At 44.4% G+C, this 72,089-nt stretch overlaps 3 protein-coding genes across 3 annotated transcripts in view; 1 reads left to right on the top strand and 2 right to left on the bottom strand.

Annotated features, from left to right (window-relative positions):
- Window positions 1-6,696, bottom strand: part of LOC106592740 (uncharacterized) — an 8,840-nt gene extending 2,144 nt beyond the window's left edge. Inside the window, exons 1-2 of the mRNA XM_014184067.3 lie at window positions 6,164-6,696; window positions 2,589-2,622 (exon numbers count right to left, since the gene is read on the bottom strand). Coding sequence (XP_014039542.2) covers window positions 2,589-2,622; window positions 6,164-6,391 — 262 coding nt within the window. The 5' untranslated portion in view covers window positions 6,392-6,696. The remainder of the gene's footprint in view (window positions 1-2,588; window positions 2,623-6,163) is intronic.
- A 32,718-nt stretch (window positions 6,697-39,414) lies between these two features.
- On the top strand, window positions 39,415-49,895 carry LOC106564150 (phospholipid phosphatase 3). The gene is made up of 8 exons (XM_045690749.2): window positions 39,415-40,346; window positions 44,129-44,286; window positions 44,995-45,084; window positions 45,281-45,477; window positions 46,456-46,513; window positions 47,605-47,695; window positions 48,893-48,978; window positions 49,105-49,895. Exons 1-8 carry the CDS (start codon window positions 40,142-40,144, stop codon window positions 49,195-49,197), a joined length of 978 nt encoding a protein of 325 aa, XP_045546705.1. The 5' UTR covers window positions 39,415-40,141; the 3' UTR covers window positions 49,198-49,895.
- A 6,303-nt stretch (window positions 49,896-56,198) lies between these two features.
- LOC145859401 (uncharacterized) lies at window positions 56,199-65,595 on the bottom strand. Its single transcript, XM_082958607.1, has 6 exons — window positions 65,430-65,595; window positions 64,808-64,963; window positions 64,332-64,428; window positions 59,154-59,276; window positions 58,723-58,743; window positions 56,199-58,525 (listed from the first exon to the last, which is right to left on the bottom strand). Exons 3-6 carry the CDS (start codon window positions 64,411-64,413, stop codon window positions 57,156-57,158), a joined length of 1,596 nt encoding a protein of 531 aa, XP_082814733.1. The 5' UTR covers window positions 64,414-64,428; window positions 64,808-64,963; window positions 65,430-65,595; the 3' UTR covers window positions 56,199-57,155.
- Between the last annotated feature and the right edge of the window lie 6,494 nt (window positions 65,596-72,089).

Raw genomic sequence — 72,089 nt, 5'->3', positions numbered from 1 at the left:
ACTAATCAAGGACTGTGTTTACATCCCATTTCATTAGGACACTAATCAAGGACTGTGTTTACATCCCATTTCATTAGGACACTAATCAAGGACTGTGTTTACATCCCATTTCATTAGGACACTAATCAAGGACTGTGTTTACATCCCATTTCATTAGGACACTAATCAAGGACTGTGTTTACATCCCATTTCATTAGGACACTAATCAAGGACTGTGTTTACATTCCATTTCATTAGGACACTAATCAAGGACTGTGTTTACATTCCATTTCATTAGGACACTAATCAAGGACTGTGTTTACATCCCATTTCATTAGGACACTAATCAAGGACTGTGTTTACATCCCATTTCATTAGGACACTAATCAAGGACTGTGTTTACATTCCATTTCATTAGGACAGTAATCAAGGACTGTGTTTACATTCCATTTCATTAGGACACTAATCAAGGACTGTGTTTACATTCCATTTCATTAGGACACTAATCAAGGACTGTGTTTACATCCCATTTCATTAGGACACTAATCAAGGACTGTGTTTACATCCCATTTCATTAGGACACTAATCAAGGACTGTGTTTACATCCCATTTCATTAGGACACTAATCAAGGACTGTGTTTACATTCCATTTCATTAGGACACTAATCAAGGACTGTGTTTACATTCCATTTCATTAGGACACTAATCAAGGACTGTGTTTACATTCCATTTCATTAGGACACTAATCAAGGACTGTGTTTACATTCCATTTCATTAGGACACTAATCAAGGACTGTGTTTACATTCCATTTCATTAGGACACTAATCAAGGACTGTGTTTACATTCCATTTCATTAGGACACTAATCAAGGACTGTGTGTTTACATTCCATTTCATTAGGACACTAATCAAGGACTGTGTTTACATTCCATTTCATTAGGACACTAATCAAGGACTGTGTTTACATTCCATTTCATTAGGACACTAATCAAGGACTGTGTTTACATTCCATTTCATTAGGACACTAATCAAGGACTGTGTGTTTACATTCCATTTCATTAGGACACTAATCAAGGACTGTGTTTACATCCCATTTCATTAGGACACTAATCAAGGACTGTGTGTTTACATCCCATTTCATTAGGACACTAATCAAGGACTGTGTTTACATTCCATTTCATTAGGACACTAATCAAGGACTGTGTTTACATTCCATTTCATTAGGACACTAATCAAGGACTGTGTTTACATCCCATTTCATTAGGACACTAATCAAGGACTGTGTTTACATTCCATTTCATTAGGACACTAATCAAGGACTGTGTTTACATTCCATTTCATTAGGACACTAATCAAGGACTGTGTTTACATCCCATTTCATTAGGACACTAATCAAGGACTGTGTTTACATTCCATTTCATTAGGACACTAATCAAGGACTGTGTTTACATTCCATTTCATTAGGACACTAATCAAGGACTGTGTTTACATCCCATTTCATTAGGACACTAATCAAGGACTGTGTTTACATTCCATTTCATTAGGACACTAATCAAGGACTGTGTTTACATCCCATTTCATTAGGACACTAATCAAGGACTGTGTTTACATTCCATTTCATTAGGACACTAATCAAGGACTGTGTTTACATTCCATTTCATTAGGACACTAATCAAGGACTGTGTTTACATCCCATTTCATTAGGACACTAATCAAGGACTGTGTTTACATTCCATTTCATTAGGACACTAATCAAGGACTGTGTTTACATTCCATTTCATTAGGACACTAATCAAGGACTGTGTTTACATTCCATTTCATTAGGACACTAATCAAGGACTGTGTTTACATCCCATTTCATTAGGACACTAATCAAGGACTGTGTTTACATTCCATTTCATTAGGACACTAATCAAGGACTGTGTTTACATTCCATTTCATTAGGACACTAATCAAGGACTGTGTTTACATTCCATTTCATTAGGACACTAATCAAGGACTGTGTGTTTACATCCCATTTCATTAGGACACTAATCAAGGACTGTGTGTTTACATCCCATTTCATTAGGACACTAATCAAGGACTGTGTGTTTACATTCCATTTCATTAGGACACTAATCAAGGACTGTGTTTACATCCCATTTCATTAGGACACTAATCAAGGACTGTGTGTTTACATCCCATTTCATTAGGACACTAATCAAGGACTGTGTGTTTACATTCCATTTCATTAGGACACTAATCAAGGACTATGTTAACATTGAATTTTGGTAATTTAGCAGGTGCTCTTATCCAGAGCGACACCATATCCCCAATGCATCTCAGAGTTGTAGGGCTGATCTAGGATCAGTCTAGCCTTTTAGATAATAATGAATAAGATTACATGGACAGGTTGGACCTGATTGATGTAGGCCGTCATTGTAAACAAGAATTTGTTCTTAACTGACTTGCCTACTTAAATAAAGGTTAAATAAAAATGAAATATAAATCAACACTCCTACAATGGACAACTAATACAAATAGAAGAGAAGTCTAACATCATTCATTGTAACTACTTGATCTACATGACGTTTGGTTTAAAATGACAGTTGAAAGGTGATTGAACTTACCGGAGGTGAGTTGCAGGTAGGCCAAGTTCTGCATCTGAGGATGGGGAAGAAGAGTAGGGAGGACAGTTAGGAGGTTACACACCCTACATCTGTATGTAATGCACTACTCTGGCAACCTATTCCCTATGTAATGCACTACTCTGGCAACCTATTCCCTATGTAATGCACTACTCTGGCAACCTATTCCCTATGTAATGCACTACTCTGGCAACCTATTCCCTATGTAATGCACTACTCTGGCAACCTATTCCCTATGTAATGCACTACTCTGGCAACCTATTCCCTATGTAATGCACTACTCTGGCAACCTATTCCCTATGTAATGCACTACTCTGGCAACCTATTCCCTATGTAATGCACTACTCTGGCAACCTATTCCCTATGTAATGCACTACTCTGGCAACCTATTCCCTATGTAATGCACTACTCTGGCAACCTATTCCCTATGTAATGCACTACTCTGGCAACCTATTCCCTATGTAATGCACTACTCTGGCAACCTATTCCCTATGTAATGCACTACTCTGGCAACCTATTCCCTATGTAATGCACTACTCTGGCAACCTATTCCCTATGTAATGCACTACTCTGGCAACCTATTCCCTATGTAATGCACTACTCTGGCAACCTATTCCCTATGTAATGCACTACTCTGGCAACCTATTCCCTATGTAATGCACTACTCTGGCAACCTATTCCCTATGTAATGCACTACTCTGGCAACCTATTCCTTATGTAATGCACTACTCTGGCAACCTATTCCCTATGTAATGCACTACTCTGGCAACCTATTCCCTATGTAATGCACTACTCTGGCAACCTATTCCCTATGTAATGCACTATATTTTACCATTGGAGCTTACACACTTGTATTGTTGTGTGGACTTAAATCCTTAAACGGGTCATCTAGAGTTCAAACAACAAGGAAGTGGCCAACCCACCCTTTATTTGGTGAACGACTGAGAGAAGAGGCTAGAGAAATGTAACCACTAAAATGAATGGACAGAGCTATGAAGGCAAGGACTGACCATCCATGACATCTAAATGATACTCTGTAAAACAAGCTTATATTTTGAGTTCTGATGGGGAACTAGAAGTTGAAAAAAAAGCTCATTTAAGTTCCAATCTTCAAGAGTCAATGGGTAGTCCTATGTATCGTTGGTTTAAAAGTCCAAAATGGATGAACAGTCCACAGTCTGCAAACCGTCCACAGTCTGCAAACCGTCCACAGTCTGCAAACCGTCCACAGTCTGCAAACCGTCCACAGTCTGCAAACTGTCCACAGTCTGCAAACCGTCTACAGTCTGCAAACCGTCCACAGTCTGCAACAAACCGTCCACAGTCTGCAAACCGTCCACAGTCTGCAAACCGTCCACAGTCTGCAAACCGTCCACAGTCTGCAAACAGTCCACAGTCTGCAAACCGTCCACAGTCTGCAAACCGTCCACAGTCTGCAAACCGTCTACAGTCTGCAACAAACCGTCCACAGTCTGCAAACAGTCTACAGTCTGCAAACCGTCCACAGTCTGCAAACAGTCCACAGTCTGCAAACCGTCCACAGTCTGCAAACCGTCCACAGTCTGCAAACCGTCCGCAGTCTGCAACAAACCGTCCGCAGTCTGCAAACCGTCCACAGTCTGCAAACCGTCCACAGTCTGCAAACAGTCCACAGTCTGCAAACAGTCCACAGTCTGCAAACCGTCCACAGTCTGCAAACCGTCCACAGTCTGCAAACAGTCCACAGTCTGCAAACCGTCCACAGTCTGCAAACCGTCCACAGTCTGCAGTCTGCAAACAGTCCACCGTCTGCAAACCGTCCACAGTCTGCAAACCGTCCACAGTCTGCAACAAACCGTCCACAGTCTGCAAACCGTCTACAGTCTGCAACAAACCGTCTTCAGTCTGCAACAAACCGTCCACAGTCTGCAAACCGTCCACAGTCTGCAACAAACCGTCCACAGTCTGCAACAAACCGTCCACAGTCTGCAAACCGTCCACAGTCTGCAAACCGTCCACAGTCTGCAAACCGTCCACAGTCTGCAAACCGTCTACAGTCTGCAACAAACCGTCCACAGTCTGCAAACCGTCCACAGTCTGCAAACCGTCCACAGTCTGCAAACAGTCCACAGTCTGCAAACCGTCCACAGTCTGCAAACCGTCTACAGTCTGCAACAAACCGTCCACAGTCTGCAAACAGTCTACAGTCTGCAAACCATCCACAGTCTGCAAACAGTCTACAGTCTGCAAACCGTCCACAGTCTGCAAACCGTCCACAGTCTGCAAACAGTCTACAGTCTGCAAACCGTCCACAGTCTGCAAACAGTCCACAGTCTGCAAACCGTCCACAGTCTGCAAACCGTCCACAGTCTGCAAACCGTCCACAGTCTGCAAACCGTCCAGTCTGCAAACCGTCCACAGTCTGCAAACCGTCTACAGTCTGCAAACAGTCCACAGTCTGCAAACCGTCCACAGTCTGCAAACCGTCCACAGTCTGCAAACCGTCCACAGTCTGCAACAAACCGTCCACAGTCTGCAACAAACCGACTACAGTCTGCAAACCGTCCACAGTCTGCAAACCGTCTACAGTCTGCAACAAACCGTTCACAGTCCGCAAACCGTCCACAGTCTGCAAACCGTCCACAGTCTGCAACAAACCGTCCACAGTCTGCAAACCGTCCACAGTCTGCAAACCGTCCACAGTCTGCAAACCGTCCACAGTCTGCAAACCGTCTACAGTCTGCAACAAACCGTCCACAGTCTGCAAACCATCCACAGTCTGCAAACCGTCCACAGTCTGCAAACCGTCCACAGTCTGCAAACCGTCCACAGTCTGCAACAAACCGTCCACAGTCTGCAAACCGTCCACAGTCTGCAAACCGTCTACAGTCTGCAAACCGTCCACAGTCTGCAACAAACCGTCCGCAGTCTGCAAACCGTCCACAGTCTGCAACAAACCGTCCACAGTCTGCAACAAACCGTCCACAGTCTGCAAACCGTCCACAGTCTGCAAACGTCCACAGTCTGCAAACCGTCCACAGTCTGCAAACAGTCTACAGTCTGCACACCGTCCACAGTCTGCAAACCATCCACAGTCTGCAACAAACCGTCCACAGTCTGCAAACGTCTACAGTCTGCAACAAACCGTCCACAGTCTGCAAACCGTCCACAGTCTGCAAACCGTCCACAGTCTGCAAACCGTCCACAGTCTGCAACAAACCGTCCACAGTCTGCAACAAACCGTCCACAGTCTGCAAACCGTCCACAGTCTGCAAACCGTCTACAGTCTGCAACAAACCGTCCACAGTCTGCAAACAGTCCACAGTCTGCAAACCGTCCACAGTTTGCAAACCGTCTACAGTCCGTCTACAGTCTGCAAACCGTCTACAGTCTGCAAACCGTCCACAGTCTGCACCTCTAAAGGGAAAGCTAATTGATATATAGACCTACTTTTAGAATCAAAATAAACCGTTTTCATCCACAAACACATCCCTGTATTTTTTGTTCAGTCAGACAATAAACGTCATAATGCGTTATTAATAGTTACTGTACTAGTAGCTATTAGCTACTGTACTCACCTTGTACGCGGGCATGGACAGGGGCACGCCGTGGTGCGTCTCCGATGTACCTTGCATATCCACAACAGAAGGCTTAACCCCGATCTCTGACCGTAGCTCCACAAGAGCCAAAGTTCCCATGACAACAACTGTCGCCACCACCAGGAAGAGCAAAACGATAGAACCGACCAAGAAAACGTCCAGGCACCGTCCACGGGGGCGTGCGCTCTTCTGAGATTCCACATCCATCTAAGGTTCCCGGTGATCACAGAGTTCCAGAAGAAAACTGGAGTGTGTGTTTGTGTGTGTCGATCGCAGAAGCTGTACAGAATTATCCGTTTTACGAGTCGGTCAGAAGAACCGGGTCAGAAGAACTGTGCTAAGGTCCACTGCAAGAAAACAGGAGGACCCCAAAAAATGTGGCTAACCACGTTATGACTTCGGTTTACCGGTAAATTGTTTAATATCCAAATCGAACTGGATTGGGCTGCGTGTGGGCTATTACGTTCCTGCTCCGAGTTTGAAATGAAGCAAAACAACCCGTGTCTTTTTATACTACTCTGAGAGGCAGGGTGGCTTGAGATGCGAGACTAGAGAGAGGAAAATACGCGGAAGTCATGGGTTCGGGTTTCCCTCGCCCCCCCCCCCCCCCCTCTCGTCTCCTCCCTCCCCTCCTCTCCATTGCTATGACACGTTGTGTAGTGAAGCGTGAACTGAGCGCAGGAGCTGCCTGAGACTTTCCACTACTTCTTTCGGTTTGCGCAAGCGGAGCAGTACGGTGGGAAACAAGAGAGAGAGCGAGAGAGAGAGAGACGGAGAGAGAGAGAGCGAGATGGGGAGGGGAGAGAGAGAATGGGTAAAGAAATGAGAGACGGAGAGAGAAAGAGAGAGAGGGGGAGAGAAACGACAGAGTGAGAGAGAGAGAGCGAGAGAGAGGGGGAAGAAACAAGAGAGAGAGATGGAGAGAGGGGGGGAAAGAAACAAGCTAGAGAGAAAGAAAGAGCGAAAGAGAGCGAGAGACTCGCTTTGCGCAAGCAGAGCAGTACGGTGGGAAACAAGAGAGAGAGAGATGGGGAAGAAACAAGAGAGAGAGAGTGATGGCGACACTAACACTAACCCAGCCTAGCGTGGGACTACTTTTCCCCAGGATGTTGCTATTCCATCGTTACAAACCGTTATCTGTTGGTTCTATGGCAACCATCCAACAACTTAACCGTTTCCCTTGCTCTTTGTGGTCCAGGCCGGGTATCTGTAAAGCACTTTGTGACAATTGCTGATGTAAAAAGGGCTTTACAAAAAAAAAATTGATTGATTGGTTGATACAATAAATATTATTTGTCTTTGGCAAAGAAATAATGAAATAATAGTGTCATAAACTATTGATTATATTTGATTAATATGTAAACAGTTGTTGTTATTATTATGGTTTAGAGAGCATTTTGCTGGGTATATGTACTGGCATATTATTAATTCAGGATTCACCCATTCTGATTGAACACACACACACACACACACACACACACACACACATACATACACACACACACGGCGACACAGACACACAGACCGCACACACACACACACACACACACACACACACACACACACACACGGAGACACAAACACACAGACCACACCACACACACACACACACACACAGAGACACAGACACACGCACACACACCACGGGTCATGAGTTGTCTTAGCCCTGCCCCTGGACCAGTGGTGACTCTGTTTGCAGGATACTGTGGCTGAATCCTAAATGGCACCCTATCCCCTATATGGTGAGCCCTTTGGGCCCTGGTCAAAAGTAGTACACTTATATAGGAAACAGGGTGGCAATTGGACCACATACCATTACTGGATCTTTAGGAAACCCCTAGCACTATACTTTCGATTCTTGGTCTGGGTGGACGAAGGGGAGGAGAAAGGAAAGAAGGGAGAGAGGGGTTGTAAATGTGGAGATTCACCTAAAGGAATTTCCCCGTTGGTATCGACCAGAAAGAGAGAGAGGTGGAGAGAGAGAGGGGGCATTGGTGACAGAACATAAATGTGTGTGTTTGTGACAGTGTGACAGTGTGTGTGTGTGTGTGTGTGTGTGTGTGTGTGTGTGTGTGTGTGTGTGTGTGTGTGTGTGTGTGTGTGTGTGCGTGTGTTTATATTGACAGCAGAAAGTCCACAAACTGTAGACTATGTTAACTTCCCTCATGAAAGTGAACACTTCCCTGTTTGTTCCAGGAGAGTCAATGTATTATTATCAGCTCTCATTTACTGACTAGTTCATCAGCAGGACAACACAAGGAGAGAAAGAGAGCGGGAAAGGAAGGACAGAGGGAGGGGTGATAGATGATGTGAGACAACCAGGAGTCATCCACCACTATACTGTCCTGTGCTGTCATCCACCACTATACTGTCCTGTGCTGTCATCCACCACTATACTGTCCTGTGCTGTCATCCACCACTATACTGTCCTGTGCTGTCATCCACCACTATGCTGTCCTGTGCTGTCATCCACCACTATGCTGTCCTGTGCTGTCATCCACCACTATACTGTCCTGTGCTGTCATCCACCACTATACTGTCCTGTGCTGTCATCCACCACTATACTGTCCTGTGCTCTGTGCTGTCATCCACCACTATACTGTCCTGTGCTGTCATCCACCACTATACTGTCCTGTGCTGTCATCCACCACTATACTGTCCTGTGCTGTCATCCACCACTATGCTGTCCTGTGCTGTCATCCACCACTATGCTGTCCTGTGCTGTCATCCACCACTATACTGTCCTGTGCTGTCATCCACCACTATACTGTCGGCTGTCCCCCCCGCCTGTGCGCATCCACCACTATACTGTCCTGTGCTCGTGCGCATCCACCACTATACTGTCCTGTGCTGCTCCCCCCGTCCGGCTGTCATCCACCCACTGCCGGCGCATCCACCCTGCTGCCTGTGCTGCTCCCCCGCTGCCTGTGCGCATCCACCACTATACTGTCCTGTGCTGTCATCCACCACCTGCCGGCGCATCCACCCTCGTCCTGTGCTGTCATCCACCACTATACTGTCCTGTGCTCGTGCGCATCCACCACTATACTGTCCGTGCCGGCTGTCCCCCCCGCCTGTGCGCATCCACCACTATACTGTCCTGTGCTGTCATCCACCACTATAGCCTGTGCGCCCCCCTCGTCCGGCTGTCATCCACCACTATACTGTCCTGTGCTGTCATCCACCACTATACTGTCCTGTGCTGTCATCCACCACCGCCGGCGCCCCCCTATACTGTACTGTGCTGTCATCCACCACTATACTGTCCTGTGCTGTCATCCACCACTATACTGTCCTGTGCTCTGTGCTGTCATCCACCACTATACTGTCCTGTGCTGTCATCCACCACTATACTGTCCGGTGCTGTCATCCACAGGCAGGAAGGATGTAAGATCCGTCTGTCTCCCAGTCACTATACCAACTGTTAGTCTGATAATCTGGGTTGAAAGGTCATCCATCACTCTACTCTGCTGTGTGCTCTTCTTCCCAACATCTAGGGTGTGTGCGTCCCTAATGCCTCCCTGTCCCCTATATAGTGCACTACGTATCACCAGAAACATAGGGTACCATAGTGAGAGCACTTTATTTCAGACCTGGGTTCAATTTCTTAAAAAAAATATGTTTTAAAATCATTTTTCTGAGCTTGATTGAGCTTGCCTGGCTTGTGGGGGCAATATAATAATCCCAAAACCTCCAAACCCCATCCATCTGGACTTCCAGGTAGACTAGAACAAACACTGGAATGTATTTGAAATATTTCAAATACTGTTTGAACTCAGGTGAGCTATTGCGTCAATCCCACCGCAGGGACTCAGTTGATTTAAATGATGCTGTAGTTTGGTGTCAGTGATCATAACATCCATATGACACATCTCTGTTCTGGGTGATGTAATGGTCTGGGTGATGTAATGGTCTGGGTGACAGGAATACTTTGTGATGTGTTGGGCTTGTCTTTCTGATTAGAGAAGTGTTACTACTAACTTAACCTACACTGTTACTGACTCAGCTTTCCCTCCCACACGCTCTCTCTCGCTCTCTCTCTCTCTCTCTCACATCACACACACACACACACACACACACACACACACACACACACTCACACACACACACACTCACACACACACACACACACACACACACACACACACACACACACACACACACACACACACACACACTATTACTGACTCACCTTTCCCCCTCCCTCCCTCCCTACCTCCCTCCCTCCCTCCCCCCACACTCTTTCTCGCTCTCTCACACACACATGTTGCTCTTCCATCCTGGTGGGGATCTAAAATTGATTTACATTCAAAATCATATTTTTCCAAACCCCCCCTAACCCTAAACCTAACCCCCTAACCCTAAACCTAACCCTAAATCTAACCCCCTAACCCTAAACCTAACCCCCTAACCCTAAACTTAACCCTAAATCTAACCCCCTAAACCTAACCCTAAACCTAACCCTAAATCTAACCTCCTAACCCTAAACCTAACCCTAAATCTAACCCCCTAACCCTAAACCTAACCCCCTAACCCTAAACCTAACCTCCTAACCCTAAACCTAACCCTAAACCTAACCCCCTAATCCTAAACCTAACTCCCTAACCCTAACCTAACCTCCTAACCCTAAACCTAACCCTAATCTAACCCTCTAACCCTAAACCTAACCCCCTAACCCTAACCTAACCCCCTAACCCTAAACCTAACCCCCTAACCCTAAACCTAACCCCCTAACCCTAAACCTAACCCTAAATCTAACCCCCTAACCCTAAACCTAACCCCCTAACCCTAAACTTAACCCTAAATCTAACCCCCTAAACCTAACCCTAAACCTAACCCCCTAACCCTAAACCTAACCCCTAACCCTAAACTTAACCTCCTAACCCTAAACCTAACCCTAAATCTAACCCCCTAACCCTAAACCTAACCCCCTAACCCTAAACCTAACCTCCTAACCCTAAACCTAACCCTAAACCTAACCCCCTAATCCTAAACCTAACTCCCTAACCCTAAACCTAACCTCCTAACCCTAAACCTAACCCTAAATCTAACCCTCTAACCCTAAACCTAACCCCCTAACCCTAAACCTAACCTCCTAACCCTAAACCTAACCCTAAACCTAACCCCTAACCCTAAACCTACCCCCCTAACCCTAAACCTAACCTCCTAAACCTAACCCTAAACCTAACCCCCTAAACCTAACCCTAAACCTAACCCTAAACCTAACCCCCTAACCCTAAACCTAACCCCCTAACCCTAAACCTAACCTCCTAACCCTAAACCTAACCCTAAACCTAACCCCCTAACCCTAAACCTAACCCTCCAACCCTAACCCTAACCCTAAACCTAACCCTAAACCTAAACCAAACCCTAAACCTAACCCTAAACCTAACCCCCTAACCCTAAACCTAACCCTCCAACCCTAACCCTAACCCACCTAACCCTAAACCTAAACCAAACCCCCTAACCCTAAATCTCTTTCACTCTCTATTTTTCTCCCTCCCTCCCTCCCTCCCTCCCTCCTTCCCTCCCTCCCTCCCTCCCTCCCTCCCTCCCTCCCTCCCTCCCTCCCTCCCCTCTCTCTGATAAAGACACAGGTAACAATGTTACTGCTCTGGTTGGCCATTCCACTGGCTGTTCCCATGGGTGTGGCAGGAAGCTACATATTTTACTGCCAATATGGAACTAATAAATCTTTGTATTTGTTGTCTATTTTGGGGGGAATATCTCTGTCTGCGTGTTGGTGTCTCACTTGTAGTTCCTTGTTCGTTTTTATATATCTGTGAACTTCCTGAATCTGTGTGAAAACCCACGCATCACAGAACATGTGTGTGTGTCTGTGTGTTAGAGAGTGTGTGTTTATATGTGTGTGTGTGTGTGTGTGTGTGTGTGTGTGTGTGTCTGTGTGTTAGAGAGTGTGTGTTTGTATGTGTGTGTGTGTGTGTGTGTGTGTCTGTGTGTTAGAGAGTGTGTGTGTGTGTGTCTGTGTTAGAGAGTGTGTGTTTATATATGTGTGTGTGTGTGTGTGTGTGTGTTAGAGAGTCTGTGTGTGTGTCTGTGTGTTAGAGAGTGTGTGTGTCTGTGTGTTAGAGAGTGTGTGTGTGTATGTGTGTTAGAGAGTGTGTGTGTGTGTGTGTGTCTGTGTGTTAGAGAGTCTGTGTGTTAGAGAGTGTGTGTTCATTTGTGTGTGTGTTAGAGTGTGTGTGTGTGTGTGTCTGTGTGTTAGAGAGTGTGTGTTTATATGTGTGTGTGTGTGTGTGATGGGGAGTGTGTGTTTGAGACAGTGAGAGAGAAAGAAAAGGGAGAGAAAATAAATGTATTTTACAAGTTTACATGTAGGGGTTTTGCTGCCACCTACTGGAGAACAAAGGAACTGTTGTTACACAACATGCACAGCATGTTTGCCTGGCTACCCAGAGCACTTGTTCTGAACAAACGCTATGCCACACCCACATCGCTGCAAGAAGGGGGAGGGGAGAGGGAAGAAGAGTGTGTGTGTGTCCTGACAGAGGAAGGGGTGGGGAGGAGATGGAGAGAAGGGGAGGAGGTGGGAGGAGATGGAGAGAAGGGGAGGAGGTGGGGGGAGATGGAGAGAAGGGGAGGAGGTGGGGGGAGATGGCGAGAAGGGGAGGAGGTGGGGGGAGATGGAGAAAAGGAAAGGAGGTGGGGGAGATGGAGAGAGAGGGGAGGAGGTGGGGGGAGATGGACATTCGTCAATAGTATCCAAAATAGAGTCGACTGGTTCAACAACGGACAGACGAACAAAACACTGGTCCAGGCAGACAGACAGACATCACCGGTCTAGACAGAAAATACAGGCATACAGACAACACTAGTTTAGACGGAAAAGACAGACATACAGACAGACAGATAACACTGGTTTAGATGGAAAAGACAGACATACAGACAACAGTGGTTTAGATGGAAAAGACAGACATACAGTGGTTTAGATGGAAAAGACAGACAGACAGACAACACTGGTTTAGATGGAAAAGACAGACAGACAGACAACACTGGTTTAGATGGAAAAGACAGACAGACAGACAGACAACACTGGTTTAGATGGAAAAGACAGACAGACAGACAGACAGACAACACTGGTTTAAGATGGAAAAGACAGACAGACAGACAAAACTGGTTTAGATGGAAAAGACAGACATTGTCACGTCCTGACCAGTATAAGGGGTTATTTGTTATTGTAGTTTGGTCAGGACGTGGCAGGGGGTATTTGTTTTATATGGTTCGGGGTGTGTGTGTGTACTTAGAGGGGTGTTGTATTTATGTGTTCCGGGGTTTTTGGTTTATGTTCTTGTTTTGTATTCTAGGTTGTCTATGTTGTGTATTTCTTTGTTTGCCTGGTGTGGCTCTCAATCAGGAACAGCTGTACATCGTTGTTTCTGATTGAGAGTCCTACTTAAGGAGCTTGTTTTTCACCTGTCCCTTTGTGGGTAGTTGTCTTTGCACTGCTGTTAGTTTAGCCTGCAAAACTGTCGTACTGTCGTTTATTGTTTTTCGTGTTCACTTATAAATAAATAATGATGAGCACGCAACCCGCTGCGCCTTGGTCTAATCTCTTCAACTACCGTGACAGACATACAGACAACACTGGTTTAGACAGTGATCCAATCGCTGATGACTGTTTTTTGTACAATGCCTCTCATGCCCCTGGGCACAACAACTCATGACTTCACTGATGGCAGTCTCAGACTTGCTAGCTGTATGCATGTCATAGACTGTACATATAAAGATGTACAGTCGTGGCCAAAAGTTTTGAGAATGACACAAATATTAATTTCCACAAAGTTTGCTGCTTCAGTGTCTTTAGATATTTTTGTCAGATGTTACTATGGAATGCTGAAGTATAATTACAAGCATTTCATATGTGTCAAAGGCTTTTATTGACAATTACATGAAGTTGATGCGGAGTCAATATTTTAAGTGTTGACCGTTCTTTTTCAAGACCTCTGCAAACCGCCTTGCCATGCTGTCAATTAACTTCTGGGCCACATCCTGACTGATGGCAGCCCATTCTTGCATAATCAATAATTGGAGTTTGTCAGAGTTTGTGGGTTTTTGTTTGTCCACCCGCCTCTTGAGGATTGACCACAAGTTCTCAATGGGATTAATGTCTGGGGAGTTTCCTGGCCATGGACCCAAAATATCGATGTTTTGTTCCCCGAGCCACTTAGTTATCACTTTTGCCTTATGGCAAAGTGCTCCATCATGCTGGAAAAGGCACTGTTCGTCACCAAACTGTTCCTGGATGGTTGGGAGAAGTTGCTCTCGGAGGATGTGTTGGTACCATTCTTTATTCATGGCTGTGTTCTTAGGCAAAATTGTGAGTGAGCCCACTTCCTTGGCTGAGAAGCAACCCCACACATGAATGGTCTCAGGATGCTTTACTGTTGGCATGACACAGGACTGATGGTAGCGCTCACCTTGTCTTCTCCGGACAAGCTTTTTTCCAGATGCCCCAAACAATCGGAAAGGGGATTCATCAGAGACAATGACTTTACCCCAGTCCTCAGCAGTCCAATCCCTGTACCTTTTGCAGAATATCAGTCTGTCCCTGATGTTTTTCCTGGAGAGAAGTGGCTTCTTTGCTGCCCTTCGTGACACCAGGCCATCCTCCAAAAGTCTTTGCCTCACTGTGCGTGCAGATGCACTCACACCTGCCTGCTGCCATTCCTGAGCAAGCTCTGTACTGGTGGTGCCCCGATCCCGCAGCTGAATCAACTTTAGGAGACGGTCCTGGCGCTTGCTGGACTTTCTTGGCGCCCCAAAGCCTTCTTCACAACAATTGAACCACTCTCCTTGAAGTTCTTGATGATCTGATAAATGGTTGATTTAGGTGCAATCTTACTGGCAGCAATATCAATGCCTGTGAAGCCCTTTTTGTGCAAAGCAATGATGACGGCACGTGTTTCCTTGCAGGTAACCATGACTGACAGAGGAAGAACAATGATTCCAAGCACCACCCTCCTTTTGAAGCTTCCTGTCTGTTATTCGAACTCAATCAGCATGACAGAGTGATCTCCAACCTTGTCCTCGTCAACACTCACACCTGTGTTAACGAGAGAATCACTGACTTGATGTGAGCTGGTCCTTTTGTGGCAGGGCTGAAATGCAATGGAAATGTTTTTTGGGGGATTCAGTTCATTTGCATGGCAAAGAGGGACTTTGCAATTAATTGCAATTCATCTGATCACTCTTCATATATGCAAATTGCCATAACACACACTGAGGCAGCAGACTTTGTGAAAATAAATAGTGTTATTCTCAAATCTTTTGGCCACAACTGTATGCATGTTGATGGGGTGGGTTCACTAGACATATTTAGTTTTTTTACCTTTATTTAACTAGACAAGTCAGTTAAGAATAAATGCTTATTTACAATGACGGCCTAGGAACAGTGGGTTAACTGCCTTGTTCAGGGGCAGAACGACAGATTTTTACCTTGTCAGCTCAGGGACTTGATCTGGCAACCTTTCGGTTACTAGTCCAACGCTCTAACCACTAGGATCGCCAAATCAGCGTATTCAGGAGGAATGCGCACGGTGGACACCTGGTCTGGACTCTCCACTGACGTGGCACCTATGGAAACTCCTAGACACTTCCCTGAACACTCCTCTGACCACTCCTGGAGAACCCCGTTTCCACAAAATCCGGGGATTGTGATCAGCCAGCCAGGGGACCCCCAGCACCACCGGAAACGCAGGAGAATCAATAAGGAAAAAACTAATGCGTTCCTTATGATTCCCCTGCGTTACCATGTCCAGTGGAACCGTAGACTCCCTGACTAGCCCTGACCCTAACGGTCGGCTCTCTAGGGAGTGCACGGGGAAGGGAGAATCTATCGGCACTCGCGGAATGCCCAGCTTAATGGCAAGTCCGCGATCCATAAAGTTCCCAGCTGCGCCTGAATCGACTCCATAGTCGTGGTGCGGGATTCTGTAAGGCGTGGGTGTTTGCTGACGAGGAATCAAGTGCAGGAAGCAGCGATTCAGGGTATTGGCTTTAATAGGCACAATGGCTAAACGACAAGCCAACCCAAACAGCGCACAGAGCGCACTACCAAACAAAGTGCCCCAAACACAAGGGACAAAACACAGCTTGCGCAAAACACACGCATCACTGAAAATGTACAACAAACAGCGTGTCACCACGCACAGCATACAATGAAATAAACGCAATCCAGCACAAAGAAAAGGCGGACCAGCTAATATAAATAGCCCCGCTAATCACCCCCACTCAGAACAGGTGCACACAATTACAAACAGGGGGAAAACAAAAAGGGATTCAGTGGCAGCTAATAGGCCGGTGACGACGACCGCCGAGCGCCACCCGAGCAGGTGGGGGCGCCACCGTCGGTGGGAATCGTGACACCTCTCTATAATATCATGACTAGTAGGACTATAACCTCACTGTATAATATCATTACTAGTAGGACTATAACCTCTCTGTATAATACTGCATCATGACTAGTAGGACTATAACCTCTCTGTATAATATCATTACTAGTAGGACTATAACCTCTCTGTATAATACTGTATCATTACTAGTAGGACTATAACCTCTCTGTATAATACTGTATCATTACTAGTAGGTATATAACCTCTCTGTATAATATCATGACTAGTAGGACTATAACCTCTCTGTATAATATCATGACTAGTAGGACTATAACCTCTCTGTATAATATCATGACTAGTAGGTCTATTACCTCTCTGTATAATACTGTATCATTACTAGTAGGACTATATCCTCTCTGTATAATACTGTATCATTACTAGTAGGACTATAACCTCTCTGTATAATACTGTATCATTACTAGTAGGACTATAACCTCTCTGTATAATATCATTACTAGTAGGACTATAACCTCTCTGTATAATATAATTACTAGTAGGTCTATAACCTCTCTGTATAATACTGTATCATTACTAGTAGGACTATAACCTCTCTGTATAATACTGTATCATTACTAGTAGGACTATAACCTCTCTGTATAATACTGTATCATTACTAGTAGGACTATAACCTCTCTGTATAATATCATGACTAGTAGGACTATAACCTCTCTGTATAATACTGTATCATTACTAGTAGGACTATAACCTCTCTGTATAATACTGTATCATTACTAGAAGGTCTATAACCTCTCTGTATAATACTGTATCATTACTAGTAGGACTATAACCTCTCTGTATAATATCATGACTAGTAGGACTATAACCTCTCTGTATAATACTGTATCATTACTAGTAGGACTATAACCTCTCTGTATAATACTGTATCATTACTAGTAGGTATATAACCTCTCTGTATAATATCATTACTAGTAGGACTATAACCTCTCTGTATAATATCATTACTAGTAGGACTATAACCTCTCTGTATAATACTGTATCATGACTAGTAGGACTATAACCTCTCTGTATAATACTGTATCATTACTAGTAGGTATATAACCTCTCTGTATAATACTGTATCATGACTAGTAGGACTATAACTCTGTCATGACGTTGGCCTCTTTTGGTACAGGGAGGACAGTTCACCCCCGCTCCCTTTTGCACCACCACCCCCTACCTTCCCCCCAATCCACCCTGTGTGTAAAGGGTCGTAAAAACTCTAAAATTCCAGGAGAGTCTCTGGCCACATGGCCCATAGAGAGACACAGGAATTTCTTCCAACTCATAGAATTGGAGAGCAAAGCGACATTTTGTGTTCTGGAGAAGGTATGGAAGATTGGTGAAGAATCCAGCTACGAACTGATCCGCTGGGTACAATTTTGTGATACTCAGAAGAGACAATATAGCCATATTACCATAAAACTGTTTATATAATAGCATCATAATGGTTGTATAGAATGTATTAATAAGGATAAAGCTTTTGTAAGACATTGAGATGCGATGTACTGATGTAATGTTAGAGAATTGTATTTCTGTAACCAAATCTAACTCAGTCATAGGCACGCCCCCAGGGACCCATACAGGACCAGGCGTCATTTGACAAGCTGTTCTATGGGCACTATAAAACACCCCTTGATTTACATTTCCCCAGACCAGGCCTACACTCCGTTGGCTAATAGGTTTTACCTTCCAATTCCTCTACTGAAAGTGAACCATACCACGTGGTTAACTTTTAGACTATCGATACTGACAGAATAAGAACAAGTCTTTGATATTAATTATTAGTCTGCAGCTAAGTAAATTATATCATTGAACGTGAAGACCAACGAAACAACCATTCGATGACGACATTAATGAATGTCGCTTTGAAAGATCTATTCTAACCGAGAGAGAGACTCTCCATCAGAACTACTCTCCAACAAGAATCAGAACGACACACTGAGCGTAAATATATATTGATTGCAATTGTTCCCGAATGAGTGAGCCTTCAATTGTCAATTGTTAATATTAATGAACTCTGTGTAACTGCCACAGCTGAAATTTTATGATCCATTGTTCAACAGGCCGACCTGCCTGTTTAGCCCACAAGGGCACATTCCTCTACCAATCCTCTGTGACGATAGTTGCTGTTTGTATGTTTTTCTGTTAATTACTTAGTGTAGTAAATAAATGATTTTAAGACAATTGATGTATGGATGATTTTAGTAAAGACTGGGTTCGTGCAGATACAACAATTTACGACGTTTGGAATGAGACTGGACTAGAGGTAAAATACACCATTGAAACTAGAAGATAATCGGCCTATACTGTAATAGAATATAATATTATAGTACAGGAAAGTTATATTAGGAAAATTATAGCTTTGTAATCTGAATATTCTCCTTGGTGCCCCAATCTCCTAGTTAATTACAATTAAACGATTAATCAGTTTAATCGCGTGATAATAATTACAGGGAGCTAATTGATAAACATATCTTCCGTTTAATGGTACCCCCAAAGACACGACAACTCTCTGTATAATATCATGACTAGTAGTACTATAACCTCTCTGTATAATATCATGACAGGAAGGTCTATAACCTCTCTGTATAATATCATGACAGGAAGGTCTATAACCTCTCTGTATAATATCATGACTAGTAGGACTATAACCTCTCTGTATAATACCATTACTAGTAGGACTATAACCTCTCTGTATAATATCATTACTAGTAGGACTATAACCTCTCTGTATAATATCATGACAGGAAGGTCTATAACCTCTCTGTATAATATCATGACTAGTAGGTCTATAACCTCTCTGTATAATATCATTACTAGTAGGACTATAACCTCTCTGTATAATATCATGACTAGTAGGTATATAACCTCTCTGTATAATATCATGACTAGTAGGACTATAACCTCTCTGTATAATACTGTATCATTACTAGTAGGTATATAACCTCTCTGTATAATACTGTATCATTACTAGTAGGACTATAACCTCTCTGTATAATATCATGACTAGTAGGACTATAACCTCTCTGTATAATATCATGACTAGTAGGACTATAACCTCTCTGTATAATATCATGACTAGTAGGACTATAACCTCTCTGTATAATATCATGACTAGTAGGACAATAACCTCTCTGTATAATACTGTATCATTACTAGTAGGACTATAACCTCTCTGTATAATATCATGACTAGTAGGTCTATAACCTCTCTGTATAATACTGTATCATTACTAGTAGGACTATAACCTCTCTGTATAATATCATGACTAGTAGGACTATAACCTCTCTGTATAATATCATGACAGGAAGGTCTATAACCTCTCTGTATAATATCATGACTAGTAGGACTATAACCTCTCTGTATAATATCATTACTAGTAGGTCTATAACCTCTCTGTATAATACTGTATCATTACTAGTAGGACTATATCCTCTGTATAATACTGTATCATTACTAGTAGGACTATAACCTCTCTGTATAATACTGTATCATTACTAGTGGGACTATAACCTCTCTGTATAATATCATTACTAGTAGGTCTATAACCTCTCTGTATAATATCATGACTAGTAGGTCTATAACCTCTCTGTATAATACTGTATCATGACTATTAGGACTATAACCTCTCTGTATAATATCATGACTAGTAGGTCTATATCATCTCTGTATAATATCATGACTAGTACGACAATAACCTCTCTGTATAATATCATGACTAGTAGGACTATAACCTCTCTGTATAATATCATGACAGGAAGGTCTATAACCTCTCTGTATAATATCATGACTAGTAGGACTATAACCTCTCTGTATAATACCATTACTAGTAGGACTATAACCTCTCTGTATAATATCATTACTAGTAGGACTATAACCTCTCTGTATAATATCATGACAGGAAGGTCTATAACCTCTCTGTATAATATCATGACTAGTAGGTCTATAACCTCTCTGTATAATATCATTACTAGTAGGACTATAACCTCTCTGTATAATATCATGACTAGTAGGTATATAACCTCTCTGTATAATATCATGACTAGTAGGACTATAACCTCTCTGTATAATACTGTATCATTACTAGTAGGTATATAACCTCTCTGTATAATACTGTATCATTACTAGTAGGACTATAACCTCTCTGTATAATATCATGACTAGTAGGTCTATAACCTCTCTGTATAATATCATTACTAGTAGGACTATAACCTCTCTGTATAATATCATTACTAGTAGGACTATAACCTCTCTGTATAATATCATGACTAGTAGGACTATAACCTCTCTGTATAATATCATGACTAGTAGGACTATAACCTCTCTGTATAATATCATGACTAGTAGGACAATAACCTCTCTGTATAATACTGTATCATTACTAGTAGGACTATAACCTCTCTGTAAAATATCATGACTAGTAGGTCTATAACCTCTCTGTATAATACTGTATCATTACTAGTAGGACTATAACCTCTCTGTATAATATCATGAATAGTAGGACTATAACCTCTCTGTATAATATCAAGACAGGAAGGTCTATAACCTCTCTGTAAAATATCATGACTAGTAGGACTATAACCTCTCTGTATAATATCATTACTAGTAGGTCTATAACCTCTCTGTATAATACTGTATCATTACTAGTAGGACTATATCCTCTCTGTATAATACTGTATCATTACTAGTAGGACTATATCCTCTCTGTATAATACTGTATCATTACTAGTAGGACTATAACCTCTCTGTATAATACTGTATCATTACTAGTGGGACTATAACCTCTCTGTATAATATCATTACTAGTAGGTCTATAACCTCTCTGTATAATATCATGACTAGTAGGTCTATAACCTATCTGTATAATACTGTATCATGACTATTAGGACTATAACCTCTCTGTATAATATCATGACTAGTAGGTCTATATCATCTCTGTATAATATCATGACTAGTACGACAATAACCTCTCTGTATAATATCATGACTAGTAGGACTATAACCTCTCTGTATAATATCATGACTAGTAGGACTATAACCTCTCTGTATAATATAATGACTAGTAGGACTATAACCTCTCTGGATAATATCATTACTAGTAGGTCTATAACCTCTCTGTATAATACTGTATCATTACTAGTAGGACTATATCCTCTCTGTATAATACTGTATCATTACTAGTAGGACTATAACCTCTCTGTATAATACTGTATCATTACTAGTAGGACTATAACCTCTCTGTATAATATTACTAGTAGGTCTATAACCTCTCTGTATAATATCATGACTAGTAGGTCTATAACCTCTCTGTATAATACTGTATCATGACTAGTAGGACTATAACCTCTCTGTATAATATCATGACTAGTAGGTCTATATCATCTCTGTATAATATCATGACTAGTACGACAATAACCTCTCTGTATAATATCATGACTAGTAGGACTATAACCTTTCTGTATAATATCATGACTAGTAGGACTATAACCTCTCTGTATAATATCATGACTAGTAGGACTATAACCTCTCTGTATAATATCATGACTAGTAGGTCTATAACCTCTCTTTATAATACTGTATCATGACTAGTAGGACTATAACCTATCTGTATAATATCATGACTAGTAGGTCTATATCATCTCTGTATAATATCATGACTAGTACGACAATAACCTCTCTGTATAATATCATGACTAGTAGGACTATAACCTCTCTGTATAATATCATGACTAGTAGGACTATAACCTCTCTGTATAATATCATGACTAGTAGGACTATAACCTCTCTGTATAATATCATGACTAGTAGGTCTATAACCTCTCTGTATAATACTGTATCATGACTAGTAGGACTATAACCTCTCTGTATAATATCATGACTAGTAGGACTATAACCTCTCTGTATAATATCATGACTAGTAGGTCTATAACCTCTCTGTATAATACTGTATCATGACTAGAAGGTCTATAACCTCTCTGTATAATACTGTATCATTACTAGTAGGACTATAACCTCTCTGTATAATATCATGACTAGTAGGACTATAACCTCTCTGTATAATATCATGACTAGTAGGACTATAACCTCTCTGTATAATATCATGACTAGTAGGTCTATAACCTCTCTGTATAATACTGTATCATTACTAGTAGGACTATAACCTCTCTGTATAATACTGTATCATTACTAGTAGGACTATAACCTCTCTGTATAATACTGTATCATTACTAGAAGGTATATAACCTCTCTGTATAATACTGTATCATTACTAGTAGGACTATAACCTCTCTGTATAATAGCATTACTAGTAGGTCTATAACCTCTCTGTATAATACTGTATCATTACTATTAGGACTATAACCTCTCTGTATTATATCATGACTAGTAGGACTATAACCTCTCTGTATAATATCATTACTAGTAGGACTATAACCTCTCTGTATAATATCATGACTAGTAGGACTATAACCTCTCTGTATAATATCATTACTAGTAGGACTATAACCTCTCTGTATAATATCATTACTAGTAGGACTATAACCTCTCGGTATAATATCATGACTAGTAGGTCTATAACCTCTCTGTATAATATCATGACTAGTAGGACTATAACCTCTCTGTATAATATCATGACTAGTAGGACTATAACCTCTCTGTATAATACTGTATCATTACTAGTAGGACTATAACCTCTCTGTATAATATCATGACTAGTAGGACTATAACCTCTCTGTATAATATCATGACTAGTAGGTCTATAACCTCTCTGTATAATATCATGACTAGTAGGTCTATAACCTCTCTGTATAATACTGTATCATGACTAGTAGGACTATAACCTCTCTGTATAATATCATGACTAGTAGGTCTATATCATCTCTGTATAATATCATGACTAGTACGACAATAACCTCTCTGTATAATATCATGACTAGTAGGACTATAACCTCTCTGTATAATATCATGACTAGTACGACAATAACCTCTCTGTATAATATCATGACTAGAAGGTCTATAACCTCTCTGTATAATACTGTATCATTACTAGTAGGTCTATAACCTCTCTGTATAATATCATGACTAGTAGGACTATAACCTCTCTGTATAATACTGTATCATGACTAGTAGGTCTATAACCTCTCTGTATAATACTGTATCATGACTAGTAGGACTATAACCTCTCTGTATAATATCATGACTAGTAGGACTATAACCTCTCTGTATAATATCATGACTAGTAGGTCTATAACCTCTCTGTATAATACTGTATCATGACTAGAAGGTCTATAACCTCTCTGTATAATACTGTATCATTACTAGTAGGACTATAACCTCTCTGTATAATATCATAACTAGTAGGACTATAACCTCTCTGTATAATATCATGACTAGTAGGACTATAACCTCTCTGTATAATATCATGACTAGTAGGTCTATAACCTCTCTGTATAATACTGTATCATTACTAGTAGGACTATAACCTCTCTGTATAATACTGTATCATTACTAGTAGGACTATAACCTCTCTGTATAATACTGTATCATTACTAGAAGGTATATAACCTCTCTGTATAATACTGTATCATTACTAGTAGGACTATAACCTCTCTGTATAATATCATTACTAGTAGGTCTATAACCTCTCTGTATAATACTGTATCATTACTAGTAGGACTATAACCTCTCTGTATAATATCATGACTAGTAGGACTATAACCTCTCTGTATAATATCATTACTAGTAAGACTATAACCTCTCTGTATAATACTGTATCATGACTAGTAGGACTATAACCTCTCTGTATAATACTGTATCATGACTAGTAGGTCTATAACCTCTCTGTATAATACTGTATCATTACTAGTAGGTCTATAACCTCTCTGTATAATACTGTATCATTACTAGTAGGTCTATAACCTCTCTGTATAATATCATGACTAGTAGGACTATAACCTCTCTTTGTAATACTGTATCATTACTAGTAGGACTATAACCTCTCTGTATAATATCATGACTAGTAGGACTATAACCTCTCTGCATAATACTGTATCATTACTAGTAGGTCTATAACCTCTCTGTATAATATCATGACTAGTAGGACTATAACCTCTCTGTATAATACTGTATCATGAATAGTAGGTCTATAACCTCTCTGTATAATACTGTATCATTACTAGTAGGTCTATAACCTCTCTGTATAATACTGTATCATTACTAGTAGGTCTATAACCTCTCTGTATAATATCATGACTAGTAGGACTATAACCTCTCTGTATAATATCATGACTAGTACGACAATAACCTCTCTGTATAATATCATGACTAGTAGGACTATAACCTTTCTGTATAATATCATGACTAGTAGGACTATAACCTCTCTGTATAATATCATGACTAGTAGGACTATAACCTCTCTGTATAATATCATGACTAGTAGGTCTATAACCTCTCTTTATAATACTGTATCATGACTAGTAGGACTATAACCTATCTGTATAATATCATGACTAGTAGGTCTATATCATCTCTGTATAATATCATGACTAGTACGACAATAACCTCTCTGTATAATATCATGACTAGTAGGACTATAACCTCTCTGTATAATATCATGACTAGTAGGACTATAACCTCTCTGTATAATATCATGACTAGTAGGACTATAACCTCTCTGTATAATATCATGACTAGTAGGTCTATAACCTCTCTGTATAATACTGTATCATGACTAGTAGGACTATAACCTCTCTGTATAATATCATGACTAGTAGGACTATAACCTCTCTGTATAATATCATGACTAGTAGGTCTATAACCTCTCTGTATAATACTGTATCATGACTAGAAGGTCTATAACCTCTCTGTATAATACTGTATCATTACTAGTAGGACTATAACCTCTCTGTATAATATCATGACTAGTAGGACTATAACCTCTCTGTATAATATCATGACTAGTAGGACTATAACCTCTCTGTATAATATCATGACTAGTAGGTCTATAACCTCTCTGTATAATACTGTATCATTACTAGTAGGACTATAACCTCTCTGTATAATACTGTATCATTACTAGTAGGACTATAACCTCTCTGTATAATACTGTATCATTACTAGAAGGCATATAACCTCTCTGTATAATACTGTATCATTACTAGTAGGACTATAACCTCTCTGTATAATATCATTACTAGTAGGTCTATAACCTCTCTGTATAATACTGTATCATTACTATTAGGACTATAACCTCTCTGTATTATATCATGACTAGTAGGACTATAACCTCTCTGTATAATATCATTACTAGTAGGACTATAACCTCTCTGTATAATATCATGACTAGTAGGACTATAACCTCTCTGTATAATATCATTACTAGTAGGACTATAACCTCTCTGTATAATATCATTACTAGTAGGACTATAACCTCTCGGTATAATATCATGACTAGTAGGTCTATAACCTCTCTGTATAATATCATGACTAGTAGGACTATAACCTCTCTGTATAATATCATGACTAGTAGGACTATAACCTCTCTGTATAATACTGTATCATTACTAGTAGGACTATAACCTCTCTGTATAATATCATGACTAGTAGGACTATAACCTCTCTGTATAATATCATGACTAGTAGGTCTATAACCTCTCTGTATAATATCATGACTAGTAGGTCTATAACCTCTCTGTATAATACTGTATCATGACTAGTAGGACTATAACCTCTCTGTATAATATCATGACTAGTAGGTCTATATCATCTCTGTATAATATCATGACTAGTACGACAATAACCTCTCTGTATAATATCATGACTAGTAGGACTATAACCTCTCTGTATAATATCATGACTAGTACGACAATAACCTCTCTGTATAATATCATGACTAGAAGGTCTATAACCTCTCTGTATAATACTGTATCATTACTAGTAGGTCTATAACCTCTCTGTATAATATCATGACTAGTAGGACTATAACCTCTCTGTATAATACTGTATCATGACTAGTAGGTCTATAACCTCTCTGTATAATACTGTATCATGACTAGTAGGACTATAACCTCTCTGTATAATATCATGACTAGTAGGACTATAACCTCTCTGTATAATATCATGACTAGTAGGTCTATAACCTCTCTGTATAATACTGTATCATGACTAGAAGGTCTATAACCTCTCTGTATAATACTGTATCATTACTAGTAGGACTATAACCTCTCTGTATAATATCATAACTAGTAGGACTATAACCTCTCTGTATAATATCATGACTAGTAGGACTATAACCTCTCTGTATAATATCATGACTAGTAGGTCTATAACCTCTCTGTATAATACTGTATCATTACTAGTAGGACTATAACCTCTCTGTATAATACTGTATCATTACTAGTAGGACTATAACCTCTCTGTATAATACTGTATCATTACTAGAAGGTATATAACCTCTCTGTATAATACTGTATCATTACTAGTAGGACTATAACCTCTCTGTATAATATCATTACTAGTAGGTCTATAACCTCTCTGTATAATACTGTATCATGACTAGTAGGACTATAACCTCTCTGTATAATACTGTATCATGACTAGTAGGTCTATAACCTCTCTGTATAATACTGTATCATTACTAGTAGGTCTATAACCTCTCTGTATAATACTGTATCATTACTAGTAGGTCTATAACCTCTCTGTATAATATCATGACTAGTAGGACTATAACCTCTCTTTGTAATACTGTATCATTACTAGTAGGACTATAACCTCTCTGTATAATATCATGACTAGTAGGACTATAACCTCTCTGCATAATACTGTATCATTACTAGTAGGTCTATAACCTCTCTGTATAATATCATGACTAGTAGGACTATAACCTCTCTGTATAATACTGTATCATGAATAGTAGGTCTATAACCTCTCTGTATAATACTGTATCATTACTAGTAGGTCTATAACCTCTCTGTATAATACTGTATCATTACTAGTAGGTCTATAACCTCTCTGTATAATATCATGACTAGTAGGACTATAACCTCTCTGTATAATATCATGACTAGTACGACAATAACCTCTCTGTATAATATCATGACTAGTAGGACTATAACCTTTCTGTATAATATCATGACTAGTAGGACTATAACCTCTCTGTATAATATCATGACTAGTAGGACTATAACCTCTCTGTATAATATCATGACTAGTAGGTCTATAACCTCTCTTTATAATACTGTATCATGACTAGTAGGACTATAACCTATCTGTATAATATCATGACTAGTAGGTCTATATCATCTCTGTATAATATCATGACTAGTACGACAATAACCTCTCTGTATAATATCATGACTAGTAGGACTATAACCTCTCTGTATAATATCATGACTAGTAGGACTATAACCTCTCTGTATAATATCATGACTAGTAGGACTATAACCTCTCTGTATAATATCATGACTAGTAGGTCTATAACCTCTCTGTATAATACTGTATCATGACTAGTAGGACTATAACCTCTCTGTATAATATCATGACTAGTAGGACTATAACCTCTCTGTATAATATCATGACTAGTAGGTCTATAACCTCTCTTTATAATACTGTATCATGACTAGTAGGACTATAACCTATCTGTATAATATCATGACTAGTAGGTCTATATCATCTCTGTATAATACTGTATCATTACTAGTAGGACTATAACCTCTCTGTATAATATCATGACTAGTAGGACTATAACCTCTCTGCATAATACTGTATCATTACTAGTAGGTCTATAACCTCTCTGTATAATATCATGACTAGTAGGACTATAACCTCTCTGTATAATACTGTATCATGAATAGTAGGTCTATAACCTCTCTGTATAATACTGTATCATTACTAGTAGGTCTATAACCTCTCTGTATAATACTGTATCATTACTAGTAGGTCTATAACCTCTCTGTATAATATCATGACTAGTAGGACTATAACCTCTCTGTATAATATCATGACTAGTACGACAATAACCTCTCTGTATAATATCATGACTAGTAGGACTATAACCTTTCTGTATAATATCATGACTAGCAGGACTATAACCTCTCTGTATAATATCATGACTAGTAGGACTATAACCTCTCTGTATAATATCATGACTAGTAGGTCTATAACCTCTCTTTATAATACTGTATCATGACTAGTAGGACTATAACCTATCTGTATAATATCATGACTAGTAGGTCTATATCATCTCTGTATAATATCATGACTAGTACGACAATAACCTCTCTGTATAATATCATGACTAGTAGGACTATAACCTCTCTGTATAATATCATGACTAGTAGGACTATAACCTCTCTGTATAATATCATGACTAGTAGGACTATAACCTCTCTGTATAATATCATGACTAGTAGGTCTATAACCTCTCTGTATAATACTGTATCATGACTAGTAGGACTATAACCTCTCTGTATAATATCATGACTAGTAGGACTATAACCTCTCTGTATAATATCATGACTAGTAGGTCTATAACCTCTCTGTATAATACTGTATCATGACTAGAAGGTCTATAACCTCTCTGTATAATACTGTATCATTACTAGTAGGACTATAACCTCTCTGTATAATACTGTATCATTACTAGAAGGCATATAACCTCTCTGTATAATACTGTATCATTACTAGTAGGACTATAACCTCTCTGTATAATATCATTACTAGTAGGTCTATAACCTCTCTGTATAATACTGTATCATTACTATTAGGACTATAACCTCTCTGTATTATATCATGACTAGTAGGACTATAACCTCTCTGTATAATATCATTACTAGTAGGACTATAACCTCTCTGTATAATATCATGACTAGTAGGACTATAACCTCTCTGTATAATATCATTACTAGTAGGACTATAACCTCTCTGTATAATATCATTACTAGTAGGACTATAACCTCTCGGTATAATATCATGACTAGTAGGTCTATAACCTCTCTGTATAATATCATGACTAGTAGGACTATAACCTCTCTGTATAATATCATGACTAGTAGGACTATAACCTCTCTGTATAATACTGTATCATTACTAGTAGGACTATAACCTCTCTGTATAATATCATGACTAGTAGGACTATAACCTCTCTGTATAATATCATGACTAGTAGGTCTATAACCTCTCTGTATAATATCATGACTAGTAGGTCTATAACCTCTCTGTATAATACTGTATCATGACTAGTAGGACTATAACCTCTCTGTATAATATCATGACTAGTAGGTCTATATCATCTCTGTATAATATCATGACTAGTACGACAATAACCTCTCTGTATAATATCATGACTAGTAGGACTATAACCTCTCTGTATAATATCATGACTAGTACGACAATAACCTCTCTGTATAATATCATGACTAGAAGGTCTATAACCTCTCTGTATAATACTGTATCATTACTAGTAGGTCTATAACCTCTCTGTATAATATCATGACTAGTAGGACTATAACCTCTCTGTATAATACTGTATCATGACTAGTAGGTCTATAACCTCTCTGTATAATACTGTATCATGACTAGTAGGACTATAACCTCTCTGTATAATATCATGACTAGTAGGACTATAACCTCTCTGTATAATATCATGACTAGTAGGTCTATAACCTCTCTGTATAATACTGTATCATGACTAGAAGGTCTATAACCTCTCTGTATAATACTGTATCATTACTAGTAGGACTATAACCTCTCTGTATAATATCATAACTAGTAGGACTATAACCTCTCTGTATAATATCATGACTAGTAGGACTATAACCTCTCTGTATAATATCATGACTAGTAGGTCTATAACCTCTCTGTATAATACTGTATCATTACTAGTAGGACTATAACCTCTCTGTATAATACTGTATCATTACTAGTAGGACTATAACCTCTCTGTATAATACTGTATCATTACTAGAAGGTATATAACCTCTCTGTATAATACTGTATCATTACTAGTAGGACTATAACCTCTCTGTATAATATCATTACTAGTAGGTCTATAACCTCTCTGTATAATACTGTATCATGACTAGTAGGACTATAACCTCTCTGTATAATACTGTATCATGACTAGTAGGTCTATAACCTCTCTGTATAATACTGTATCATTACTAGTAGGTCTATAACCTCTCTGTATAATACTGTATCATTACTAGTAGGTCTATAACCTCTCTGTATAATATCATGACTAGTAGGACTATAACCTCTCTTTGTAATACTGTATCATTACTAGTAGGACTATAACCTCTCTGTATAATATCATGACTAGTAGGACTATAACCTCTCTGCATAATACTGTATCATTACTAGTAGGTCTATAACCTCTCTGTATAATATCATGACTAGTAGGACTATAACCTCTCTGTATAATACTGTATCATGAATAGTAGGTCTATAACCTCTCTGTATAATACTGTATCATTACTAGTAGGTCTATAACCTCTCTGTATAATACTGTATCATTACTAGTAGGTCTATAACCTCTCTGTATAATATCATGACTAGTAGGACTATAACCTCTCTGTATAATATCATGACTAGTACGACAATAACCTCTCTGTATAATATCATGACTAGTAGGACTATAACCTTTCTGTATAATATCATGACTAGTAGGACTATAACCTCTCTGTATAATATCATGACTAGTAGGACTATAACCTCTCTGTATAATATCATGACTAGTAGGTCTATAACCTCTCTTTATAATACTGTATCATGACTAGTAGGACTATAACCTATCTGTATAATATCATGACTAGTAGGTCTATATCATCTCTGTATAATATCATGACTAGTACGACAATAACCTCTCTGTATAATATCATGACTAGTAGGACTATAACCTCTCTGTATAATATCATGACTAGTAGGACTATAACCTCTCTGTATAATATCATGACTAGTAGGACTATAACCTCTCTGTATAATATCATGACTAGTAGGTCTATAACCTCTCTGTATAATACTGTATCATGACTAGTAGGACTATAACCTCTCTGTATAATATCATGACTAGTAGGACTATAACCTCTCTGTATAATATCATGACTAGTAGGTCTATAACCTCTCTTTATAATACTGTATCATGACTAGTAGGACTATAACCTATCTGTATAATATCATGACTAGTAGGTCTATATCATCTCTGTATAATACTGTATCATTACTAGTAGGACTATAACCTCTCTGTATAATATCATGACTAGTAGGACTATAACCTCTCTGCATAATACTGTATCATTACTAGTAGGTCTATAACCTCTCTGTATAATATCATGACTAGTAGGACTATAACCTCTCTGTATAATACTGTATCATGAATAGTAGGTCTATAACCTCTCTGTATAATACTGTATCATTACTAGTAGGTCTATAACCTCTCTGTATAATACTGTATCATTACTAGTAGGTCTATAACCTCTCTGTATAATATCATGACTAGTAGGACTATAACCTCTCTGTATAATATCATGACTAGTACGACAATAACCTCTCTGTATAATATCATGACTAGTAGGACTATAACCTTTCTGTATAATATCATGACTAGTAGGACTATAACCTCTCTGTATAATATCATGACTAGTAGGACTATAACCTCTCTGTATAATATCATGACTAGTAGGTCTATAACCTCTCTTTATAATACTGTATCATGACTAGTAGGACTATAACCTATCTGTATAATATCATGACTAGTAGGTCTATATCATCTCTGTATAATATCATGACTAGTACGACAATAACCTCTCTGTATAATATCATGACTAGTAGGACTATAACCTCTCTGTATAATATCATGACTAGTAGGACTATAACCTCTCTGTATAATATCATGACTAGTAGGACTATAACCTCTCTGTATAATATCATGACTAGTAGGTCTATAACCTCTCTGTATAATACTGTATCATGACTAGTAGGACTATAACCTCTCTGTATAATATCATGACTAGTAGGACTATAACCTCTCTGTATAATATCATGACTAGTAGGTCTATAACCTCTCTGTATAATACTGTATCATGACTAGAAGGTCTATAACCTCTCTGTATAATACTGTATCATTACTAGTAGGACTATAACCTCTCTGTATAATATCATGACTAGTAGGACTATAACCTCTCTGTATAATATCATGACTAGTAGGACTATAACCTCTCTGTATAATATCATGACTAGTAGGTCTATAACCTCTCTGTATAATACTGTATCATTACTAGTAGGACTATAACCTCTCTGTATAATACTGTATCATTACTAGTAGGACTATAACCTCTCTGTATAATACTGTATCATTACTAGAAGGCATATAACCTCTCTGTATAATACTGTATCATTACTAGTAGGACTATAACCTCTCTGTATAATATCATTACTAGTAGGTCTATAACCTCTCTGTATAATACTGTATCATTACTATTAGGACTATAACCTCTCTGTATTATATCATGACTAGTAGGACTATAACCTCTCTGTATAATATCATTACTAGTAGGACTATAACCTCTCTGTATAATATCATGACTAGTAGGACTATAACCTCTCTGTATAATATCATTACTAGTAGGACTATAACCTCTCTGTATAATATCATTACTAGTAGGACTATAACCTCTCGGTATAATATCATGACTAGTAGGTCTATAACCTCTCTGTATAATATCATGACTAGTAGGACTATAACCTCTCTGTATAATATCATGACTAGTAGGACTATAACCTCTCTGTATAATACTGTATCATTACTAGTAGGACTATAACCTCTCTGTATAATATCATGACTAGTAGGACTATAACCTCTCTGTATAATATCATGACTAGTAGGTCTATAACCTCTCTGTATAATATCATGACTAGTAGGTCTATAACCTCTCTGTATAATACTGTATCATGACTAGTAGGACTATAACCTCTCTGTATAATATCATGACTAGTAGGTCTATATCATCTCTGTATAATATCATGACTAGTACGACAATAACCTCTCTGTATAATATCATGACTAGTAGGACTATAACCTCTCTGTATAATATCATGACTAGTACGACAATAACCTCTCTGTATAATATCATGACTAGAAGGTCTATAACCTCTCTGTATAATACTGTATCATTACTAGTAGGTCTATAACCTCTCTGTATAATATCATGACTAGTAGGACTATAACCTCTCTGTATAATACTGTATCATGACTAGTAGGTCTATAACCTCTCTGTATAATACTGTATCATGACTAGTAGGACTATAACCTCTCTGTATAATATCATGACTAGTAGGACTATAACCTCTCTGTATAATATCATGACTAGTAGGTCTATAACCTCTCTGTATAATACTGTATCATGACTAGAAGGTCTATAACCTCTCTGTATAATACTGTATCATTACTAGTAGGACTATAACCTCTCTGTATAATATCATAACTAGTAGGACTATAACCTCTCTGTATAATATCATGACTAGTAGGACTATAACCTCTCTGTATAATATCATGACTAGTAGGTCTATAACCTCTCTGTATAATACTGTATCATTACTAGTAGGACTATAACCTCTCTGTATAATACTGTATCATTACTAGTAGGACTATAACCTCTCTGTATAATACTGTATCATTACTAGAAGGTATATAACCTCTCTGTATAATACTGTATCATTACTAGTAGGACTATAACCTCTCTGTATAATATCATTACTAGTAGGTCTATAACCTCTCTGTATAATACTGTATCATGACTAGTAGGACTATAACCTCTCTGTATAATACTGTATCATGACTAGTAGGTCTATAACCTCTCTGTATAATACTGTATCATTACTAGTAGGTCTATAACCTCTCTGTATAATACTGTATCATTACTAGTAGGTCTATAACCTCTCTGTATAATATCATGACTAGTAGGACTATAACCTCTCTTTGTAATACTGTATCATTACTAGTAGGACTATAACCTCTCTGTATAATATCATGACTAGTAGGACTATAACCTCTCTGCATAATACTGTATCATTACTAGTAGGTCTATAACCTCTCTGTATAATATCATGACTAGTAGGACTATAACCTCTCTGTATAATACTGTATCATGAATAGTAGGTCTATAACCTCTCTGTATAATACTGTATCATTACTAGTAGGTCTATAACCTCTCTGTATAATACTGTATCATTACTAGTAGGTCTATAACCTCTCTGTATAATATCATGACTAGTAGGACTATAACCTCTCTGTATAATATCATGACTAGTACGACAATAACCTCTCTGTATAATATCATGACTAGTAGGACTATAACCTTTCTGTATAATATCATGACTAGTAGGACTATAACCTCTCTGTATAATATCATGACTAGTAGGACTATAACCTCTCTGTATAATATCATGACTAGTAGGTCTATAACCTCTCTTTATAATACTGTATCATGACTAGTAGGACTATAACCTATCTGTATAATATCATGACTAGTAGGTCTATATCATCTCTGTATAATATCATGACTAGTACGACAATAACCTCTCTGTATAATATCATGACTAGTAGGACTATAACCTCTCTGTATAATATCATGACTAGTAGGACTATAACCTCTCTGTATAATATCATGACTAGTAGGACTATAACCTCTCTGTATAATATCATGACTAGTAGGTCTATAACCTCTCTGTATAATACTGTATCATGACTAGTAGGACTATAACCTCTCTGTATAATATCATGACTAGTAGGACTATAACCTCTCTGTATAATATCATGACTAGTAGGTCTATAACCTCTCTTTATAATACTGTATCATGACTAGTAGGACTATAACCTATCTGTATAATATCATGACTAGTAGGTCTATATCATCTCTGTATAATACTGTATCATTACTAGTAGGACTATAACCTCTCTGTATAATATCATGACTAGTAGGACTATAACCTCTCTGTATAATGTCATGACTAGTAGGACTATAACCTCTCTGTATAATATCATGACTAGTAGGTCTATAACCTCTCTGTATAATACTGTATCATTACTAGTAGGACTATAACCTCTCTGTATAATACTGTATCATTACTAGTAGGACTATAACCTCTCTGTATAATACTGTATCATTACTAGAAGGTATATAACCTCTCTGTATAATACTGTATCATTACTAGTAGGACTATAACCTCTCTGTATAATATCATTACTAGTAGGTCTATAACCTCTCTGTATAATACTGTATCATTACTATTAGGACTATAACCTCTCTGTATTATATCATGACTAGTAGGACTATAACCTCTCTGTATAATATCATTACTAGTAGGACTATAACCTCTCTGTATAATATCATGACTAGTAGGACTATAACCTCTCTGTATAATATCATTACTAGTAGGACTATAACCTCTCTGTATAATATCATTACTAGTAGGACTATAACCTCTCGGTATAATATCATGACTAGTAGGTCTATAACCTCTCTGTATAATATCATGACTAGTAGGACTATAACCTCTCTGTATAATATCATGACTAGTAGGACTATAACCTCTCTGTATAATACTGTATCATTACTAGTAGGACTATAACCTCTCTGTATAATATCATGACTAGTAGGACTATAACCTCTCTGTATAATATCATGACTAGTAGGTCTATAACCTCTCTGTATAATATCATGACTAGTAGGTCTATAACCTCTCTGTATAATACTGTATCATGACTAGTAGGACTATAACCTCTCTGTATAATATCATGACTAGTAGGTCTATATCATCTCTGTATAATATCATGACTAGTACGACAATAACCTCTCTGTATAATATCATGACTAGTAGGACTATAACCTCTCTGTATAATATCATGACTAGTACGACAATAACCTCTCTGTATAATATCATGACTAGAAGGTCTATAACCTCTCTGTATAATACTGTATCATTACTAGTAGGTCTATAACCTCTCTGTATAATATCATGACTAGTAGGACTATAACCTCTCTGTATAATACTGTATCATGACTAGTAGGTCTATAACCTCTCTGTATAATACTGTATCATGACTAGTAGGACTATAACCTCTCTGTATAATATCATGACTAGTAGGACTATAACCTCTCTGTATAATATCATGACTAGTAGGTCTATAACCTCTCTGTATAATACTGTATCATGACTAGAAGGTCTATAACCTCTCTGTATAATACTGTATCATTACTAGTAGGACTATAACCTCTCTGTATAATATCATAACTAGTAGGACTATAACCTCTCTGTATAATATCATGACTAGTAGGACTATAACCTCTCTGTATAATATCATGACTAGTAGGTCTATAACCTCTCTGTATAATACTGTATCATTACTAGTAGGACTATAACCTCTCTGTATAATACTGTATCATTACTAGTAGGACTATAACCTCTCTGTATAATACTGTATCATTACTAGAAGGTATATAACCTCTCTGTATAATACTGTATCATTACTAGTAGGACTATAACCTCTCTGTATAATATCATTACTAGTAGGTCTATAACCTCTCTGTATAATACTGTATCATTACTAGTAGGACTATAACCTCTCTGTATAATATCATGACTAGTAGGACTATAACCTCTCTGTATAATATCATTACTAGTAAGACTATAACCTCTCTGTATAATACTGTATCATGACTAGTAGGACTATAACCTCTCTGTATAATACTGTATCATGACTAGTAGGTCTATAACCTCTCTGTATAATACTGTATCATTACTAGTAGGTCTATAACCTCTCTGTATAATACTGTATCATTACTAGTAGGTCTATAACCTCTCTGTATAATATCATGACTAGTTGGACTATAACCTCTCTTTGTAATACTGTATCATTACTAGTAGGACTATAACCTCTCTGTATAATATCATGACTAGTAGGACTATAACCTCTCTGCATAATACTGTATCATTACTAGTAGGTCTATAACCTCTCTGTATAATATCATGACTAGTAGGACTATAAGCTCTCTGTATAATACTGTATCATGAATAGTAGGTCTATAACCTCTCTGTATAATACTGTATCATTACTAGTAGGTCTATAACCTCTCTGTATAATACTGTATCATTACTAGTAGGTCTATAACCTCTCTGTATAATATCATGACTAGTAGGACTATAACCTCTCTGTATAATACTGTATCATTACTAGTAGGACTATAACCTCTCTGTATAATATCATTACTAGTAGGACTATAACCTCTCTGTATAATACTGTATCATTACTAGTAGGTCTATAACCTCTCTGTGTAATACTGTATCATAGTAGGTCTATTGTGCCATGAGGTTTGAACTTTTATGGTGCTGGAGGTATGGTCCACCACTGATTCAAGCCCCACTCAGGCTGTTCCACCCCTCTTACGTTACTCTAAAGGCCCAAGAGGTCAAAGTGGGAAAGGAATGTGGAGAGAAATGATTAACCATGTAGTGTCCACTTGATGGCAGTACATACACTTGTTATAAGGACTATTGTCTTGTTGGTCCTTTGTGGCTCATTCTGTAGAGCACGGCACTGGCAATGCCTGGGTTGTGGGTTCCATTCCTTTTGGGGTCACCCATTTGTAAAAGTATCCAACTCTATGGGTGAGTCTTCCACTGCCTGTTCACTCCGCTATCATCCAGAAGGTGAGGTCAGTACAGGTGCATCAAAGCTGGGACCGAGAGACTGAAAAACAGCTTCTATCTCAAGGCCATCAGACTGTTAAACAGCCATCACTAGGCGGCTTCCACTCGGTTACACAACCCTGCACCTTAGAGGCTGCTGCCCCATATAGATAGACTTGGAATCACTGGCCACTTTAATAATGGGATACCAGTCACTTTAATAATGTTTACATACTGCTTTACTCATCTCATATGTATATACTGTATTCTATACTACTGTATTTAGTCTATGTCACTCCGATATTGCTCATCCTAATATTTACATCATACTTAATTCCATTCTTTTAATTTTTGTATTGTGTGCATTGTTGTGAATTGTTAGATATTACTGCACTGTTGGAGCTAGGAACACAAGAATGTAGCTTTTTCCTTCATCTTGTTCAACTGTTACCATGCACCTGCAAAAAGATTGCTCAGATGTGCGAGTTCCTTTTGAATTTTGAGCTACACCTGTAATAACATCTGCTGAAAATTTGTATGTGACTAATAACATCTGCTGAACATGTGTATGTGACCAATAACATCTGCTGAACATGTGTATGTGACTAATAACATCTGCTGAACATGTGTATGTGACCAATAACATCTGCTGAACATGTGTATGTGACCAATACAATTTGATTAGATGAGATTTTCTCTGTCTTTGTTGGGTTGTTCTGATATTATCTCCTCTCACCTAACCACCACATGACACATACACCTGAGTGTACAGGAGCCGCTGGCGGGCGTCGCTGACACAGCACGAATCAAACAGTGAGATTTACAACCAAAACCATTACGCTCTCTCTTTCACACACACACACACACACACACACACACACACACACACACACAACACACACACACACAACGTGTACAGGCCCGCTCTCCATGGCGAGAACCAGTGGTCATACCTCTGAAGGATCCGTTTGTTTGGTGAGAGAACAAGTTTCTCACCAGAGGACTGAGAGAGAGAGAGAGAGAGAGAGAGAGAGAGAAAGAGAGAGAGAGAGAGAGAGAGACAGAGAGAGAGAGAGAGAGAGAAAGAGAGAGAGAGACAGAGAGAGAGAGAGAGAGAGAGAGACAGAGAGACAGAGAGAGAGAGAGAGAGAGAGAGAGAGAGAGACAGAGAGAGAGAGAGAGAGAGAGAGAGAGAGAGAGAGACAGAGAGAGAGAGAGAGAGAGAGAGAGAGAGAGAGAATAGTCTATGGGGTGGGAATGAGGGAACCAAAACAAGTTTCTCACCAACGCGCTGGTTTTTCTTTTTTTATATTGATAAGAGGACGGAGAGAGAGAGCGAGAGAGAGAATAGCATATGGGGCGGGAATGATGGAACCAAAACGTACTGTATGTTCATTACTAGGCCTGTAAAGTTGGGAGATAAAGATAGAAAACGAATGAGACGGTCTACCGCCGCGACGCCCATCCCGTAATGTCTCATCCCTGAACGTTTCACAACTACCGGTTGACTGCGGCTGGAATTGTGACGGATCGACGCACTGAGCATGTCAGGGCGAGTTTATAGAAATGCGTTTGGAAATAAAGTCAGTAAGAAAAACGTCTTTCAAAATCATTTGGGGATGTTCGACTCACGAGGATGCTTGAAGGAATTTGATTTTCCACTTTGACAACTCTAAACTGTTTGGATGAATTCTATTTTTCAAGACTTCCAAGTTCGCCACAGGTCTCTATCACAGCCCAACTTGTTGCTATTGAAATTATATCTTGCTCAAATACAGTTGTAGGTCTATGTCACTCATCTTTCTTAGTTTGAACAACAGTCAATATTGAATTAAACGGTTAACCACTAACTGGATAAAACGAGAAGATGTTGGAGAAATATTCCCGGCACAGCGCCGGAGGTGCGCCCGTCCTGGACCCGGACCTGCAACTCAAACTACCGGAGAGTAACGTGGGTACCAGAGGCCAAGAGAAAGATAACGGGTCTGGGCAGAAACTGGTGGAGATAACGGGACCGGCGCTGTCCAAACGGAAACTACTGGTCGGTCTGGACCTGCTCTGTCTGGTTCTGGGTATGTACAATTTAGGCTATTATCTTTTTATCAGATAAACTTTTTATGATTCATAATTTTATCATATCCACTTTTTATTTGTTTTATCTTTTACCATTTTATCCTATCACCTTTTTTCCCTTAAAAAAAAATATATATATTTTTCAAATCAACTTTGTATAATTTAAGCCTACCTGGACCTGGGTCACCTGCTTCTGCTTTAATAAAAACGATCTTCGAGTTATTTTCATAAAAATAACTAACATTATTAATAAAAAAATCTATAATTTATAAAGTTAATAAACTTCAAATCTTCGAGTAGGTCTATAAAACATTTTCGTCATTCATTCTATTGTTTATTGTTAGGATATAGCTATATTCCAAATAATGGTGTATTTATTGCTTTATGGCGACACTGAATCCCCTCTGTCATTTTACTCTTTATTTTAAATCAAACTTTATTGACTACAATTATTGTTTTATAACGTGTGTTGAAAGCTTTCTATTATACACTACATGGTCAAAAGTATGTAGACTTCCCTTCAAATTAGTGGATTCGGCTATTTCAGCCACACCCATTACTGACAGGTGTATAAAACCGAGCACACAGCCATGCAATCTCCATAGACAAACATTGGCAGTAGAATGGCCTTACTGAAGAGCTCAGTGACTTTCAACGTGGCACCACATTTCCAACAACTCAGTTCGTCAAATTTCTCCACTGCTAGAGCTACCCTGGTCAACTGTAAGTGCTGTTATTGTGAAATGGAAACGTCTAGGAGCGTCAACGGCTCAGCCGCCAGGTGGAAAGGTGACGTAGGCTAGTCTAACTTTCATGAACTATTCAAATGTTGATATATGAATCTTTTGCGATTTAATTGAAATATATTTAACTATGAGATAGTAGCCTATAGTTTCGTTGTTGTTTCGTATCTAGGCTATTTAAGATACACAGTGAACGTGCGGGTGCGTGAGGACATTGAATCAGGAATTAGCACTAGCGCAAATCAACAGGTTGGTCAACATTATCATAAACAATTTCTTCAACAAAAACGAAATAAATTGGGAAAAATAAATTGAAGCTCTAGTTATTCTCACTCTCAGTGTTCCCTCTCGCTGCACGCAAGCTCTCGATGCCAGTTGGCTCGAGCAGGCCAAGGGAATTCTACAGTTTCCATGACAACCAGGGTTCAGGGAAGAGCTAGGCCTGGGGAATTGTATGTAGTACAAATACATAAATAAACAATCCCTGTGTGTGTGTGTGTGTGTGCGCGTGCACTCCCTTTATGCATCTGATGACATTTCTCAAACTGGTTATGTAAGAGCAGCTAATTCACTTAGTATATGTCCCAAATGGCACCATAGTCCCTACATAGTGTACTATTTTAACCAGGACCCATAGGTCTCTGCACTCTTAGAAAAAAAGTTCCAAAAGGCTTCTTCGGCTGTCCCCATAGGAGAACCCTTTTTGGTTCCATGTAAGAACCCTCTGTAGAAAGGGTTCTACATGCAATCCAAAACGGTTCTACCTGGAACCATTGGAGTTCTACCTGCAAACAAAAAGGGTTCTTCAAAGGGTTCTGTCCCTTTTAGGTTCTAGATAGCATTTTTTTTCTACAAGTATGGGCCAAAGTATATTATAGTGCACTACTTTGGCCCACACTTGTTATAATAAAGGGTGAATAGGATGTCATTTTGGACACCTCTCTCACTCTCTGATCCCCTCCTACTTGTCTAGAGGAGAAGGAGTGCTGATCAGGGATCAGGTCCCCACCTGTCCCTGTATTCCTATTCATTGTGATCTACAAGGCTGCTACAGATGTGATGCAGGGACGGACTGGGACCATAATCCAGCCTGGGCATTTCTAACACACTGGCCTATTTCTTTCCCAGAGGCCACCGATTATTAGCCAAAATAACGATCATTCTGTGCAAACACACCAATTTAGACCAGTCCACTGGGCTACAGATGGACCAATTTAGACCAGTCCACTGGGCTACAGATGGACCAATTTAGACCAGTCCACTGGGCTACAGATGGACCAATTTGGCCAAGCTGCCCTATGACCAGTCCACCCTATATGTGATGTGTATGTGAGGACCAGTACCCTGGACAAAGCTATGGGGAGTTGGAGTGCTGATCAGGGATCAGGTCCCTTCCTGTCCATGTATTCGTGTTCATTGTGATCTAGAAGGCAGAACTGATCCTAGATCAGCCCTCCTACTCTGAGACACTTGATACAGTCCAATCAAGCTGCTGATAGGAAGAACACAAGACAGCTACTATCAATGTTGTGTATAATGGTTCTAGAGAGAGGAGATGAAGAGAGAGGAAGATAGACAGAGAGGGGAAAGGAAGGGAGGGATGGAAAGAGAGAATGAGTAAGATAGAGCGAGAGAGAATGAAAAGAGTGTGTGTGTGTGTGTGTGTGTGTGTAGGAGACAGACAGTGCTAGCTCAGACCCACAGTCTCTCTTTGTTTGGTTGTAATGTTAGAGAATTGAACTGGTCTCACAAACAACCATCCCCTCCGCTCCTCTCTCCCCTCCTCCTCCTCCTCTCCTCTCTCCCCTTCCCTTCCCCTCCTCTCTCCCTTTCTCTCACACCATACCCGCCCCTCTCCCTCTCCTGTCCTCTCTCCCCATTCCCTCCTCTCCTTTTCTCACTCTCATCTCCTCTCTCGTATGCTCTCGTATACTGGTCTCAGATCAGATCTAATGGGATCCATAACTTGTTATAATAGAGATGTTGTCCCTGGGGTGTTGTGACCTCACATTCCAGCAGTAAATCTAACCCTTTAGTTTCTCTGGAGAAAAACCCTGGGTTCCCACTCTCCCTTTCAGTCCCTCTCTCTCTTCCTCCAACTCCCCCTCCCCCAAATGCCCCCCCCCCCCCCATATGAACTGCTACAACAGAGAGGAAATATGACACATAGATGACATCTGTTGATGTAATTCATACGGTCAGTGTTTTAGAAGGACGTTGTGTGTCAATGTGATTTTTAAGGCCAGGATTCAATCCAAACACCCAATGTCATGATGTTGTATGAATGTAGGTGAATGTTATGGTTTACAGTGAGCTTTTAAAGTATGTTTCTATACTGTGTAATATAGCTTATGATGCAAAACCACATTTTTGTCAAGCAGACAAGTATGGTCTGAACTCAACTCTCTCTCTCCACCTCCACTTCTGTCTTTCTCTCTCTCTTTCTACCTCTACTTCTGTCTTTCTCTCTCTCTCTACCTCTACTTCTCTCTCTGTCTTTCTCTCTCGCTCTCTCTACCTCACTTCTGTCTTTCACTATCTCTCTCTCTCTCCACCTCTGCTTGTCTTTCACTATCTCTCACTCTCTCCACCTCTACTTCTGTCTTTCTCTCTCTCTCTCTCTCTCTCTCTACCTCCACTCCTTCCTCTCTCTCTGGTTCTTTATGTTTGACAGGTTGTAGCCTCATCCTTCTGTTTCAGAGAGTGTGTGTGTGTGTGGTTAAGGTGGACAGGTTTGTTTTAGGTCTATCTCTCCTTTCATTCTCCCCCCCCCCTCTCTCTCCTCTCTCCCTCTCTTTCTTTCTCTCGCTCTCTGTTTCTGTCTGTCTCTGTCTTTCTCTCTGTTGCAGTCTCTCTGTCTCTCTCTCTCTTTTGGCTCAGTTCAGTTCTATAATCTTTATTGGCATAATGAATCTGTCTCACATTGCCAAAGCTAGAACATGTTGAAACAATAAAACTCCCTCCCTCCCTCCCTCCCTCCCTCCCTCCCTCCCTCCCTCCCTCCCTCCCTCCCTCCCTCCCTCCCTCCCTCCCTCCAGCCTCCATCCCGTTCTTGGTGTGTGAGCTGAAGGCAGTGAGTCCATATAGCAGAGGGTTTTTCTGTGGTGATCCCAGCATCATGTATCCATACCTACACAGAGAGGCTATACCAGATCAGCTGCTCATTACTGGTGGGATCATCATCACCGGACTCACTGTGAGTATCACACACTCTTCATCATCATCATCATCATCATCATCATCATCATCACATGATTGTTAAACAATATTACTTGTAGTAACCTATTCTCAGAAGCCATAATAACAATAATAATCAAATCAAAATCAAACCACATTTTATTGGTCACATACACATGGTTAGCAGTGCAGTAATATCTAACAAGTAATCTAACAGTACACAAATCTAAAGGGGTGAATGAGAATATGTACATATAAATATATGGATGAGCATCATTGCCAAGGTGCAATAGATGGTATAAAATACAGTATATACATGTGATATGAGTAATGTAAGATATGTAAGCATTATTAAAAGTAGCATAATAATAATACTAATAATACTACTAATAATAATAATACTACTACTAATAATACCAATACTAATACTACTAATAATACTACTACAAATAATACAAATAATACTACTACTAATACTACTACTAATACTACTAATAGTAATACTACTACTAATACTACTACTACTGATAATGGTACTAATAATAACACTAGTGCTAATAATAATACTAATACCACTACGACTATTAATACTACTAATACTTATATTACTAATACTAATAATAATAATACAATCTCGCGAATGTCAGTTCAGTTCTCCTCTCGTGTTTGTCACCAGACTAATAATAAAACAGTCACTATTGCTCACCCCCCCCCCCCTCCCCCCCAGATAGCTTTAGGGGAGTGTTACCGGGTGCATTACCGAGGGGTCAGCTCCAAAGCCTTCGTCAGGAACCTGTACGTCTCATGCCTGTATAAGGTACGGCAATCTCCCTTCTGCATTCATCAGGTTTTAATAACATAAGATGCTAAAACATCTGTCATAGGCAGTCATAAACATTATCAAAAAGTCTTACACACAATTTCATTGTTATTTGTTGCACATATAAGAAGTTGGGTTCCTTCCTGTTTGGCTATATATTTATTTCTGTATTTCTGTATTTTACTTCTGTAAGGAGTTAGGTTCCTTCCTGTTCGGCTGCTGCGTCGGCCAATCCCTGACCAACATGGCCAAGCTGAGCGTGGGGCAGCTGCGACCTCACTTCCTGTCTGTGTGCGGCGTCTCGTATGCCTCGCTCAACTGCACCCCCGGAACCTACGTCTCCACGGTAACCTGCAGACAGACAGACCACCGATTGGAGGAGGAGGCCAGGTGTGTGTGTGTGTGTGTTGGGGGGGGTGAGGGCAGGTGTGTGTGTGTGTGTTGGGGGGGTGAGGGCAGGTGTGTGTGTGTGTGTTGGGGGGGTGAGGGCAGGTGTGTATGTGTGTGTGTGTTGGGGGGTGAGGGCAGGTGTGTGTGTGTGTTGGGGAGGTGAGGGCAGGTGTATGTGCGTGTGTTGGGGGGGTGAGGGCAGGTGTGTGTGTGTGTGCGTGTTGGGGGGGTGAGGGCAGGTGTGTGTGTGTGTTGGGGAGGTGAGGGCAGGTGTATGTGCGTGTGTTGGGGGGGTGAGGGCAGGTGTGTGTGTGTGTTGGGGGGGTGAGGGCAAGTGTGTGTGTGTGTTGGGGGGGTGAGGGCAGGTGTATGTGTGTGTGTTCGGGGGGTGAGGGCAGGTGTGTGTGTGTGTGTTGGGGGGGTGAGGGCAGGTGTGTGTGTGTGTGTTGGGGGTGTGAGGGCAAGTGTGTGTGTGTGTGTTGGGGGGGTGAGGGCAGGTGTGTGTGTGTGTGTGTGTTGGGGGTGTGAGGGCAAGTGTGTGTGTGTGTGTTGGGGGGGTGAGGGCAGGTGTGTGTGTGTGTGTTGGGGGTGTGAGGGCAAGTGTGTGTGTGTGTGTTGGGGGGGTGAGGGCAGGTGTGTGTGTGTGTGTTGGGGGTGTGAGGGCAAGTGTGTGTGTGTGTGTTGGGGGGGTGAGGGCAGGTGTGTGTGTGTGTGTTGGGGGTGTGAGGGCAAGTGTGTGTGTGTGTGTGTTGGGGGTGTGAGGGCAAGTGTGTGTGTGTGTGTGTTGGGGGGGTGAGGGCAAGTGTGTGTGTGTGTGTTGGGGGGGTGAGGGCAGGTGTGTGTGTGTGTGTGTTGGGGGGGTGACGGCAAGTGTGTGTGTGTGTGTTGGGGGGTGAGGGCAGGTGTGTGTGTGTGTGTTGGGGGGGTGAGGGCAGGTGTGTGTGTGTAGTAAGCATTTGTTTTGTATGTTATTTTCAGGAAATCATTCTTCTCTGGTCATGCTTCGTTTGCAATGTACACCATGCTGTATCTAGCAGTAAGTATCTCACACACACACACACACACACACACACACACACACACACCACACACACAGTGAACCATCCTCCCAGTGGGTCTGAAAGCAGAAAGAGAGTGATTGAAAAGAAGGGAGCTGAGAGACAGAAAGAGAGAAAAGAGAGGAGCTGAAAGGGAGAGAAAGAAAAGAGAGCAGGAGAAAAAGAGGGATTGAAAGAAAGAAGAAGTAGGGCAGACAGAGATGTCTTTGTTCCCCTCTGGCAGGGGAGGGGTTTGACCTCTCTGTCTCTCTGTACTACACTCCTCTATTGTGTGAGGGCAGGGCCATAGAGAGAGAGTAGAGTCAGAACTGGGCATCTTTGAAGATAAATACAGTATAATTCAGTATAATACTGTATAATTCAGTATAAACTGTATAATACAGTATAATTCTGTATAATGCGGTATCATATAGTGTAAAACAGTATAATTCGGTATAATACTGTATAATTCAGTATAAACTGTATAATACAGTATAATTCAGTATAATACTGTATAATTCAGTATAAACTGTATAATACAGTATAATTCAGTATAATACTGTATAATTCAGTATAAACTGTATAATACAGTATAATTCTGTATAATGCGGTATCATATAGTGTAAAACAGTATAATTCGGTATAATACTGTATAATTCAGTATAAACTGTATAATACAGTATAATTCAGTATAATACTGTATAATTCAGTATAAACTGTATAATACAGTATAATTCAGTATAATACTGTATAATTCAGTATAAACTGTATAATACAGTATAATTCAGTATAATACTGTATAATTCAGTATAAACTGTATAATACAGTATAATTCAGTATAATACTGTATAATTCAGTATAAACTGTATAATACAGTATAATTCTGTATAATGCGGTATCATATAGTGTAAAACAGTATAATTCGGTATAATACAGTATAATATAGTATAATAGAGTATAATTCAGTATAATACTATATGTACAAATAGTACAAGTGTAGTAATCAACATTTTTCCCTCCCTCCCTCCCTCCCTCCCTCCCTCCCTCCCTCCCTCCCTCCCTCCCTCCCTCCCTCCCTCCCTCTCTTCAGTTCTACCTCCAAGCCAGGTGGTGTTGGCGAGGGGCCAGGTTACTCAGACCCCTCATACAGTTCTTCCTGGTTCTACTAGCTGTGTATACAGGTACTTACAGGTGTATTAAGCATTTTTTTTTATGTACATTTTTATTTCACCTTTATTTAACCAGGTAGGCAAGTTGAGAACAAGTTCTCATTTACAACTGCGACCTGGCCAAGATAAAGCAAAGCAGTTCGACACATACAACAACGCAGAGTTACACATGGAGTAAAACAAACAAACAGTCAATAATATAGTAGAAAAAATAAGTCTATGTACAATGTGAGCAAATGAGGTGAGATAAGGGAGGTAAAGGCAAAAAAGGCCATGGTGGCAAAGTAAATACAATATAGCAAGTAAAACACTGATCAGTGATGGGGGGGAAGCTACTCTGAAAATATAGTGTACTCACCTACTAACGACTTGTCGTGGGACGACTCCCCAACTGATGATGACGAAGGGCCGCTTTCCCAGACACTAATTACGGCCGGGATTCAATCCCAGATGCGTTGTCCCCAAGCCACTGTACTGTCAACAACGTGCCTTTTAAAGGAACACCTTCCTGACGTTCGCGGAGGTTGTGTTCACGTTAAATGCTGTACATGTCAGTTCAAGCTTAATGTCCTGTCCAAGCCACGTGCAGTTGGTTTATGGACACCACAGATTGGACTGAATCTCAACCTAAACCTACATTCTGGGCTCAGAAGCATTTTTCAATGGAGAACCGTCATGGAACATGTTCTTTAATCCAGGACGAGGCGTAATCTGTGTCTGGGAATCCAGCCCATACCAGCCTATTATATATTCTGACTGACATTGCTGATCTGTTATAACGGTCAGTGGATGTTCATAGCGTCTCAGAACTCTCCCTGAGTAGTCCGTCCACAATGTGGTTATTCATTGGGACTACTGTCTTTCCAATAATGGTTTTATCTCTAGTATGAGTAAAAAAATAAATATATAATTATACATTTGTAAAATAAATAATTAAATACATTTTCCTAATGCATTTGCCTGGCTGTCTGGTGCAGTTTTGATAGAATCCTGGTCTTCTCTTGTCAATTGTTGTCACTTTGTTCAGTTGCTGTCCACTGGATTGCTGTAATTGGCTCATTAGCCTGTCAATCAAATGCCCCAAATTCTAGGGCGGGGCTTGACAATGGGTCATTTTCTCTGTACTACTGTAATATGTATTTTTCTCATTGTTGAGTGACAATTCAAAATATCTAACAGGTACGTTTATAAACTGTAATCTCTTCGCAGGCCTGACTAGGATATCTGACTATCGACATCATCCCTCTGATGTCATCACTGGCTACATACAGGGAGCCTTGACTGCCTACTGGGTGGTGAGTTGATATGTGTGTGTGTGTATATGTAGGTGTGTGTGTGTGTGTGTGTGTATGTATGTATGTATGTATCTGTGTGTGTTATCCTAAGTGTGTATAACCAGTGTGTTTCTCTCTGTCCTCCAGGCCTTCCACGTCTCCTCCATGTTTAAAGACTACAACTCTACCCTCTCTCCTAGCCTGGACAACCCCCCATCACCACACCTCCTCCATGTTTAAAGACTACAACTCTACCCTCTCTCCTAGCCTGGACAACCCCCCATCACCACACCTCCTCCATGTTTAAAGACTACAACTCTACCCTCTCTCCTAGCCTGGACAACCCCATCACCACACCTCCTCCATGTTTAAAGACTACAACTCTACCCTCTCTCCTAGCCTGGACAACCCCCCATCACCACACCTCCATGTTTAAAGACTACAACTCTACCCTCTCTCCTAGCCTGGACAACCCCCCATCACCACACCTCCTCCATGTTTAAAGACTACAACTCTACCCTCTCTCCTAGCCTGGACAACCCCCCATCACCACACCTCCTCCATGTTTAAAGACTACAACTCTACCCTCTCTCCTAGCCTGGACAACCCCCCATCACCACACCTCCTCCATGTTTAAAGACTACAACTCTACCCTCTCTCCTAGCCTGGACAACCCCCCATCACCACACCTCCTCCATGTTTAAAGACTACAACTCTACCCTCTCTCCTAGCCTGGACAACCCCCCATCACCACACCTCCTCCATGTTTAAAGACTACAACTCTACCCTCTCTCCTAGCCTGGACAACCCCCCATCACCACACCTCCTCCATGTTTAAAGACTACAACTCTACCCTCTCTCCTAGCCTGGACAACCCCATCACCACACCTCCTCCATGTTTAAAGACTACAACTCTACCCTCTCTCCTAGCCTGGACAACCCCCATCACCACACCTCCTCCATGTTTAAAGACTACAACTCTACCCTCTCTCCTAGCCTGGACAACCCCATCACCACACCTCCTCCATGTTTAAAGACTACAACTCTACCCTCTCTCCTAGCCTGGACAACCCCCCATCACCACACCTCCTCCATGTTTAAAGACTACAACTCTACCCTCTCTCCTAGCCTGGACAACCCCCATCACCACACCTCCTCCATGTTTAAAGACTACAACTCTACCCTCTCTCCTAGCCTGGACAACCCCCCATCACCACACCTCCTCCATGTTTAAAGACTACAACTCTACCCTCTCTCCTAGCCTGGACAACCCCCCATCACCACACCTCCTCCATGTTTAAAGACTACAACTCTACCCTCTCTCCTAGCCTGGACAACCCCCATCACCACACCTCCTCCATGTTTAAAGACTACAACTCTACCCTCTCTCCTAGCCTGGACAACCCCCCATCACCACACCTCCTCCATGTTTAAAGACTACAACTCTACCCTCTCTCCTAGCCTGGACAACCCCCCATCACCACACCTCCTCCATGTTTAAAGACTACAACTCTACCCTCTCTCCTAGCCTGGACAACCCCATCACCACACCTCCTCCATGTTTAAAGACTACAACTCTACCCTCTCTCCTAGCCTGGACAACCCCCCATCACCACACCTCCTCCATGTTTAAAGACTACAACTCTACCCTCTCTCCTAGCCTGGACAACCCCCCATCACCACACCTCCTCCATGTTTAAAGACTACAACTCTACCCTCTCTCCTAGCCTGGACAACCCCCCATCACCACACCTCCTCCATGTTTAAAGACTACAACTCTACCCTCTCTCCTAGCCTGGACAACCCCCCATCACCACACCTCCTCCATGTTTAAAGACTACAACTCTACCCTCTCTCCTAGCCTGGACAACCCCCCATCACCACACCTCCTCCATGTTTAAAGACTACAACTCTACCCTCTCTCCTAGCCTGGACAACCCCCCATCACCACACCTCCTCCATGTTTAAAGACTACAACTCTACCCTCTCTCCTAGCCTGGACAACCCCCCATCACCACAGTGTTTCAGTCCTGTGAAATCACTTACCTCAGTTTTCTGTGAGAGAAAGAGATAAGGAGATAGAGAGATTAAGAGACAGAAAGGGAGACGGGAGAAAAAAAGAAGGAGAGAGATAGGGAAAGAGAGTGAGAGGGGGGATAGTGGGAGAGAAAGAGACAGAGAGAGAGAGAGAGGTGTGGGAGAGAGGGAGAGAAAAAGAGGGGGAGACAGAGAGAGAGAGATGGGGGAGATAGTGGGAGAGAAAAAGAGAGACAGAGAGAGAGGAGATATTAGCATATCTAAAAATCTAGTTCTATGGTAGAACCTGTCCTCCGTAGCTCAGTTGGTAGAACCTGTCCTCCGTAGCTCAGTTGATAGAACCTGTCCTCCGTAGTTCAGTTGGTAGAACCTGTCCTCTGTAGATCAGTTGGTAGAACCTGTCCTCTGTGGCTCAGTTGGTAGAACCTGTCCTCTGTAGCTCAGTTGGTAGAACCTGTCCTCTGTAGCTCAGTTGGTAGAACCTGTCCTCTGTAGCTCAGTTGGTAGAACCTGTCCTCTGTAGCTCAGTTGGTAGAACCTGTCCTCTGTAGCTCAGTTGGTAGAACCTGTCCTCTGTAGCTCAGTTGGTAGAACCTGTCCTCTGTAGATCAGTTGGTAGAACCTGTCCTCTGTAGATCAGTTGGTAGAACCTGTCCTCTGTAGCTCAGTTGGTAGAACCTGTCCTCTGTAGCTCAGTTGGTAGAACCTGTCCTCTGTAGCTCAGTTGGTAGAACCTGTCCTCTGTAGATCAGTTGGTAGAACCTGTCCTCTGTAGCTCAGTTGGTAGAACCTGTCCTCTGTAGCTCAGTTGGTAGAACCTGTCCTCTGTAGCTCAGTTGGTAGAACCTGTCCTCTGTAGCTCAGTTGGTAGAACCTGTCCTCTGTAGATCAGTTGGTAGAACCTGTCCTCTGTAGCTCAGTTGGTAGAGCCTGTCCTCTGTAGCTCAGTTGGTAGAACCTGTCCTCTGTAGCTCAGTTGGTAGAGCATGGCATTTGCAACACCAGGATTGTGGGTTTGATTCCTGGGGCCTCCCCATACGTAAAAATGTGTACATGACTGACTGAAAGTTGATTTGGATAAAAAGTGCCTGGTAATGGAATATGTAAATCCATATTAGTGCCTCACAAACTATGTATGTAAATAATCCACTTTTAAAGGGCTGATCTGGGATTGGTAGGTCCACATCCATTTCTTTTACTTCTTAACGAATGATAACGGAGAATGCTTTGTTGTTATTTTGAATCCCGGATTGCCCCTTTAATTAAAGTCCACCTATACTAAACCAGATGATTATGTTAGTCCGGGATTCAATCTGATTGCGCTTTGTCCAACAATGCCATTAATGCCATTCATAGGGAATGTCGGCACCTTTGGGAGACCACTTTCACCGCTGCATATGTCGGTTCAATCGGAAATGTTTAAATGGTGCGTTGTTGGCAAAGCACCATGGGATTTGAATTCCGACCGTAGTGTGGCTCTTCTAGCTAAAGCTGCTAATTATCGTTAGAATTCTTTACAAATGATTTGTACATATAGTATTTATATATCACCACTAACATGGTACTATTAGTATTTTCTACTACATATATCCGAATTATTCACCAATTACACAGCCAGGGTACATATAGTATTGTGTACCACATGCGGCTGGGTGGCACCTTAACTGGGGAGGAGGGGGCTCATAGTAATGGGTGGAATGTGAGTAAATGGACTGGTATCAAACACATGGTTTCCATGGTTTCCATCTGTGTTTAAAGCCCTTCCATTCACTCCATTCCAGACATTATGAGCCGTCCTCCCCCAACAGCCTCCTGTGTTTTTCTTTCCAAGTTATACTATTCAGACATTGGAATTATATTTAATAAGACGTAACTGTAGTTATGTTAATAAGATTGTACATAAAACCAGTGAATGTAACTGAAATGAATGTGAACGTTTCATTTCAATCGTGTAATAATCCACTCCATTGTAATGTGTTGCGTGTGTTATACTGTGTGTGTGTGTGTGTGTGATTCTATGCCAGTGTGTGTGAATCCACTGTACAGTCTGTAACTAGGATAACCACTAACTATGAAATACTATGTTGACTTTATAACTGGTGTGTCCTGTGTGGTTCTTTCAGAGTAATCCCACATTCTATACCAGTCTGACGGACGGACAGACGTCGTCATTAAACATTTACGTCATTCAGCAGACTCTCTTGTCCAGAGAGACGTACAGTCAGGGGCATTTAACTAAGCTAGATAAAACTCCCACATATCACAGTCCTCACGTGTGAAAACTCTCCTCAGTAAAGAAGCCATCAGCAGAAGCGGTGCTAGTAAGAGATGACAGCAATGAGAGTACAAGAAAGACACGTACAACAGTAAGGTACACCGGCAAAGGTTTGGTTACACAGTTTAACTGGGGTTAACTTCAGTAGCAGTACAAGACAAGTCAGAGCACAGGTGGTCTCTATGTACAATGGACCATCACCCTCATTATGTAGGTATTGTTTACAGTAGGAGAGTTCCGGGTTAGAATCACCTCCATTCTATAGAGTTCCGAGCTCATTGTTCTGTTGCCGTGACAACGTAGAAGGAAGGCGACAGCGTGTTCCGTCGCCTGACAGTCTGTGGGGGGGGGGGGGGGGGGGGGGGGGGGGGAGTCTGGGGAAGTCTAGATCTAGGAGAAGTCTAGCGAGAGAGCGAGATTGGTTGGAGCACTGGGAAGGGGAAGGGCAGAGACGGGGTGCGTGTGGGTTATGTTCCCACCTCTTTGGGGAAAAATCTACAACTGTTAATTTGTACAAGGGCTGTGGTAGTCACACACACACACACCTACACACACACACACACACCTACACACACACACACACCTACACACACACACACCTACACACACACCTACACACACACACCACTCACCTACACACACACACACCTACACACACACACACACACACACACCCACACCCACACACACACACACACCCTACACACTACACACACACTACACCATCACACCACACACTCACACACACCTACACACACACACACTACACACACACTACACACACACTACACACCTCCCCACACACACCCACACACACACACACACACACACACCTACACCACACACACACTCACACCCTCACACCTACACACACACACACACACACACTCACACCCACACACTCATACACACACACACACACACACACATACACCTACACACACCACACACACACCTACACACACACACACACTCACACCTACACACACACACACACACTCACACAGACACACACCCCCACACACGAGACACACACACACAGACACACACAGAGACACCCACAGACACACACCCCCACACAGACACACACCCCCACACAGAGACCACCCCCCCGCCCCCCCCCCCCCACACACACACACAAAAACACACCCCCAACACAGAGAGACACACAGACACCCTCCCCACACACACACAGACCCCCCCACACACAGACACCCCCCCCCCACACACACAGAGAGACACACACACACACACAGAGAGACACACACACACACAGAGACACAGAGACACACCACACACACACCTACACACACACATACACACACACACACACACACACACACCACACACACACACACCTACACACCACACACACACCACACACACACACACACACACACACTACACCTACACACACACACACACACACCTACACACACACACACACTCACACCTACACACACACACACCACTCACACAGACACACACCCCCACACCGAGACACCACACACAGACACACACAGAGACACACACAGACACACAGACACACACAGACACACACCCCCACACAGAGACACCCCCCCCCCCCACACACACACACACAAACACACACCCCCACACAGAGAGACACACACACACAGACACCCTCCCCACACACACACACACAGACCCCCCCCACACACAGACACCCCCCCCCCCCCCACACCACAGAGAGACCACACACACACACGAGAGACACACACACACAGAGACACAGAGAGACACACACACACAGAGACACAGAGAGACACACACACACACGAGACACAGAGAGACACACACACACACACACCTTCCAAACTCTCCTAATAGTCTCCTAAAGCCTATATAAATTCATGCACATTTCTTTGAAAACATTTTTGGCAACAGAAGTTCTCCTCTGACATTTAGTGTCCCAAATGGCACCCTATTTACTATGTAGTGCTCTGGTCTAAAGTAGTGCACTAGATAGGGTACCATTAATCAAAAGATTGATTGAGCAACAACTAGTCAATCAATCTTTTGATTAATCAACCAACCAATCGATTCTAAAAAACTCTGTCAATGGATCACGGTTGCAAAATTCCGGTAACTTTCCCAAAGTTTTCCAGAAAATCCCAGTTGGAGAATTCAGGATTTCCTGCTCAGGCCTATTCCATCCGGATTCAGGAAATCGTCCAAACGGGATTTCTGGAAATCTTAGAAATTTGGGGAAAGTTAATTTTGCGACCGTAGTTAATGGATTTACAACTGGTTAAACAACTGGTTAAACAACTGGTTAAACAACTGGTTAAACAACTGGTTATAAAACTGGTTACAAATGATTTAACACCAATGGGAGGAAAGACACACAAGGGTAAAAGAGAGGGATGGGGAGAGAAAAGAAAATAGATCACATATTAAAACAGAACATGAGAGAGAGACCAGCTTGTGGCGACCAAGAGATAAGAAACAGGGAGGAGCCTTCATCATCATTTCAGGTGTAGGTATCATGAGGTGATCATCATCATCACTATCATCATCATTACCATCATCATCACCACCACCATCATCACTATCACCATCATCACCATCATCACTATCACCATCATCATCATCACTATCACCATTACCATCATCACTATCATCATCATCATCATCACCATCATCACTATCACCATCATCATCATCACTATCACCATCATCACTATCATCATCATCACCATCATCACTATCATCATCATCACCATCATCACCATCACCGCTATGACCATCATCATCATCACCATCACTATCTTCATCTTCACCATCATCACCATAATCACTATCACCATCATCACCATCACCGTTATCACCATCATCAGCATGACCATCATCATCACCATCACTATCTTCATCTTCACCATCATCACCATAATCACTATCACCATCATCACCATCACCATCATCACCATCACCATCATCACCATCACCGTTATCACCATCATCAGCATGACCATCATCATCACCATCACTATCTTCATCGTCACCATCACCATCGTCACCATCATCACAATAATCACTATCACCATCATCATCACCATCACCACCATCACCATAATCACTATCATCATCTTCATCATCATTATCATCATCATCAATTTAACCATAGCCAGCAAAATCTATCACCATTATAATGATCTTTATCAATGATTATGATAATTAATATCATGACTGCAACAATTGCATTTTTCTTCCTCCTCCTCCTCCTCCTCCTCCAGATCACCACCGCCCTAGTCACAGGCTCGTCACCCGTTGCATCTGTCCTTCATCGTCCTCGCTGGCGGGCTCTGTGTATACCAACTCCCCATTAGCCGTGAGGGGTGTGAGGGGTGGGGGCTGGTAGAAAGTCTGCATGTGATTAGGCCTGGGGCCCAGAGGGGGTCGTCCCAGGCTGTAGGGGACTTCCAGAGGGGGTCGGTGGGGTCGAGGGGTGGGGCTAACCTCTGGTTGACCTTCTGGGCTGCTGTCAGGATAGGACGACATGAGTAGGGGCGGAGATTCACGGGTGTAGAATCGTGTTGGCGGGGGCGAGTTTTGGGTGTAGAGCTGGGGGGAGTCGCTGCAAGTGTAGATGTTCGGGGGAGAATTTCGGGTGTAGATATTTGGGAGGGGGTCGTTTCGGGTGTATATACTTGGTGGTGAATTTCGGGTGTAAATATTTGGGGGTGAATTTGGGGTGTAGGTATCAGGAGGTGAGTTTGTAGTGTAGACATTTGGGGATGAATTTGGGGTGTATATATCTAGGGCTGTGTTTCGGTCATGGGTGAAGACGGGGGAGGGGTTAGAATCTTGGGTGTAGATGGGGGAGGAGTCAGGGTCAAGGTCAGGGGTCACGGGGTCATAGCTGTCAGGGTCGTCCGGGGTCGCTAAGGTAACGGACGGACTGAGTGCTCCCTTCCTCCATCCTACTCTCCTTCCCTCTGTTCCACCCCTCTACCCCTACATCTCTCTGGTCATTGAGGAACTGCTCCTCCTTCTCTCTCTCCATCCCTCTCTCCTTCCACCCCTCCATCCCTCCATTTCTCTGGTCATAGAGAAGAGAATCCTCTTTCCTTCTTTCCACCCCTCTCTCTTTCCACCCCTCCACCCCTCTCTCTTTCCAACCCTCTATCCCTCTCTCCATCCCGCTCTCCTTCCACCCCTCCATCCCTCCATTTCTCTGGTCATAGAGAAGAGAATCCTCTTTCCACCCCTCCACCCCTCTCTCTTTCCAACCCTCTACCCCTCTCTCCATCCCTCTCTCCTTCCACCCCTCCATCCCTCCATCCCTGGGGTCATAAAGAAGGGGTTCCTCCAGGACTTTATACAGGGGTTCTGTCTCTAGAGGCGGAGGAGGAGGGGGAGGAGGAAGCGGCCTATCCCGGTAACGGTCCCTCTCCCGCTCCGAACCCCCAGCGCCACCCGGCTCAACACCCCCGCTGCGGTGACGGGACAGCGTTCCGCCTCCGCCCTGCTGCTGTTGCCGTGACAACGTGGAATGTGGGCGTGCGGTCTGCGTCTGCAGCGACGCCTCCTGGGGGCGTGTCTGTCTGTCCTGGAGGAGGAGTCTACGGGAGAGGGTCCCGCCCCCCAGCTGCAGCTGGCTCCTGTTGCTCTCCTCCTGGCGTGTGTGTGTCTGCACGTCCTGCAGCGGACGAGGTGTGTGTGTCTGCACGTCCTGCAGCGGACGAGGTGTGTGCGTCCAGCCGTCCTGGCGTGTGTGTGTCGGCACGTCCTGCAGCGGACGAGGTGTGTACGTCCAGCTGTCCTGGCGCGTGTGCGCGTGCGTCGGCTCTTGGTCATGTGTGTGCGTCGACACCCGAGCTACCGTCCAACTCTCGTGGGCGGAGGGCTGTGGGCGTGTCAGTCGGTCCAGGGGGCGTGCCAGGCTGCCGTAGCGCTCCGCGGCTGCAGTAGCGGCGGCTGCAGCCGGCCTCAAGTTGCTCTGAACCAGCTCTGAGATGATCATGTTTTCCAGGACAGCCGCGTCCGACAGGTTCCTCCGCATTCCGCCTCCGTGAGGCTCCACCCCCACGGCGGCGTGGGGGATGAGGGGGGCGGGGGAGGCGTCCTCCCCCCCTCCTCCTCCCTCCCTGAGGAGGTCTGTGCTGCCACCCACCCCGGACCGAGGCCCCCCAACACCCCCACCCAGACCCTGCAGGGTGAAGCTGTTGGTGCTGTAGCCACCGTTCAGACAAACACTGTCCATCTCCTGGCTCTGAGACAGGACGTCACCTTCTGGTGGCCGGGGCGGAGCGAGGAGGAGAGAGAAGTACACAGTTAGACAACATATTTAGGCTGATCATATTTGTTTACCTCTTTTTTTATGTATAAAGTTAATTGCCAACTGATACAACCAACAGATATATATGATATTACATGTGAAAATACAACAGGCAGACTGATACAACAGGAGGTAAAGGAGGAGGGCGTACTCTGTATGTCTCTGAAGGTCCCTGTAGGTCAGGACAGGACAGGACAGGACAGGTCAGGTTAGGACAGGTTGGGAGAGGAGAGGCCGACAGTCAGAGACAGACTGACAGACAACAGACTGACTTTTTAATAACGTAAACATGCAGGCTGAACTGAGAGAAAGAATAAGGGAGAGAAAGAGAGAGAGAGTGAGAGACAGACAGATAGGTAGTGAGACAGAGAGACAGAGAGAGAGAGAGAGAGACTGTCAGAGAGACAGACAAACAGACAGAAGAAAGGCAGACACAGAGAGATGGATAGATAGATAGATAGATAGATAGATAGATAGATAGATAGATAGATAGATAGATAGATAGATAGATAGATAGATAGATAGATAGATAGATAGATAGATAGATAATAGATAGATAGATAGATAGATAGATAGATGTACCAGTAGAGGTGAAGAGGCCAGGGGAGGGCTGGCTGTAGCCCTGAGCCAGTAGGCTGTCATAAGGAGAGACTCTAGGGTGAGTCTGTAACACTGGGTTAGTCAGGAAATGGTTACCCAGACCAGCTAGAGAGAGAGAGACAGAGAGAGAGAGGTATTATCTACCTCACTTGCTTTGGCAATGTTAACATATGAATTGAGAAGGGGGGAGAGGAGAGTTAAGTAAAGAAGAAAAAGGAAAGGCCCTAAAAGAAGAGAACAGAAAATGGGAGAAGAAAGAGGAGAGGACTAGAGGAGAGGACTAGAGGAGAGGACTAGAGGAGAGGACTAGAGGAGAGGACTAGAGGAGAGGACTAGAGGAGAGGACTAGAGGAGAGGGGGATGAGAAGGAGGAGAGGACTAGAGGAGAGGACTAGAGGAGAGGACTAGAGGAGAGGACTAGAGGAGAGGACTAGAGGAGAGGGGGATGAGAAGGAGGAGAGGACTAGAGGAGAGGACTAGAGGAGAGGGGGATGAGAAGGAGGAGAGGACTAGAGGAGAGGACTAGAGGAGAGGGGGATGAGAAGGAGGAGAGGACTAGACGACAGGAGGATGAGAAGGAGGAGAGGACTAGAGGAGAGGACTAGAGGAGAGGACTAGAGGAGAGGGGGATGAAAAGGAGGAGAGGACTAGAGGAGAGGGGGATGAGAAGGAGGAGAGGACTAGAGGAGAGGACTAGAGGAGAGGACTAGAGGAGAGGACTAGAGGAGAGGACTAGAGGAGAGGACTAGAGGAGAGGGGGATGAGAAGGAGGAGAGGACTAGACGACAGGAGGATGAGAAGGAGGAGAGGACTAGAGGAGAGGACTAGAGGAGAGGACTAGAGGAGAGGGGGATGAAAAGGAGGAGAGGACTAGAGGAGAGGGGGATGAGAAGGAGGAGAGGACTAGAGGAGAGGACTAGAGGAGAGGACTAGAGGAGAGGACTAGAGGAGAGGACTAGAGGAGAGGGGGATGAGAAGGAGGAGAGGACTAGACGACAGGAGGATGAGAAGGAGGAGAGGACTAGAGGAGAGGACTAGAGGAGAGGGGGATGAAAAGGAGGAGAGGACTAGAGGAGAGGACTAGAGGAGAGGGGGATGAGAAGGAGGAGAGGACTAGAGGAGAGGACTAGAGGAGAGGACTAGAGGAGAGGGGGATGAAAAGGAGGAGAGGACTAGAGGAGAGGACTAGAGGAGAGGGGGATGAGAAGGAGGAGAGGACTAGAGGAGAGGACTAGAGGAGAGGACTAGAGGAGAGGACTAGAGGAGAGGACTAGAGGAGAGGGGGATGAGAAGGAGGAGAGGACTAGAGGAGAGGACTAGAGGAGAGGACTAGAGGAGAGGACTAGAGGAGAGGACTAGAGGAGAGGGGGATGAGAAGGAGGAGAGGACTAGACGAGAGGAGGATGAGAAGGAGGAGAGGACTAGAGGAGAGGACTAGAGGAGAGGACTAGAGGAGAGGACTAGAGGAGAGGACTAGAGGAGAGGACTAGAGGAGAGGGGGATGAAAAGGAGGAGAGGACTAGAGGAGAGGACTAGAGGAGAGGGGGATGAGAAGGAGGAGAGGACTAGAGGAGAGGACTAGAGGAGAGGGGGATGAAAAGGAGGAGAGGACTAGAGGAGAGGACTAGAGGAGAGGGGGATGAAAAGGAGGAGAGGACTAGAGGAGAGGACTAGAGGAGAGGGGGATGAGAAGGAGGAGAGGACTAGAGGAGAGGACTAGAGGAGAGGACTAGAGGAGAGGACTAGAGGAGAGGACTAGATGAGAGGGGGATGAGAAGGAGGAGAGGACTAGACGAGAGGAGGATGAGAAGGAGGAGAGGACTAGAGGAGAGGACTAGAGGAGAGGACTAGAGGAGAGGGGGATGAGAAGGAGGAGAGGACTAGAGGAGAGGACTAGAGGAGAGGACTAGAGGAGAGGACTAGAGGAGAGGACTAGAGGAGAGGGGGATGAGAAGGAGGAGAGGACTAGACGAGAGGAGGATGAGAAGGAGGAGAGGACTAGAGGAGAGGACTAGAGGAGAGGACTAGAGGAGAGGGGGATGAAAAGGAGGAGAGGACTAGAGGAGAGGACTAGAGGAGAGGACTAGAGGAGAGGACTAGAGGAGAGGACTAGAGGAGAGGGGGATGAGAAGGAGGAGAGGACTAGACGAGAGGACTAGAGGAGAGGACTAGAGGAGAGGACTAGAGGAGAGGGGGATGAAAAGGAGGAGAGGACTAGAGGAGAGGACTAGAGGAGAGGGGGATGAGAAGGAGGAGAGGACTAGAAGAGAGGAGGATGAGAAGGAGGAGAGGACTAGAGGAGAGGACTAGAGGAGAGGACTAGAGGAGAGGGGGATGAGAAGGAGGAGAGGACTAGACGAGAGGAGGATGAGAAGGAGGAGAGGACTAGAGGAGAGGACTAGAGGAGAGGGGGATGAGAAGGAGGAGAGGACTAGACGAGAGGAGGATGAGAAGGAGGAGAGGACTAGAGGAGAGGACTAGAGGAGAGGACTAGAGGAGAGGGGGATGAAAAGGAGGAGAAGACTAGAGGAGAGGACTAGAGGATGAGAAGGAGGAGAGGACTAGAGGAGAGGACTAGAGGAGAGGACTAGAGGAGAGGACTAGAGGAGAGGACTAGAGGAGAGAGGGATGAGAAGGAGGAGAGGACTAGACGAGAGGAAGATGAGAAGGAGGAGAGGACTAGAGGAGAGGACTAGAGGAGAGGACTAGAGGAGAGGACTAGAGGAGAGGACTAGAGGAGAGGGAGATGAGAAGGAGGAGAGGACTAGACGAGAGGAGGATGAGAAGGAGGAGAGGACTAGAGGAGAGGACTAGAGGAGAGGACTATAGGAGAGGGGGATGAAAAGGAGGAGAGGACTAGAGGAGAGGACTAGAGGAGAGGGGGATGAGAAGGAGGAGAGGACTAGAGGAGAGGACTAGAGGAGAGGACTAGAGGAGAGGACTAGAGGAGAGGACTAGAGGAGAGGGGGATGAGAAGGAGGAGAGGACTAGACGAGAGGAGGATGAGAAGGAGGAGAGGACTAGAGGAGAGGACTAGAGGAGAGGACTAGAGGAGAGGGGGATGAAAAGGAGGAGAGGACTAGAGGAGAGGACTAGAGGAGAGGGGGATGAGAAGGAGGAGAGGACTAGACGAGAGGAGGATGAGAAGGAGGAGAGGACTAGAGGAGAGGACTAGAGGAGAGGACTAGAGGAGAGGGGGATGAAAAGGAGGAGAGGACTAGAGGAGAGGACTAGAGGAGAGGGGGATGAGAAGGAGGAGAGGACTAGAGGAGAGGACTAGAGGAGAGGGGGATGAAAAGGAGGAGAGGACTAGAGGAGAGGACTAGAGGAGAGGACTAGAGGAGAGGGGGATGAGAAGGAGGAGAGGACTAGACGAGAGGAGGATGAGAAGGAGGAGAGGACTAGAGGAGAGGACTAGAGGAGAGGACTAGAGGAGAGGACTAGAGGAGAGGGGGATGAAAAGGAGGAGAGGACTAGAGGAGAGGACTAGAGGAGAGGGGGATGAGAAGGAGGAGAGGACTAGACGAGAGGAGGATGAGAAGGAGGAGAGGACTAGAGGAGAGGACTAGAGGAGAGGACTAGAGGAGAGGGGGATGAAAAGGAGGAGAGGACTAGAGGAGAGGACTAGAGGAGAGGGGGATGAGAAGGAGGAGAGGACTAGAGGAGAGGACTAGAAGAGAGGACTAGAGGAGAGGGGGATGAAAAGGAGGAGAGGACTAGAGGAGAGGACTAGAGGAGAGGGGGATGAGAAGGAGGAGAGGACTAGAGGAGAGGACTAGAGGAGAGGACTAGAGGAGAGGGGGATGAAAAGGAGGAGAGGACTAGAGGAGAGGACTAGAGGAGAGGGGGATGAGAAGGAGGAGAGGACTAGACGAGAGGAGGATGAGAAGGAGGAGAGGACTAGACGAGAGGAGGATGAGAAGGAGGAGAGGACTAGAGGAGAGGACTAGAGGAGAGGACTAGAGGAGAGGACTAGAGGAGAGGGGGATGAAAAGGAGGAGAGGACTAGAGGAGAGGACTAGAGGAGAGGGGGATGAGAAGGAGGAGAGGACTAGAGGAGAGGACTAGAGGAGAGGACTAGAGGAGAGGGGGATGAAAAGGAGGAGAGGACTAGAGGAGAGGACTAGAGGAGAGGGGGATGAAAAGGAGGAGAGGACTAGAGGAGAGGACTAGAGGAGAGGACTCAAGGTGAGGGGGATGAGAAGGAGGAGAGGACTAGAGGAGAAGACTGGAGGAGAGGGGGATGAGGAGGAGAGGACTAGAGGAGAAGACTGGAGGAGAGGGGTATGAGGAGGAGAGGACTAGAGGAGAGGGGGATGAGAAGGAGGAGAGGACTAGAGGAGAGGGGGATGAGGAGGAGAGGACTAGAGGAGAGGGGGATGAGAAGGAGGAGAGGACTAGAAGAGAGGAGGAAAAGGAGGAGAGGACTAGAAGAGAGGAGGAGAAGGAGGAGAGGACTAGAGGAGAGGAGGATGAGAAGGAGGAGAGGACTAGAGGAGAGTAGGATGAGAAGGAGGAGAGGACTAGAGGAGAGGGGGATGAGAAGGAGGAGAGGACTAGAGGAGAGGAGGATGAGAAGGAGGAGAGGACTAGAAGAGAGGGGGATGAGAAGGAGGAGAGGACTAGAGGAGAGGAGGATGAGAAGGAGGAGAGGACTAGAGGAGAGTAGGATGAGAAGGAGGAGAGGACTAGAGGAGAGGGGGATGAGAAGGAGGAGAGGACTAGAGGAGAGGAGGATGAGAAGGAGGAGAGGACTAGAAGAGAGGGGGATGAGAAGGAGGAGAGGACTAGAGGAGAGGAGGATGAGAAGGAGGAGAGGACTAGAGGAGAGTAGGATGAGAAGGAGGAGAGGACTAGAGGAGAGGGGGATGAGAAGGAGGAGAGGACTAGAAGAGAGGAGAAGGAGAAGAGGACTAGAGGAGAGGAGGATGAGAAGGAGGAGAGGACTAGAGGAGAGGAGGATGAGAAGGAGGAGAGGACTAGAGGAGAGGACTAGAGGAGAGTAGGATGAGAAGGAGGAGAGGACTAGAAGAGAGGAGGAGAAGGAAGAGAGGACTAGAGGAGAGGAGGATGAGAAGGAGGAGAGGACTAGAGGAGAGGGGGATGAGAATGTAGGAGAGGACTAGAGGAGAGGGGGATGAGAAGGAGGAGAGGACTGACCTCTGTTGAGTGTAGGTGTGGTGTTGACATCAGCAGCTATGAAGGAAGACTCAGTCTGTCTACGCACTGTATCGTTCCACATCCTCCTAATGCGACTCTGCAACACACACACACACACACACACACACACACACACACACACACACACACACACACACACACACACACACACACACACACACACACACACACACACACACACACACACACACACACACACACACACACACACACACACACACACATAGGCTTGGTTTATAACACACTCATAGCTTTTATCAGGGAATCACTGTGTGTGTGTACCTGTCTGTTAGCAGTAGCCCTGCGTGCCGTTGTGTGTGTGAGTGTGTGTGTGTGTGTGTGTACCTGTCTGTTAGCAGTAGCCCTGCGTGCCATTGTGTGTGTGTGTGTGTGTGTGTGTACCTGTCTGTTAGCAGTAGCCCTGCGTGCCGTTGTGTGTGTGTGTGTGTGTGTACCTGTCTGTTAGCAGTAGCCCTGCGTGTCTGGTTGGTACTGCAGTAGCGGTTGTTGGCCCGTAGGGCGGCGCCCTTCAAAGAGCCAGGTGAACTGGTGGTGGAGGAACAGTCACAGCACTGAGAATGACGCACACACTTCCCATAGTCCTTATGGCCCTGGACAAACAGGAAGACACCATATACACTGAAACACATAGCAAATATATAGGGAATATCAAATATAATACAATACATGATCAGCCCAACCTCTTCCTGGTGAGTCACAGTACTGAGACCCCACCTCTTCCTGGTGAGTCACATTACTGAGACCCCACCTCTTCCTGGTGAGTCACAGTACTGAGACCCCACCTCTTCCTGGTGAGTCACAGTACTGAGACCCCACCTCTTCCTGGTGAGTCACAGTACTGAGACCCCACCTCTTCCTGGTGAGTCACAGTACTGAGACCCCACCTACCTTCATAGTGAGTGTATAGGACAGTATTGAGACCCCACCTACCTTCATAGTGAGTGTACAGGACAGTATTGAGACCCCACCTACCTTCATAGTGAGTGTACAGCACAGTATTGAGACCCCACCTACCTTCATAGTGAGTGTACAGTACAGTATTGAGACCCCACCTACCTTCCTAGTGAGTGTACAGTACAGTATTGTGATGAGCAGAGCCTGGGCCGTGTTAAGGGAGGAGAAGAGGTAGGAGAGGAGGAGAGAGGGAGATGAGAGGAAGACGAGCCCCAGAGACCAGGTCACCACCAGGAGGAAGAGGAGGGTGAGCGAACCCACAGTCCACGCTCTGTAGAGAGGGATGAAGAGAGGAGAGGGAGAGAGGAAAGGAGAGAGGGAGAAAGGAGAGGGAGGAGGGGAGAGGTTTAGAGGCAGGGAGGAGAGAGAGAGAGGGAGGTGGGAGTTAGGGAGGAGAGAGAGAGGGAGGTGGGGGTTAGGGAGGAGAGAGAGATAGGGAGGTGGGGGTTAGAGAGGAGAGAGAGAGGGAGGTGGGGTTAGGGAGGAGAGAGAGAGGGAGGTGGGGTTAGGGAGGAGAGAGGGAGGTGGGGGTAGGGAGGAGAGAGAGAGGGAGGTGGGGGTTAGGGTAAGGGAGGAGAGAGAGAGAGGGAGGTGGGGTTAGGGAGGAGAGAGTGGGGGTGGGGGTTAGGGAGGAGCGAGGGAGGTGGGGTTAGGGAGGAGAGAGGGAGGTGGGGGTTAGGGAGGAGAGAGAGAGGGAGGTGGGGGGTCAGGGAGGAGAGAGAGAGAGAGAGAGGGAGGTGGGGGTTAGGGAGGAGAGAGAGAGGTGGGGTTAGGGGGAGAGAGAGAGGGAGTTGGGGGTTAGGGAGGAGAGAGAGGGAGGTGGGGTTAGGGGGGAGAGAGGGAGGTGGGGTTAGGGGGGAGAGAGGGAGGTGGGGGTTAGGGGGAGAGAGGGAGGTGGGGTTAGGGGGGGAGAGAGGGAGGTGGGGTTAGGGGGAGAGAGGGAGGTGGGGTTAGAGGGGAGAGAGGGAAGTGGGGTTAGGGGGGAGAGAGGGAGGTGGGGTTAGGGGGGAGAGAGGGAGGTGGGGTTAAGGAGGAGAGAGAGAGAGAGGTGGGGTTAGGGGGAGAGAGGGAGGTGGGGTTAGGGGGGAGAGAGAGGGAGGTGGGGTTAGGGGGGAGAGAGGGAGGTGGGGTTAGGGAGGAGAGAGAGAGAGGTGGGGTTAGGGGGAGAGAGAGAGGTGGGGTTAGGGGGGAGAGAGGGAGGTGGGGTTAGGGAGGAGAGAGAGAGAGAGGTGGGGTTAGGTGGAGAGAGGGAGGTGGGGTTAGGGAGGAGAGAGGGAGGTGGGGTTAGGGGGGAGAGAGGGAGGTGGGGTTAGGGGGGAGAGCGGGAGGTGGGGTTAGGGGGAGAGAGGGAGGTGGGGGTTAGGGGGGAGAGAGGGAGGTGGGGGTTAGGGGGGAGAGAGGGAGGTGGGGGTTAGGGGGGAGAGAGGGAGGTGGGGGTTAGTGGGGAGAGAGGGAGGTGGGGTTAAGGAGGAGAGAGAGAGAGAGGTGGGGTTAGGGGGAGAGAGGGAGGTGGGGTTAGGGGGGAGAGAGAGGGAGGTGGGGTTAGTGGGGAGAGAGAGAAAGAGGTGGGGTTAGGGGGGAGAGAGGGAGGTGGGGATAGGGAAGAGAGAGAGAGGTGGGGTTAGGGGGGAGAGAGGGAGGTGGGGTTAGGGAGGAGAGAGAGAGAGAGGTGGGGTTAGGGGGAGAGAGAGAGGTGGGGTTAGGGGGAAGAGAGGGAGGTGGGGTTAGGGAGGAGAGAGGGAGGTGGGGTTAGGGGGAGAGAGGGAGGTGGGGTTAGGGGGAGAGAGGGAGGTGGGGTTAGGGGGGAGAGAGGGAGGTGGGGGTTAGTGGGGAGAGAGGGAGGTGGGGTTAGGAGGAGAGAGAGAGAGAGGTGGGGTTAGGGGGAGAGAGGGAGGTGGGGTTAGGGGGAGAGAGAGGGAGGTGGGGTTAGGGGGGAGAGAGAGAGAGGTGGGGTTAGGGGGGAGAGAGGGAGGTGGGGATAGGGAGAGAGAGAGAGGTGGGGTTAGGGGGGAGAGAGGGAGGTGGGTTAGGGAGGAGAGAGAGAGAGAGGTGGGGTTAGGGGGAGAGAGAGAGGTGGGGTTAGGGGGAGAGAGAGAGAGTTGGGGTTAGGGGGAGAGAGAGAGGTGGGGTTAGGGGGGAGAGAGGGAGGTGGGGTTAGGGAGGAGAGAGAGAGAGAGGGGGGGTTAGGGAGGAGAGAGGGAGGTGGGGTTAGGGAGGAGAGAGAGAGAGAGGTGGGGTTAGGGGGGTGAGAGGGAGGTGGGGTTAGGGAGGAGAGAGAGAGAGAGGTGGGGTTAGGTGGAGAGAGGGAGGTGGGGTTAGGGAGGAGAGAGAGAGAGTTGGGGTTAGGGGGAGAGAGAGAGGTGGGGTTAGGGGGGAGAGAGGGAGGTGGGGTTAGGGTGGAGAGAGAGAGAGAGGGGGGGTTAGGGGGAGAGAGAGAGGTGGGGTTAGGGAGGAGAGAGAGAGAGAGGTGGGGTTAGGGGGAGAGAGGGAGGTGGGGTTAGGGGGGAGAGAGGGAGGTGGGGGTTAGGGAGGAGAGAGAGAGAGAGGTGGGGGTTAGGGAGGAGAGAGAGAGGTGGGGTAAGGGGGAGAGAGGGAGGTGTGGGGTTAGGGAGGAGAGAGCGGAGGTGGGGTTAGGGGGGAGAGAGAGAGATGGGGGTTAGGGAGGAGAGAGAGAGAGAGGGTGGGGTTAGGTAGGAGAGAGGGAGGGAAGTGGGGTTAGGGAGGAGAGAGAGGGAGGTGGGGTTAGGGGGGAGAGAGGGAGGTGGGGTTAGGGGGGAGAGAGAGAGGTGGGGGTTAGGGAGGAGAGAGGGAGGTGGGGGGTTAGGGAGGAGAGAGAGAGAGGTGGGGTTAGGGGGAGAGAGAGAGGTGGGGTTAGGGGGGAGAGAGGGAGGTGGGGTTAGGGAGGAGAGAGAGAGAGAGGGGGGGTTAGGGGGAGAGAGGGAGGTGGGGTTAGGGAGGAGAGAGAGAGAGAGGTGGGGTTAGGGGGAGAGAGGGAGGTGTGGTTAGGGGGGGAGAGAGGGAGGTGGGTTTAGGGGGAGAGAGGGAGGTGGGGTTAGGGAGGAGAGAGAGAGGTGGGGTTAGGGGGGGAGAGGGAGAGAGAGAGGGAGGTGGGGTTAGGGAGAGAGAGAGAGGGAGGTGGGGTTAGGGAGGAGAGAGAGAGGGAGGTGGGGTTAGGGAGGAGAGAGAGAGGGAGGTGTGGGGTTAGGGAGGAGAGAGAGAGGGAGGTGGGTTTAGGGAGGAGAGAGAGAGGGAGATGTGGGGTTAGGGGGAGAGAGAGAGGGAGGTGGGTTAGGGAGGAGAGAGGAGGGAGGTGTGGGGTTAGGGAGGAGAGAGAGAGGGAGGTGGGGTTAGGGAGGAGAAGAGAGGGAGGTAGGGTTAGGGAGGAGAGAGAGAGGGAGGTGGGGTTTAGGGAGGAGAGAGAGAGGGAGGTGGGGTTAGGGAGGAGAGAGAGAGGGAGGTGTGGGGTTAGGGGGGAGTGAGGAGGTGGGGTTAGGGAGGAGAGAGGGAGGTGGGTTAGGGAGGAGAGAGGGAGGTGGGGTTAGGGAGGAGAGAGGGAGGTGGGTTAGGGAGGAGAGAGGGAGGTAGGGTTAGGGAGGAGAGTGGGAGGTGGGTTAGGGAGGAGAGAGGGAGGTGGGGTTAGGGAGGAGAGAGGGAGGGTAGGGTTAGGGAGGAGAGAGGGAGGTGGGGTTAGGGAGGAGAGAGGGAGGTGGGGTTAGGGAGGAGAGAGGGAGGTGGGTTAGGGAGGAGGAGAGGGAGGGAGGTGTGGGGTTAGGGAGGAGAGAGAGAGGGAGGTGGGGTTAGGGAGGAGAAAGAGAGGGAGGTAGGGTTAGGGAGGAGAGAGAGAGGGAGGTGGGGTTAGGGAGGAGAGAGAGAGGGAGGTGGGGTTAGGGAGGAGAGAGAGAGGGAGGTGGGGTTAGGGAGGAGAGAGAGAGAGGGAGGTGTGGGGTTAGGGGGGAGTGAGAGGTGGGGTTAGGGAGGAGAGAGGGAGGTGGGTTAGGGAGGAGAGAGGGAGGTGGGGTTAGGGAGGAGAGAGGGAGGTGGGGTTAGGGAGGAGAGAGAGAGAGAGGTGGGGTTAGGGGGGAGACACACCCCCACACATCCCCCCACCACCACACACACATCCCCCCACCACACACACATCACACCCCACCACCACACACATCCCCCCACCACACACCCCACACACACATCCCCCCACCACACACACATCCCCCCCCACCACACACACACCCTCCCCCCACCACACACACATCCCCCCACCACCACACACACATCCACACACACACCACCACACACACACATCCCCCCACCACACACACATCCACCACACACACATCCTCCCCACCACAAACACATCCTCCCCCCACCACACACACATCCCCCCCACCACACACATCCTCCCCCCACCACACACACATCCCCCCCACCACACACACATCCTCCCCCCACCACACACACATCCTCCCCCCCACCACACACATCCTCCCCCCACCACACACACATCCCCCCACCACACACACATCTCCCCCCACCACACACACATCCCCCCACCACACACACATCCTCCCCACCACAAACACATCCCCCCCCACCACACACATCCCCCCACCACCACACACACATCCTCCCCCCACCACACACACATCCCCCCACCACACACACATCCCCCCCACCACACACACCCATCCCCCACACCACACACACATCCTCCCCACCACACACACATCCCCCCCACCACACACACATCCCCCCACCACACACAGCCTCCCCCACCACACACATCCCCCACCACACACACATCCCCCACCACACACACACTCCCCCATCACACACACATCCCCCACCACACACACATCCTCCACCACACACACATCCTCCCCCACCACACACATCCCCCAACCACACACACAGCCTCCCCCACCACACACACTCCCCCCACCACACACACATCCTCCTCCCCCACCACACACACATCCTCCCCCACCACACACACATCCTCCCCACCACACACACATCCTCCCCACCACCACACACACACACTCCCCCACCACACACATCACTCCCCACACACACACACACACATCCTCCCCCACACACATCCTCCCCCACCACACACACATCCCCCCACCACACACACATCCTCCCCCACCACACACACATCCCCCCACACACACACATCCTCCCCACCACAAACACATCCTCCCCACCACACACACATCCCCCCACACATCTCCCCCCACCACACACATCCTCCCCCACCACACACACATCCCCCCACCACACACACATCCTCCCCCCACCACACACACATCCTCCCCCCCACACACACATCCTCCCCCCACCACACACATCCCCCCACCACACACACATTCTCCACCCCACCACACACATCCCCCACCACACACACCTCCCCCCACCACAAACACATCCCCCCACCACCACACACACATCCTCCCCCCACCACACACACATCCCCCACCACAAACACATCCCCCACCACCACACACACATCCCCCCACCACCACACACACATCCTCCCCCCACCACACACACATCCCCCCCACCACACACACATCCCCCCACCACACAAACAGCCTCCCCCACCACACACACATCCCCCCACCACACACACATCCCCCCCACCACACACACATGCTCCCCCCATCACACACACATCACCCCACCACCACACACACATCCTCCCACCACACACACATCCCCCACCACACACACATCCTCCCCCACCACACACATCCTCCCCCCACCACACACACATCCTCCCCACCACCACACACACATCCCCCCCACCACACACACATCCCCCCCCACCACACACATCCCCCACCACACCCTCCCCCACCACACACATCCCCCCACCACACACACATCCCCCCCACCACACACACATCCTCCCCCCACACATCCCCACCACACATGCTCCCCCATCACACACACATCCCCCCACCACACACATCCTCCCCACCACACACACATCCCCCACCACACACACATCCTCCCCACCCACACACACCTCCCCACCACACACACATCCCCCCACCACACACATCCTCCCCCACCACACACACATCCTCCCCCACCCACACACCCTCCCCCACCACACACATCCCCCCCACCCCATCCCCCCACCACACACATCCCCCCACCACACACATCCCCCCCCACCACACACACACCCCACCCCACCCACACACATCCTCCCCACCACACACACATCCTCCCCACCACACACATCCTCCCCCCACCACACACATCCCCCCACCACACACATCCTCCCCCCACCACACACACATCCCCCCACCACACACACATCCTCCCACCACACACATCCTCCCCCCACCACACACATCCTCCCCACCACACACACATCCCCCCACCACACACACATCCCCCCACCACACACACATCCCCCCCACCACACACACATCCTCCCCACCACACACACATCCCCCCCCACCACCACCACACACATCCTCCCCCCACCACACACACATCCCCCCACCACAAACACATCCCCCCCACCACCACACACACATCCCCCCACCACCACACACATCCTCCCCCACCACACACACATCCCCCCACCACACACACATCCCACCACACACAGCCTCCCCACCACACACACATCCCCCACCACACACACATCCCCCCACCACCACACACATCCTCCCATCACACACACATCCCCCACACACACATCCTCCCCACCACACACACATCCTCCCCCCACCCATCCCCCAC

Source organism: Salmo salar, chromosome 12 (genome assembly GCF_965601325.2).
Source record: "Salmo salar chromosome 12, fSalSal1, whole genome shotgun sequence".
Taxonomy (NCBI): Eukaryota; Metazoa; Chordata; class Actinopteri; order Salmoniformes; family Salmonidae; genus Salmo; species Salmo salar.
This window is presented reverse-complemented; position numbering and strand designations above follow the sequence as displayed.

Excerpts from the sequence above, each read along its gene's own strand:
- LOC145859401 (XM_082958607.1), bottom strand. The coding sequence starts at position 64,413 with ATGTGGAACGATACAGTGCGTAGACAGACTGAGTCTTCCTTCATAGCT. Across the intron at positions 59,277-64,331 it reads CACACCTACACTCAACAGAG|CTGGTCTGGGTAACCATTTC; the intron begins GTCAGTCCTCTC and ends CTCTCTCTCTAG. Across the intron at positions 58,526-58,722 it reads GACCTTCAGAGACATACAGA|AAGGTGACGTCCTGTCTCAG; the intron begins GTACGCCCTCCT and ends CCCGGCCACCAG.
- LOC106564150 (XM_045690749.2), top strand. The coding sequence starts at position 40,142 with ATGTTGGAGAAATATTCCCGGCACAGCGCCGGAGGTGCGCCCGTCCTG. Across the intron at positions 45,085-45,280 it reads ACGTCTCATGCCTGTATAAG|GAGTTAGGTTCCTTCCTGTT; the intron begins GTACGGCAATCT and ends TACTTCTGTAAG. Across the intron at positions 48,979-49,104 it reads CCTTGACTGCCTACTGGGTG|GCCTTCCACGTCTCCTCCAT; the intron begins GTGAGTTGATAT and ends TCTGTCCTCCAG.